This window comes from Quercus lobata, chromosome 1 (genome assembly GCF_001633185.2).
Source record: "Quercus lobata isolate SW786 chromosome 1, ValleyOak3.0 Primary Assembly, whole genome shotgun sequence".
NCBI classification, from domain to species: domain Eukaryota; kingdom Viridiplantae; phylum Streptophyta; class Magnoliopsida; order Fagales; family Fagaceae; genus Quercus; species Quercus lobata.
The window spans coordinates 31,778,034-31,849,903 of NC_044904.1; the positions used below are offsets into that span (position 1 = coordinate 31,778,034).

The 71,870-nt window shown below is 35.9% G+C and overlaps 4 protein-coding genes across 22 annotated transcripts; all 4 read right to left on the reverse strand.

Moving 5' to 3' along the window:
- Positions 1-6,995: 6,995 nt before the first annotated feature.
- On the reverse strand, positions 6,996-14,493 carry LOC115986841 (triosephosphate isomerase, cytosolic). The gene is made up of 9 exons (XM_031110182.1): positions 14,334-14,493; positions 13,110-13,185; positions 12,909-13,032; positions 11,326-11,410; positions 11,039-11,171; positions 10,613-10,707; positions 9,604-9,682; positions 7,493-7,575; positions 6,996-7,397 (listed from the first exon to the last, which is right to left on the reverse strand). The coding sequence occupies exons 1-9, from the start codon at positions 14,370-14,372 to the stop codon at positions 7,347-7,349; spliced, it is 765 nt and encodes a 254-aa protein (XP_030966042.1). The 5' UTR covers positions 14,373-14,493; the 3' UTR covers positions 6,996-7,346.
- Positions 14,494-17,022: 2,529 nt separating this feature from the next.
- On the reverse strand, positions 17,023-21,143 carry LOC115986850 (methyl-CpG-binding domain-containing protein 5-like). 7 transcript variants are annotated; one of them, XR_004090905.1, is made up of 3 exons: positions 20,496-20,581; positions 17,734-19,453; positions 17,023-17,625 (listed from the first exon to the last, which is right to left on the reverse strand). XR_004090905.1 is itself a non-coding variant. In XM_031110203.1 (3 exons), exons 1-3 carry the CDS (start codon positions 20,901-20,903, stop codon positions 17,392-17,394), a joined length of 762 nt encoding a protein of 253 aa, XP_030966063.1. In that variant the 5' UTR covers positions 20,904-21,143; the 3' UTR covers positions 17,023-17,391. The 7 variants fall into 7 exon arrangements, 2 of the variants coding, with proteins under 2 accessions (XP_030966063.1, XP_030966055.1); XR_004090909.1 differs by having other exon boundaries at positions 17,734-18,660; positions 20,496-20,580; XR_004090907.1 differs by lacking the exon at positions 20,496-20,581 and having other exon boundaries at positions 17,734-19,039; positions 19,146-20,489.
- A 2,927-nt stretch (positions 21,144-24,070) lies between these two features.
- Positions 24,071-27,231, reverse strand: LOC115986870 (pentatricopeptide repeat-containing protein At4g11690). 2 transcript variants are annotated; one of them, XM_031110230.1, is made up of 2 exons: positions 25,404-27,231; positions 24,071-24,353 (listed from the first exon to the last, which is right to left on the reverse strand). In XM_031110230.1, exon 1 carries the CDS (start codon positions 27,221-27,223, stop codon positions 25,535-25,537), a length of 1,689 nt encoding a protein of 562 aa, XP_030966090.1. In that variant the 5' UTR covers positions 27,224-27,231; the 3' UTR covers positions 24,071-24,353; positions 25,404-25,534. The 2 variants fall into 2 exon arrangements, with proteins under 2 accessions (XP_030966090.1, XP_030966097.1); XM_031110237.1 differs by lacking the exon at positions 24,071-24,353 and adding an exon at positions 24,362-24,878.
- A 14,323-nt stretch (positions 27,232-41,554) lies between these two features.
- On the reverse strand, positions 41,555-58,693 carry LOC115986884 (TMV resistance protein N-like). 12 transcript variants are annotated; one of them, XM_031110293.1, is made up of 16 exons: positions 58,005-58,693; positions 55,866-56,976; positions 55,473-55,742; positions 54,582-55,382; positions 53,331-54,495; positions 51,573-51,628; positions 51,194-51,479; positions 51,001-51,031; positions 50,783-50,894; positions 50,214-50,347; positions 49,948-50,110; positions 48,971-49,061; positions 48,766-48,849; positions 47,269-47,330; positions 44,166-44,220; positions 41,555-41,968 (listed from the first exon to the last, which is right to left on the reverse strand). In XM_031110293.1, the coding sequence occupies exons 1-5, from the start codon at positions 58,277-58,279 to the stop codon at positions 53,749-53,751; spliced, it is 3,204 nt and encodes a 1,067-aa protein (XP_030966153.1). In that variant the 5' UTR covers positions 58,280-58,693; the 3' UTR covers positions 41,555-41,968; positions 44,166-44,220; positions 47,269-47,330; positions 48,766-48,849; positions 48,971-49,061; positions 49,948-50,110; positions 50,214-50,347; positions 50,783-50,894; positions 51,001-51,031; positions 51,194-51,479; positions 51,573-51,628; positions 53,331-53,748. The 12 variants fall into 12 exon arrangements, with proteins under 12 accessions (XP_030966153.1, XP_030966146.1, XP_030966163.1 ...); XM_031110286.1 differs by lacking the exon at positions 50,214-50,347 and adding an exon at positions 51,765-51,864; XM_031110303.1 differs by lacking the exon at positions 50,214-50,347 and having other exon boundaries at positions 51,573-51,622.
- Positions 58,694-71,870: the final 13,177 nt, after the last annotated feature.

Genomic DNA, 71,870 nt, shown 5'->3' on the forward strand with positions numbered 1-71,870 from the left:
ATAATTAAAGTAACATTATTTATATATAGGTTCTCTACTAGTTATATTATTTTTATAATATCAATCACGACGTTTCACATTTAAGAGTTACAAGAAAAAGATTATAAAAATTGACGTGTAGTTAAACTAATTGTTACTCTTTGTTTATTAAGCTTGGGTTAACGAGTAATTCAAGAAAAATTTAATTATTTGTGCGGTATTCTCATTGCACGTTGGTTTGGTTTTAATTTTAAATTTTTTCTTGAGTTTTGAAAGTTGTGTAAGTTAGTAATTTATTTATTTTTTTATAGATTAATTTAAATATTGAGACAATAATACCTCATGTTCTTTGGAAATTACCTTTAAGATACTCCTTAACAAAAATAAAACTATTAATGATTATTTAATACCAAGTAGTAACACTAATTGTCTGTGATTGATTAGCCTTTGGAATTGGGGGCGGGGGTGATAAAAATTGTTTATGTGAGTGTCAGATTAATAATAAACTAATAATGCGACGACTAAGATTAGCAAGAGGAAGGCGGGTCAAAGTGGACTGCAATTTTGGCCCTAAACGAGATTGACGGGTACCAAAGTTGTTCCGTACATTTCCACCTACAAATAAAATAATTTAGTGGATTTGTTTTTTTCCTAAATAGATATTATAAGTGAAAGTTGGGAAACATGTATTTTACTATTTATTTAAAGTGCGAAGAATACCATAGCCTGCCATCTCTCTTTTTATTTTGATTTAAAAAAATTTACTTTAACAATATTTTTATAAGTGATGAACTGTATTTATTTAAAGTGCAGTGTAGAAATTATTGCCCACTAAACAAAATTTGCTGAAACGGAAAGTAGATTGTCTTTGTAATCTGTGTGAGGAATATCCTAAAGATGGCATTCATGCCCTATGGTTGTGTGACCAAGCCCAATTCGTGTGAAAGTCAGAACCTACCTATATCCAGTTATATCAGAAGAGGCTTATTTCTTTTTCAGGTCTCTTTTGTTTTGTGCTTAGTAATGGCTCAGTCTATTTTGTGACACTCTCGATCATATCCTAGAGTCTTTGGCTGAGAAGAAACTGTATTTGAGAAAATTATAGTGGTCAAGCAAAAGAAATGTTAGCGGAATTTCTTGAGGTCCACAAGCGACTTCCTAAGGTTGGATTTTCTGAATTTAGCCCATGAAGTGGAGGCTTGGCTCTCATAAACCTGTTTTTTGACCGGTTTTTAACTCATTTTGGATCCATTGTTTAGTGTATGTGTATATATATTAGGGTTTGATGTAATTGAAAACTGCATATCACAGCTATCTATGTATTTTTTTTTTCTTTCCTAATATAATGAAATCAACGCAAGTTTGCAGACGTAAACATGTTATCAAATCACGTAAAAATTTTGTGTCATGTGATTGTTTCTCTACATAATTTTTTCTCTATTTTTTGCATGTGATAGATTCTATGAATTAGGTTAAATTCCTAACAATCATCAAGACATCAACTACTTAGACTCGCACTCTTTTTTTTTTTTTTGAGAAACGACTCACACTCTCAATCATTAGTCTTCTCTGCATGTATATTATTCAAATCAAAATAATGCTGTTTTGTCTAAATCTTACATTTTCGTTGTAACCTCACATGTGAAAGAAAATATGAAACAAACAAAAAAAACTTCGTGCACTCCGTACGAGATTGCAAGGACTCCGAGTCATTCCTCCTTGTTCTTCTTGTTACGGAAAAAAATAGTCATAGAGTCAAGTTCAAAAGTGACCAGTCAACAAAGGAATAAAGAAGGGCAACATGTACGCATTATTTAAACACTGAAATTTAATATGGTGCAAGATAAAAATAATAAGACGGCTGGGAATGATAATATACCTAAAGTTCTTAAAATTCAGGTGAAGCCATCATCGTGCCAATTTTAGAACTATAAATACTACTGCCTCGCAAAGATTAATATGGATTAAGTTGTTGGAAAGTTTATCCATTTTCCTTTTTACAAATGATACACTCACTATTTTTTTTTAATAAATATAATAAAAAACTTTACCAATTAAGCTAATTAGGATATTGCACGGGATATAACTTTTCTGTAGTTGGAATTGAGAGTTAAAAATCAACTTTCAATCATATCTCTTAAATTTAAAAAAAAAAAAATTTATAAGTTCAAAAAATGTTTGATTTAAGGATTGAGATTGAAATATATTTTATTTTTATTTTTATAATTAACTTCTAATCTTAGTCATTGGGAGTTATTTTGGTCCATGCATTTGCACCTAGTCTTAATCTTCTTCTTCTTCTTCTTTTTTATTTATTTATTTATTTATTTTATTTTTATGGTTTAAAAATGATTTATTTAAGAACTGTTTGGGTCTCAAATTGTCACTTCATTTAAATAAGTAAAAGACATAACATATGTGATATTTATTGAACTTTTTGTAGATACCATCAGCTTCTATATATAATAGTGTGTATATATATATATATTGACTTTGAGAATAGCTTATATATTCAAAACATAATTATTACGTAAGCTATTACATAGTGTATAAGATTCTTTCTCTTTGAAAGGGGTTCAATTTTGATAATTGCTGCTTCCTATTGAAGGTAAAGAAGTTCTGTACTGGAATGGGGTTGTCCCATACGATGCTGTGTAGTCTGTACTATAGTAATTTGGTCTATATATAATCATTGGAGGTTAAGACATTAAGCTTCAGAGTGCTTTAATTTAGATGAAGACTTCTTTAGGTCGTCTCATGTCGAGGAGCATGATGCCCACTATATAGCCTAGTGGGTGTTGACTCTTTCTCTTGTAATAAAGATCTAGTTAATAGCGAGAGTGAGAGGCATACTCCCACAAACAAATACAAATAGAAGCCATGAGTGAATCTAAAAGGTTGGCTTAATGGTTTCTGATGATGCACAAAAATCGTCAATGAGTTGATTGTCCTCGAACACTCCAATAGGTACTTGAAGAAAAAGAAACCAAGAACCAACAAAGAGCACCAGTGGAATGCTAGCCAAAGACCCTTTGAAGGTTAAGTCAGTGAATAAAAGATCTCCAAGAACTATATAGTGAGAGAGCTACGGATTTTCTGCATGCCTTATAGAATAGGAGTTCTAATACTTATATAGTGGTGAAGAGTGAACCAAGACCCCTTGAATGTAGGAGTCTTTCCTTGTAGAGGAGATTTGGAGTTAAGGCTCCAAGATTTTAGGGTTCTCTTTCCATATAGGGGAGATATGGACGTGTAATAGGGTCTTTGGACGTGGCACACAAGTTATTTACATGTAAGGACATATGAGTGGAGAATACGTAGAGGATTGTGGGACCCATCATGCCCATCCGTCGGTATAGTCATCCATTTGTCGGCATGCAAGTGGCGAGGTGTGAATCGTTCATCAGGCATATGCGAAAGTTGGCTGACGAGTTTCAAAGGAGGGTAGCATATCCATCCGTCTGAACTTTAAGAGGTTTGATGAGGCTTCTATCATGATGGGCTCGAGGCATCTACTATGACAAGCCCATGGTTGGTCAGTCTCGTGACTCGTTAGTCGGGATGGTGAGGATGGGAACCTTCGGTCATTGTGAGCATCTAGCCAAATGGAGAAAGGAAATCTTGGTTTGGATTCTCGTGCTTGACGGAGGTCGAAGGACAGATAAGCAACAAAAATTTTACAAGACAAAAATACCCTTATCAAACCTCATGAGATTTATGAGGTCTTGAGTGAGAAACTTCTAGCCAAGTATCTTAGGGCCACCTCCAAAAAATCTTCTCCTATAAATATCAAATGTGTAATGGGATTGAGACTATATATATATAATATATATATATATATATATCTAGAGAAGTAGTCAAGTGTTTGAAGTAGTGGCGGAGCTAAAAATTTGCCATTGGAGGGACCAAACAAAAAAATCATGAAAATATATACTATGTTTCTACTGTGTATAGTAGTATAACAGAGTATTATAAAACAATTTAAAATGTAAACTATATACTTTATAACTTTAAGATTTGTACTACAACAAATATATTTGTTAAATTTGATAAATTGTGTAAATATTGACAAAAGGATTTAATGTTTTCAATTTATCTTTAATCAATAATATTTAGACACTAGACAAGTACTAACATATATCATAATACAAAAACTAAGTATCTTTATTTATATTACAAGCCACAAATTAAGTGAAATGATTAAATTATTTGTTTGTTTTACCTTGATTATTTGAGATAATTGTTACGATAACTATGTCCATTATAATTTTATGAATGTTCAATTAAGTTAAGTAATTAGTATCTACTACTTATCACTAATAAGATTGTGACTATATTTAAATAAATATAATTAACCTTATACCCTTATTTTTATAGAAATTATATACTTTAAATAAATAAATGAATATATATATACATGCGCGCGCGTGTTTATGGTTTCTTTGATTTACCATCATTGCTTCTTCTCTGGGAAAAGAAATTCACAACTCGTAGGCCTTCTATCTCCACGTGGCATTGCTTTGTTAGGCTTTCACCCATTGCGGAAAATTCCCCACTGCTGCCTCCCGTAGGAGTCTAGGCTGTGTCTCAGTCCCAGTGTGGCTAATCATCCTCTCGAACCAACTATTGATCATCGCCTTGGTAAGCTATTGCCTCACCAACTAGCTAATACATAAGACTCTTTAAAAATTTGGGGGGCCAAGGCTCCCTTGTCAAAGACCCTACACCATTGGCTTGAAGAGCTCTAGACATCCTTATCAGCAGGGAAAAAAGTCATGAGTAATTCTTAGTTGCTAATCAATTTTGATTGAGAAAGCATAATTTGTTTGGAACTGTACCTCATAAAGCAAATATCTCTAGTTCGAATTTACTCTCCTCTCTTTCCTTGGAGTCAAGCTTACTTATATAAAGGTTGTCTATATTCTAGTCTAATGTACAAAACTCTCACTTTAAATATAACATTTCACCCCAATGTGATAAAGTTTTGTGCCTAAATGGTTTGGCATTCTTGAAAATAAATAGTGAGCTCATGTCATAACACATGGGTAACTCTAATGTTTCATCGATAATGTTTTCTATAAAATGAATCAATTTTCAAAAGTATCTTCTATAAAATTATTTCATTTTTCTATGTTTGGTAGTAACCTTAAATGAGTTGAAAAACAATTTCCTAACTTCCCTTATTTAACTTGCTATGAGATAGAGTTGTTTTCCCAAAAAAAAAAAAAAAATAGTGGAAAACAATCTCTAAAAATAAGTGTGCGTTTGAGAAGCAATGAAAATTATAAATTATTTCACTATTCAACTTATTTTTACTACTATTTATAGACCCCACTATACTTTTTATTACTATTCATGGGTCTCATTGTATTATTTCAATTAACTTTTACCTTTATTTACAGTACTTTCAGCAATAAATTTTCAGTTTTAGCAAAATAAGATTCAAATAAATCCTAAGTCATATTTTTTATGTTGACCAATTATAGTTTTTTTTTTTTGAGTTATTTTTCTGACACTATCAAACACTAAAAAACATAAAAAATTATTTTTACACAAATAATTACTTCACTATCTATTTTCCGTATTTTTAATAATCTATATATAAAATAATACCATATCTCAAATCTCTGAGAGTACCGTATTTTATGAAAACCATGTAGGGTTTTTGTGAATTTTTTCTATCAAAAAAAGGTTTTGAGAAACCACATGGAAGTGCATAGAGAAATTAAAATGTTAAGAAGGCCCACCAAAACAATAAAACTAAAGTGAAACCAAACACGAAAACAATGGTTCATGCCGGTGGAGATGTTTCAGATTTTATATAATAGTACATCTTTTACTGTTTAGGATAATCTAGAAGTCAAGCTTGCTTTTCCTCTGTCGAGAAAAGTAGTCTAAGGAGTAAGTCGAAAGGTTGTTGGAATTTAAAACATAAAGGAGAATAAAAGGGCAACTTGTGTGGAAAATCTCTTGGGAATTTTAAGTCGGTAAAACATGAGCCTCGCATTGGAACTTTTCATGGTGGCCAAGTAAATAGTGAGGATGAAATGAACAGAAAAATAATAAATGAATAAAAATGAAGTGAGGCCACTTTCCCCTTTGACGCTAGGATATGTCCTCGCTGTTTCGACGTGCTTTCTGGATTTGATTGTCGTGTCATATGTAGCTAAAAGCCTAAAAGTCTTCGATTTTGACAAAAAGAAAGAAAAAAAAAAAAAAAACATTTTGTCTAATCTATCAAAGATTACGCAATCAGTCAATCGCAAAGGCGTGGACTATATGAGTACAGGCAATGGGTCTGTAAATTAAGGCATCACAAGCTCTACAAAGTGAGGTGTATAGCGCAAGATTGATAGGAAGTGGATGCGGAAAAAAAAAAAAAAAAAAAAAAAAAGAAAGAAAAAAAAAGAAAAAAGTGAAAGTGATTAAAGATGTGTTTAAATATTGTTTATTTTGTTAAAATTAAAAAATTATTACTAAAAGTATTATAGATAAAAATAAAAGTTAGTTACAATAGTATAATGAAAATTATAAATAATACTAAAAAATACAATAAAACTAATTAATAGTAATAAAAATAAACTAAATAGTAAAATATTTTCATTTTTAATCCTAATCCAAACTCACACTAACTTAAAAGTGGAAAAGAAACAAATAGTTATGAAAATCTTACCCAGTTAATAATGGCAATGAGCTTGGCATGCACCGAATTATTAAGCGGTTCAATCAAGCAGTCAACAAGAATGGAAAAATATTTTGGGTGTGAGCAAATTACTCAAACAATAAGCTTTGGACACACGCAAATTATTTCCTCGAAAACAACATATCCGAGTCGCATCCTTGTGCATCGACTAGAAGTAGACAATGATATCCAGTGAGAAAACAAACTGATTAGGTATTAATTCTTTAAGTTATTACCTCTTTTACACAGTAGGAAGTGTGCTAAGACTCTAAGAGATGGATCTAAAAATAATGATGTGACAAATAAGAAAAGATAAATCTGAACATAATGTAAATTCGTTCCACTTTGACCGCTTGTTATTACTCATTATTAAATGAGCCATCACCAATTGGTTTCATTTCAAGCAGTAATCAAAAACATAAAGAGTCAACCGGCAACAAGTCCACACAATCAGGTAATAAGTCTCAATAAGTTTTGAAGTGAGATCCATGCCTTAAATCACACAAACAAATATACGTAAGTCTTATATACTTTTTGATAACTGTCTTATTTTAATTTTCTTGAAACTATGCTTGGCTAAAATCTCCAAGAACAGACCACAATTACAAAACTATAACACAAGTTTTCCATTAAGCATTCCATGAGGAAGCAAGAAGGCGGCCATAACAACCCATGGTCCTGAATTTCAAACATTCTTCTTCACTGTGGCTGACTTGATAATGTCAATGAACTCTGGCTGTAAAATAATTGTCGACAGGAGAGTTAGTCAACCAAAGCTACGGACAAGAAACCAAATAAGTCAAAATAATGATTTCAAAGAGAAATAAACACCTTAAGGGAAGCTCCACCAACCAAAAATCCATCCACATCTGGCTGTGCTGCCAGTTCTTTGCAGTTTGCTCCATTTACAGAACCTACAGTAGATATACTTTTAGTAAGAATGTAGCACATCTGTGTTAGATATGTAAAACATCTTCCTAAGCTACAGTGGTAGTGTAACCAAATATTCACTCTAATGAATGGAATAGCTATCTTTATGAGTGGTAGACCACTAAAACCAAGGAAAACATCCACATCATAAATGAGTTGAACATGGTTTTGGTGCCAACTCTTAAATTGAACTAAACAAGCCAGCCAGGGTTGGTTGTTGGTCTGATATCTGATTATATATATAAAGATATACAAACTGGAATAGTTTTTTTTATGACAGATTATACAAACTGGAATAGTTCTCGAGTAGCCAAACCAATCCCAATTCTAGAACTAATAGTAATAGTATAAAGAGTTATAGATGGAAAAGGAATTATGCAAGAAGATATAGGATGCAGCTGACATATTGTGCTGCCATATACCCACGTTTTAGAATTCAAGATCTTTAAAACTGGGTTCAACTTGCTAAAACTTGGCCTCTTTAGACATTTAGTTCAGCCCAATGGAGTATATTTTATGTGAACCAATTGATTTACCCACAACAATATTACTGTGCAATTACAAGAACAGAAAAAAAATACATACATACATACATACATATATTTATACATATACATATATATATATACACACACAAGAAATAAACTACTATTCTGACAAAAAACATACAAGACAACCAACAACATGTGCACTATTACTACTACAATCTCTCTCTCTCTCACATATACATACATGCATGTACTCGCATACACATATAATTAGGGCAGATCAGCCCAACCCGGGCCTGAGAAAAAACGTCCTGACCTTAGTCTAAACCAATTGGGAATGGTTGGCTCTGAGAAAGAGTATGGTCAGCAGTGAGTTTCAAGTGAGGAAACCCAATCAGAAAGAGTTGACCAGACCCTTTTGAAAGTTTATTTTACCTATATATTTTATGTGCCTTTTCTGACTAGGCCTTCAGATTTCTCACCTCCCACTAGTTGACATGTAACACATGCCCCATCCCATCCTCTCTCCCTTACATGATTGAACCTGCTCCCCTCCATCCAGATCAGACCTGACTCCTAAGAGCCAAACCAATGAAGCCTCAACATCCAATCCCTGACCATGACACACACCCGGTATTCCAAGTCTCCACTACTGTCAGGTCGAAGCTTGGCCACTCCATCATTGACAACAGTAGCACAGATCTACCTAAACATGAAGCATCATCTCTGTGCAGACAATCCTGCAGCCTTGAGTAACCCCGACCTAATATCCAACCGAGCTGAACCGTGAAACTGAAGGAGAGTTCGGGATGGTTTGACTGATAAATGGGGAATTTCCTAGCCTAAATGAGTCACAAGTAGCAGGTTGATACCAATCCCAAACCAACTTGACCATAATCATCTCTACATAAAATTATTCCTCAAGGTGGGCAAGTAGGAAGCACGGACATGGACACAGGTACAGGTACGACATAGTGACACAAGCAATTTCTGAAAAATTATAACATAACACAGCTGGTATGACACCGATACAACATGGGTATGGCACCCTTAAAGAAGTGTCCATACTTCCTAGTAGGTAACTGGTATGTCATTGAAGAGTTTGAGAGAATAATGGGATAGAGAGCATCACTCATTTGAAAGTTTCCGATGGTGATCTAATTCTTTTCAAGAAAAAAAGACGAGAATCTGTGGTGAAGAGAGAAAAATATCTTTCCACATCGAATTATCAGTAGGAAAAATAATATGAAAATTCCGGGAACACTCCGTAAAAATGTGAGGAAGAACTAAAACAGAATGGTCCACCTACAAATAAAGTCATCCTGCTATATACACACACACACTCACAGATGTATATGCCTCTCAATAGATATATTTTCTCTTAACCATAGCCAGTCCATGGTGGCCCATGGCCATTAGTAACTTGATTTTATATGAAGCTGGTTTATTTACATATACTAAGTATAAAAGCAAAAGAATTTTAAAAAGTGGTTGCATATGAATACTAATGCAGGGTAAAAATACCTCCATAGATAATTCTGGTTGATGCAGCAACTTCAGCACCAGCATTGTCATGAAGCCATTTCCTCAATTCAAAGTGAACCTGGCAGAATTACCCATGAAATGTTGTGAAAAAAGAATTTATTTCTGAAACAACCTGATGCAACATCATCTTTGTGAATACATATAAATGACCTCCATTTACTACAATCTGTTACTGAAATTTATGTGCACAGAAAAATAATGGATAGGAGAACCTGCAAAGCTCAAAACGTATAGATATGGCAACTCTCTTGTGCAACTTGAGGACGGGAACACAATGTTCCAAACACAGCTAACACAAAGATATAGCTGCAGGTAACAAACATGTGTGCACCCTAATACCCTATGTCTGCAGATGAATTACAAACAATCTGTGTTGTGCTTTGATACATGTAGCAGAAAGATAGACAGTAGTCTATATTTTTTTTTTTGGATAGATAATAAGAGTTTTATTGATGAAAAAGAACAATGTGTTTACGATTGTAAACTCACTGCCCTTGAAACAAATACAATCAAATCATAAGGAAAGACTAATAAGAATATATATCTGTGAAAAAGGGCATTAATGTATCATACATAAAGAAATCAAAGTGTCAGAAAAGCATAGTTCATGTTACTATAGTGGCTCCACTGATCGTTGTATGGTATTCCCCAAGACTCTTAAATATAAACTTCGGCGCTAATCACAGTCTTCCTTTCTTTATTCTATCTTTTACTGCTATGGGGATCGAAAGAAAGAGATTCCTTTCTTCTTGTTTCGCTAGATTATATAAATAGAGAATCTTTTAAAGAGCCCAACTTTAGTTTCATGCATCACATGCCCCCAAGCACTAAGATATGCTAAGAAGAGGATTGGGCACATGAATTGAGCAACTTATTTGGAATAAGAGTCCTATCTACCCTAGATAGATACACTGCCAGAGTAAATCATTACAGTTAAACTTCAAATTAAAGAAGAGATAGATTAAAACATTCTCAGAGCCATACTTACTTCCTGAGCCTGAGCAGGGGTTGCAACCTTCCCAGTTCCAATGGCCCAAACTGGCTCATAAGCCAAAACAATATGAGCCCAATTTGATACTTTATCTGCAAGAGAATAGTAAAGGGATCATTCATCCATAAAATCACGGTATAGATTATTGAAGGAGAAAGGAGCAGAATATGCAAAAGCTAAAGCTTGTTAACCAATGTGTACAAATAAAATAAAAAGATCCTAGACCAAAAATTGTTGTGTAAACTTCTCTATGCATTTACAAACAACCATCTCTTAATCCAAATTACATTCGGAAGAAACTTCCATAGGCACCATTCTAAAAAGACTGTGTCTCTTAAACCAAAATAGATAAGAGAGTTTAAAGTAACAGACAAAAAAAGAAGCAACTTTTTCTTTTCCTTTATTAGTACAGCTAGGAGGTACCTGCAATTGCTTTTGTTTGAGCAGCAACAACGGCCACGGTAGATCCTGATTCTCTCTGCTCAAGAGTCTCTCCAACACAAGCAATCACTTTTAAGCCTTGAGATAGTGCATATGCAACTTTATCTCCAACAAACTACAAAGAGAAGCAAAGAAAGGAGAGATTATGACGACTGCAAAACAAACAGTACATCAATTTATAACATAAGCACCACCACAGGAGCAAAAATTGTTTAGGCAAACTACCATATAATAAACATATGAAAAGATACCAATGCAACATTGCTTACCTCTTTTGTCTCATTTAAAAGAGCTCTTCTTTCAGAATGACCAAGGATGACCCAGGGAACACCCAAATTGACAAGCATCTCAGCACTGTAGAAAGAGACATCAGCTTCACATTATTTACATAAAAACAATCATTACACCAAACCTGAATGGCTGATAGTAAAAACTGAAAATGAGGGGAAAACCCAAACATAGACTAAAAAAAGAATTAAAAATCAACCTGGTTTCCATTTATGACGTGAAAATAGAAAAGGAAGTTTCAATTGCATATAAACCACCACAGGGGGAAATATGTTAGATTATTTTAGGAAGTAGGAACAACACTGAATGATCTTGAAAGAGGTGAAAAAAATCCACTTATTCCAAGCACTGACATAGCCAGAAGCATCCTTTGTTTCAAAGAGAGGAGGACAGGTTATTACTTATCCTTGGATAATATTAACAAACTAATCAAACCTATAAAAAATTATTTATCCTTGGATAACTGCATAAAACAAAAACCTCTAACATTCAAGAATTAATTACTGAAAAGTGGGAACCAGGAACTAAGGCTGTGTTTGGTTCAATGGAAAATATTTTCTTACTGTAAAATATTTTCAGGTGAAAATATTTTTCGGAAAAGAAATTATTTTCAAGTGTTAAATTGTGTTCCAGAAAATGCTCTTGAAAATATTTTTCATTGTTTGGTTGCATTCCAAAAAAATACTATGGAAAACATATTTTCTACTACTGTCTCACATTTTCTCATCTCCCAAGCACATATATAATAAAAAAGAGAGGAAAATTTTAGATTAAAAAAAATCACGATTAGGACTGGCTATGGTGGCAGCCGGTGACTGTGGTTGGCTAACGGAGACGAAGGACATTAGTGGGCGCTGGTGGTTGGATGGCAGACATTGGGGGTTGGGGGTGGGGGTTCAGTTGATAAGTTTCCGGTGAGGCGGAAAATGGGTTTACAGAAAATGGGTTTACAGGTGAGGCGGAAAATGGGTTGATAAGTCTCACATTTTCTCATCTCCCAAGCACATATATAATTTTTTTTTTAAAAAAAGGAAAATTTTAGATTAAAAAAAATCACGATTAGTACTGGCTATGGTGGCAGCCGGTGACTGTGGTTGGCTACCGGAGACGGAGGACATTAGTGGGGGCTAGTGGTTGGGTGGCAGACATTGGGGGTTGGGGGTGGGGGTTCGGTTGATAAGTTTCAGGTGAGGCAGAAAATGAAAGCGTAAACCAATTTTCACCATAAATTCCTTTATTATACAGTCAACTGGAAAACAATCCGGTTGACCAACATTTTCTGCCACCCCAAACAACTGTAAATGCGAAAAATATTTTCCGGAAATCAATTTACATTGTACCAAACACAACCTAAAGTTCAATAGAGAGTATCCATTTAGATAGTCCACTCAATAACACAAACATCAATAATGGTTAATGACTTTACTCTAACATTTGCCACACTGAGTAACTTTAAACTGCAAAAGTTATAGTAACTAGCAAACCATGGCTGATCATTTGGCAAATCATTCTATCTAAAAACTGAATGCCAAGCACTACATTGATAAATGAAATCTGAGCATACCTAATCTCTCCGGTAAAAGCACCACCTTTGCGGACCCAGCAGTTTTGTGCGGCGACTTGGAAATCAGACCGTAATAAGCTCTTTACAAAAGGAAGAAAGACAAAAGGAGGGCTTACAACAACCTCTGCCAGAAACAAAACATCTGAGCCATATTGAAAACAAGAATATGATGGGTGTCAAAGAAGCTCAAACAAAACATACCCACTACATCTTCAGAAGGAACTTCAACTTCGTTCAATGTGGTAACAATCTTCTTCACCTCCTCAATTGTCCCATTCTGCAACACAATCGAGGTCACAAAATTCTCAACTCTTTATTCTTTAAAAACTTACGCACAATTCAGTACAGAGGTTGCCAATGAGTTCTAGCTCAAATGGCATCTCATATCTCCTCTCCTTGTGTGAACAAGATGGAGGGTGAGAACATATGTTTCAAGAACCACTAGGTGAATGTGTAATTAGCAATTAAAAAAAACAATTCAGCACTAGGGTTACCTAGCCTCTTTTACTACATCCAGAACCCGAGCATAGAACAAGAATTCTTATCCAGGGGTTTTGTCAAAAAGGCTGTTATGTTAATGACTTACTTTCAAATACTATCTATGGCTTCAAAACTATGTAAGAACCTATGGTAGTTATAAAATCATGTTTGCAAAACGTGATTTCATATATTAACATGATTAAAAATCATGTTTTTGAACTATGTTACCTGAATTCTTATTTTTCAAACACGATTTCATGTAAAATCGATTGCCACATTTAAAAGAAATCATGCTTTTGAACTCGCAAATTTAGTTGAAATCATATTTTCAAAACACAGTGTCAAGTAAAATCGACCACCACATAGAACTGAAATCATGTTTATTGAACTCACAATTTAGCTTAAATCATATTTCCAAAACACTATTTCATGTAAAATAGACTGCCACATATAACTGAAATCAAGTTTTTGAACTCATAATGTTAACTGAAAACATACTTTTTAAACCCGATGTCATGTAAAATCAACTGCCACATATAAACTGAAATCATGTTTTTGAACTAATAACATTAACTGAGATCAAAACACAAAGTTATGTAAAATCAAACCCAACACATTACAGAAATCAAGTTTTTTTAACTTTAGCTAAAATCATATATTTTCAAACTAACTAACTGAAAACATGTTACTGAACTCACAACATCTTTATCTGAAATCAATATTTTCAAAACCACGATTTCATGCACAACCGACAACCTTATATAACTGAAATCATGTTTCTGAAATGACAAAGTTTAGTTGAAATCATATTTTCGAAACACGAGGTCAAGTAAAATCGACCGCCACAAATACATAACTAAAAAGAGTAATGTTTTTCATTGAAAAGAATAACTATATATAGGATGATCATGAAGAAGAAGAAGAAAAAGGATCAGAGAGACATACGCATTTCCAGTTGCCGCCGACGAAGAATTTCCTGCCCATTTTTTTTTCAATGAATCCTTTGCTTTGATTTTGCGATCAAGAGCTACACTTTTAAATCGGGGGTTTGTGACTGTGACTAGTGATTTTCAATTGTCGGTGAGAGAGAGAGAGAGAGAGGGTTTTATAGTTTTTAGTTTAGGAAACTGAGGTTTTGTGCAAAATGGATTCAGAGGGTGATTCAAAATAGTAAGTTAGGAACGGTTTGAAAGAATTTAGAAAAGTAGCATCTCGAGTTTTTAAAACTCGAGATCCATCTTAAAACTCGAGTGCTAAAGACTCGCGGTCTGGGTGGGAAAATGCCACATAGATCTCGAGTCTTTAAGACTCGAGTTTTATGCAAAAAATTTCACCTATAGTGGCGTTTTTAAGCCTTACAGTGACGTTTTAAAGCCCTATAGCGGCGTTTTCCTGCAAAAAATTTTTCTAAGTACCAGGTTTAGGGTGCCCTATAGTGACGTTTTTAATTCCTATAGTGACGTTTTAAAGCCATATAGCGGCGTTTTTTGCAATTTATGGAAATCGAGTCTCTAAAACTCGATTTTCAGCGCAATTTTTTTTCTTCAAATCGAGACTTAAAAACTCGAGTTCCATCTGGAACTCGAGTTTTAGATACTCGAGATGTTATTTTTCAAAATTGTTTTGAAATATGACAATTAACTAAATTTTTTAATATTTATTGTTATTTTAAAAAAAAATTCTTAGGAAACTTTTGTTAAGAAATTAGTAATGCTGTTTAAAAATTTAATCATTTTTTCGTTTTTTTCATAAAATATTTTTTAAAAATAATTTATTAACATATGCTTTAAGGGTATATATATTAGCAAAATCCATTAGTTTAGGATACTCGTCTAAAGTTTTAAAAGTGGCTGGAAAGGGCTTTTAAGTTTTAACGCACAATCTTATCAAAAAAAAAAAAAAAAAGTTTTAACGCACAATAAAAAATGTTTAAAATATTGTTTAATTTCTAAAGTTTGTATAAATTTCGTTTTTTTGTACTTAAATTTTAAATAGTTCATTGTTAATTTAAATAGTTCATTGTTCATCGTTGAATTTTTTTGAGTACATAATTTTGTATGTATAAATACATATTGCAATGGCCAATGCATTTTGGAGTTGAGATTAAATTTTGTAATGATTCAATACAAAACTCATAATCCTTCCAATAAAAATTCTAGTAGTATTATACTACCAAGTCAATTTTTTATTTTTTATTTTAATAAGGAATTGACACACAGAGTTACAAACCCTATTAAAAACAAATTCATTGTTTAATTCTCAAATTATATATTAAAAAAAGTAATAGGTGAAAGAAAAACAAGTAGACATGTTTTATGGGTTGGGAAAAATAATACATATTTTATTATTAATTATTGTTGTGGTTAGATTATTTGGAAGAATAACCTTTAAAAATCTTGTTTTCACGAATTTAAACATTGAAATTTCAAATTTTACATTGAAATCATATTTTAGAAACACGTGTTTTCAAAAAAAAAAAAAAAAAACTATTTTCCAAAATAATTTTTCTGCTAAATAAAATAATATATTTGTTTCCAAAAAATCTCATGCTCCTAAAACCCATCCTTCAAAATAAAATAATATATTTGTTTCCAAAAGATTCCATGCTCCTAAAACCCAATCTCCTAAAACCCAACCTACAAATGACAGATCTTCAACGACTTCATCATCCTTTAGAAGAGTTGAAGAGAGCAACAGGATTTCTGTGTGTTTACAATTGGAGGAACAAAGTAACAAGTTCTTGAGTGCTTCATACTTGTCTATCATACACACACAGGGTTTCTCTGTGTCTACAATTAGAGGAACAAAGTAACAAGTTTTTGAGTGCTTCATACCTATCTATAATACACACACATACACACAAAAAAACTTAAAAAGGTTTGTCTGTGATTTGGTTTGTTAATTTCTTTCATTCTTTAATTTTTTTTTTTTTTTTTTTAAATAGAAACGAAAAAGAAGAGATTGACAAATAAATGACATCTTTGTTTCCAATGCGACTATTAGGCGCACACAGTCCTTGCGTTAATTCTTACTATAAGTGAGAGCTGTCATTGGAATAAGTACCATATTAAAATAGGGTAGGTTATCAAAATATTAAAATAAGGTAAAAACTTAAAGACTATACCTTAAGTACATACTGTGCAGTATATTAAGGGCCCATTTAGTAACATTGTTTAAGTGTTGTGGAAATATGTGTAGGCGAAAAAGTGTATAGAAATGCGTATTGTGTTATTTAAACAACAAAAACTGTTGTTTAAACAACCTTACCAAACAGCCCCTAAGTTTTCTAAATAAGTGAAGCTTGCACCGAAAGCCCTCCATTCTATTTGCTTTCCACTGTGGTAAGCACCAACAATGATGAACATTGAATATGATTTATGCTTGTAATATGTAAGAATATATGGCAAGAACACATGCCACATTTTTTTGCACATAAAATCAACCACATATCAATAAAACAATAACATTCTAGGGACAGATGAGCAAAACTTAAACCTTATATCAAAGTGATTGCTGATCTGTATAAAACATAGATTTAGGCTTTAAATTGCTCTCGACTTCTTTGTAAAAGCATGGCATGTACTTTATGTTAATAAAATTGCAAAGAAAATGGTTGGAACACACATGCCACAAGTGAGCATTAACGTTTCACATCACATCTTGATTCGTATTCCAAAAATAGAAAACCTTCTTAACATTTGATCTTGAGTTCTTGCAACAATGAAACTCGTTTGAACAAGAATCCATCCTAAAGTTACATGTTAATTATAAGAGAAAGAAAACAAAACAAAACAAAAGGGAATATCAAAAAGTTAAAACATCCTACAACCTAGAACAAGAAATGCCAAATGGCTATTCAATTGAGCTTGGCTATCGAATGAAAATTTCATCAAAACCAACCCAAAAAGCTAAAAGAAAAGAAAAGAGAATTAGAAAAAGACTTCTATTGGTCAGTATAGGATGGCATTCTTAATGATACAATGGGAAGGTTTGGAAATGCCTTTCAAAACAATTTCTGACCATTGTTTTTGGAGCTGAAGGCTGTGAATGCAGCTTCCCATTCTTGCACAGTAGTCTGTGGCACCTTTTTGTCACCAGTAAAAGGAGCCCAGGATCCTTTCGAGAAATCTGTGAGAACCCACTGGACCTTCTCAGGCACATTAGAGAAATCAAATTTCAAATCAAAAGTCCTCGCCTTCGTGGCAGACTTCTTTTGCTTCTGGCCCCCAGAGCCCTCCTTATACAGACAAGAAATTTGAAAAAGCATGTTAGAAGGGAGATTGGCCGAGTGAAAGGGAATAATTTCCAATACCTTCAAGAAAACTAACATTTGCAGTTAGCTCACCATCGTATCAGCATCGGAGTTCTCACTTGGTTTCCTTGTTTTACGTTTGGTTCCTGTTTCCAAAAAGTAAAGAACCTCCTTCTTCGACCGGAATCGGCTTCCTGAAACTGAATCAAAATAATACTGCACAATACAGAGACAATTTAGGCCTTCTTTGGAAGTCCACCATCAAACGGAATATTTATGTCATCTTCTGTACCTATAGCATTTGATAACATTTTATGAGATAGAACAATTGCAGGATTTTGGGCCATCACAGCAACGTACTGAAAATTGAAACGGGAATGTTTATTAATGTTCTTTACCAACATTTGCAGCAAATGATTCATTTTAGATGCCAAACAAAACAAAAGGAACTCACTTCAGATTCAACACCCCGTTTTTGTATATTGCAGATTCGACCTAACTACGGCATAATTATTTCACATCCATATGGATATCAGAATCTAGTCTTTTACTTCCACCCCGTCCCCTCCACCTCGTCCCCCGCCCCCCCAACAACAAACAAAAAAGAAAAAGAAAAAAGATATCAGAATCTTTTCTAACAACCGATTATTGTCACCAGCCACATGAATGTCCGTTGAAGCAGAACTTAAAGGATAGACGTATTAGCATTTGAACCAAGCAACAGACTACTTTCCAAAATCCTTAAAAATTTTGAAAAAAAATTAATTGTGCCAAGAAAAATGGGATAAACTCACCAAGTTCCAATCAGATGCAACTTGCAAGAACAGATTCATTTCCTCTGAAAGATTACTAAATTATCCCCTTTCATGGAGAAATTTTTAAGACAAGATCTGATCATGAAAATCATACCTAGATTTTATGCAATTTCCTATTAAAACCTCAGAACAGCCCCCTACTTAGTTCATGGTACCTCCATTGTAGTATAGTACCATATTCCATCTTAGGTGGTGTACCATCTTCCTGCTTCATAATCCATATCGCAGTTAAGAGTGATCATATCATCATACAAATTTAGTTAGTTTTTTCAACTTCATTTTTTAATAATCAATACAAGCATTACTGCAATTTTATTTATTTATTTTATATGAATCAGAGATTTTATTAATAATGAAACAAAGAAAACAAACTATAAAAAGACTGAGAGGTCACACCACTGGCAAAACTACCGGGCCAAGTTCCCCCTATAGACTAAAATTTTAACAATTACACAAAGTCATCCTATCAAATATCAATTAACCACAGATGTAAATCAACTATCCACCAGCTGAGAACATGAACAGGAGAAGATTAGTCCAACAAACAGCCAGCAGCTTGCCAAAATCACTCCACTAATACATTCCTGATCCTTGCAAGGCAAAAAACCAAGGAGCTTCTATTAAACAACAGCAGCCCTAGCTAGAAGCAAAACAAGAGCAGCAACTATCTGCAACATCCCCAATCAGTACCTGCGTCTTTATGCAGGAAGGCTGCTATGTTTGTTTGCAGATAGATGCAGTCGGCAGACACCAAGTAAGCAGCCTGTACACAACTCAGCAACTAAGCAGAGACAGTAATGCACTGCAGCATCTTCAGATCAGTGAGTGTCAGATATCAAAATAGAGTTTTTTAAGCCTTAATGGTAGCGGAGGATCCTGTTTAGAGTGGAATTGGGGAATTTTACTTTGAATTCAAGTTGACCACTAACATCTTTCTTGATCTCTGTCAGGATCTGTTCTTCAGTCAAGACCGGGCCATTTTGGATGATAGCATTCCTCTGGCACCAGAGGATTACCGCAATTTCCAAGAGAAAAACAATGTGCTTCTGAGGAATTATAATATACTACCAAAGCATGAATAGAAAGAAGAAAGAAAGAATAATTGAATAGTTACTAGGGTGGTCAGTAACCTGACTCGTCTCTAAGAAGTAAGATTGTCCATCTAAAAACTTCATTATTGTCCTTCTTTTTCAATGATCTCATAAGGTATATTGCCGTTATAACTCTAAGGCTCTATCCAGCTTTTGGTAAGCTCCTAATTGTTATTACTTTTTTTTTTTTTTTTTTTTTTTGATAAGTCTCCTAATTGTTATTACTTTCTCTTTTTTTTGAGAAATCTCCCAATTGTTATTACTTTCTTCCAAAAGGTGAGAAAAATTCCAACACCAAGCTCATATAAACATCAAGGAAATATTCTCAATATATCTGCAGATAATTAACTCTACTTGTGTGTCATTTTCCATGTCTTATCTTTAACATAGCCAAACTCCATGCTTGGACAAATTGAACAGTGCTTGGCGTAAATCATATAAAACCCAACTCAATAACCATATACTCTTGAATGCTCCAATTTACAGGCACAAAAGGTACCAAAGTATAAATCAGTAAAGGAGTTGCAAGGAAAAGTAAAAAACCCCAAAGAAACACAAATCAAAGTCGAGAAGTAATAAATTATTACCAACAGCTTAACAGAGGATAACAAATACAACAAGCAGGTGAAATGCTAGTCTATTTTGAGATTCTAAGAAAGATTCCTATCGGGACAACAACAACAAAGCCATGGTCTCAAATGGGGTCAGCTGTGAATCCTCAACATACTAATCTACGGTTGGTGTAATCAGGGTCGACCATAAATCTCGTATTTGTTAGTTAATTCATGAAACATTATCATTCAACAGCTCGACCATATATCACTCTTGTTGAGTTTTCCCAGCAACCAAACAAAGCATTAGCAGACACCACACATTCAAAATATTGAATTTATTGTTAATAAATAAAACTAACAAGCTAACAATGAATAATATGAGAAATGAAATTTACCCTATCTACGGTTCCAGCAGTGACGCCAGAGCTCCGAACTCTATCTTCGACCATCCAACCAGCCGGCAACCAATCCGGAGCCGCCGCTGGCGCCCGACGCGGCGGAGTTTCGGCCAGAGACGCGGCGTTCCCTGGAGCCGGAGCCGGAGCCGGCGCAACCGGCGGCGCTTCCCCGTTAGACTTTTCTGCGGCCAAGCAAGCTGGCACTGCGTCGTCGGAAGATCGGCGCAGTTGTGGCGGCGGCGGCGGCGGCGGCTCAGCCGTCGTACCTTTTTGAGGTACGGCAATGAAGGTGCCGGATTTGAGAAGAGGATCGGGTGGTAACTGGGGAACTAGGGTTTCTTCGGGTCTTTTCGGGTCTTGTTGGATCGAGTTCGGATCATGACCCGACGTCTCGGCGGTAGACATGTTTGAGAAAGAGAGAGAGATAAGTTTCGGCTTTCGCGTGCTTTGCTTAGGCGGAAAATGAAATCAGGAGATGGTTTGAATTTCCCGAGTTTGTTGACTTTTAACTGTTATTGATTTAAATGGCTTCCCTTGTCTAGAGTCTACACTGTTCTTTCTTTGGAAAAACTAAATTCTTCGTTTCGCTTGGATGAGAGCGTTTTGCAGAAATAATAAATACCCAATTGCTCTTCTTGGTTGGGAGATTTTTTTTTTTTTTTTAGTACTTCTCAAAAAAAAAAAAGGCAGCTTTTAGTAACTCTGCTCTACATTTTAGATTATAATTTCTACCAGAATACGTTTTACTTAGAAAAAGTGTTTTGTATGGTGCTGAATTTATTAATAGTTATGTTTTTTTTTTTTTTTTTAATTATTAATATTTTATGTTATTAGACCATGCAAATATTTCATTGAATCATATACATACTACAATATAATAATAATAGTTTGCTTTATTTATTCTTTACATAATATATCTTAAATTAAATTCTATTACTAATAGTTTATTTTAACTACAATTTTACGGATTTAGCTTACTTTCAGTACTTTTTTATTTAGATATGTTCCTTTGTTTTAAATATATAATAATAAGTGGTGGTGAGTTTTAATTTTTACATTTTATTTAATTAGTAGGTTACGTGACAATCTCTTATTAAAATAAAAGGAGAATCAAGTTAAAAAAGTAATGGAAATAAACTAAACCCCAATTTTACTACCAACAGTTTCAAGGAATTTCCTTAAAAGAAAAAAGTTGTAACTGTAATTTAAAATAAATTTAGTGCCCATTTTAATTGTTTTGATTGTATATAATTATTTTACGTTTTACTATAATTACATTTACACATTACACTTTATTTGCACAAAGTGGCTTAATATATATGTATATATCACACATACTAAAATTAATGAATTTTTGTTATGTAAGTCATTAATTCCTAACACGGGAAAGGCCCACAACAGCACACCATCAACAAAGACCCAAAGGCAACTAATTCACAAGGCCAACCAAATGGCTAGAAAGCACCGGCGTGACCCTTCTTTGCCTCCTCTTCCTCCCCCATGCCCATGTGCAATCAATAGCTCTTCAACCAATACCTTGCTCTTTATACCATCATTATGCTAGGAGTATATAGCATTTAAGGGACTATGTTTTGTTCAAACAAGAAACGTTTTCTTACGTTTGGTATAGTGGAAAATGCAAGTCAATAAAAGGAAGGGCAAGACTTAGGTTTTCCTTTTATGATTTTGCCATGTGAATTTTTTCTTATGAAATGGAAGTATATTTTTTAATTAAGTAATCACATGACTGAATCTCAATAGGAGAATATAAGGAACAACACCTAAAGTACTGTACTGAAGTTTTATCCCAAAAGGAAAAGGAAAAGGAAAAGGAAAAAAAAAAAAAACGTTTTCCATTTTTTTTTGGAGTAAAATAGTAATATTAGTATTTTAAACCGGGTTTATAATATATTACATAACCAAAGTACAACTGCAAAAAAGCCTAACCTTTATAGTTATAAACTGAGATTATAATATTTTTTCACTCTTTTAGAGTGAAAAAAATATTTTTCATAACATCATATACTCAATAAATCACCATAAATAAGCTCCATAGTCCATACTATTAAAAAAAAGAAAAAAAAGAAAAAGAAAAAGAAGAAGAAATAAACACAAACACACACTTTCAATGGAAGCCTGTCCATATTTTTCACTCAATAGATCAACCATTGACTACTCGTTGACCTTTTTCCAAATGACAATCAATTATATTTTCACTTAATTTATTTTGCATAAATTTTGAATTTGGTATCTATTTTCCCTATGTTGTGATGCCCAAATTGATTGAATATTGATTGAATGTGTTGTGTGGATGTGTGCTAAGTCCACATCGAAAATATATTGTATTGATATGAGCTTTATTAACAACTATAAGAATTTAAGAAGAGCAATGCTAGTACCGAAACATTTTACACAACTTTTGCCACAACTCGCCATATAGCAAGTTGTAGGTTGTGAAGAAAAAATAGTGGGTTCACATCTCTATCACTCACAACTCGCCACTTAACAAGTTGTGTAAAATATTGTGATACATTACTCATTTAAGAAACCTCAATTTTGACTAAAATTACATTAAAGCCTACTCAATAATCTCATGTGGGCTCAACGACACTGCTCTATTAAGTGGACCCTAATGAATACGTTAGAGATATGAATAGGAGAGATTGTGATGCACTAAATTGATTGATTTTTTTTTTTTTTTTGAGGAAGTAAATTGATTGAATATTGATTATGCGTTAGTCCCATATTGGACATATAATGAGTTGATCTAGACTTTATTAACAACTATAACAAGTCTTAATTGTCATTTTGGAGTATAGCATAGATGTAACTAGAACTTTTTATTGGAAGATATGATTGTGTGTGGTAGTCCCTAATCATTAATTTGTAAAAATCATATGTGGCACATTATTATTGGAGGGTGTAATTTTATGCCACATCCTTAATGAATTTAAAATCTAATTCTTTCTTAAAAAAAAAAAACCTTCTTTAATTTAAACATCCAAATAAAAGAAATTAAAATATCATCATCCATTCTATTCTTTCCATTCCTTTTTATTTCATCATTTTCTTTTCATACTTCGTTTTATCAACTATCAGGTATCAAACACCCTGTTAATGTGTTTTTCCCACGAAAATAAACACTGGCTAAAGCATAAAAAATAAAATGGCGATAACACATGTAGTAACCTCATGCCATCCTGGTCTGTTTCTTTCGTTTTCATTATATATTAGTAGATTATTAGATTAGGTTAGCAATATTTATATTATGAATAAAAAATGGGGAAAATGGACAATCAAAAGAGTTTCTTCAACCGGTTCTCAAAAAAAAAAAAAAAAGAGTTTCTTCAACTTGGAATCAAAAGAGTTTCTTCAACTTGTGCGGTTGACAATCAAGCTAGACTGTAGTTTCTTCAACTTGGAATCAAAAGAGTCTAATTTACACTAATTTATGCGGATCTCATTTAGTTGATTTGAATCAACTTCCCCTAGTTATACTCAAATGGAGAAGATAGGCAAGCAGTCCCATAATAGTATATTTATTAGAATGTTATTACATTAACGGATATGTAGTGGAAAATTTATTTACTTGACACAGTGAAACGAAGGATCTAATACTTTCCTGGACAGCTTACATAAAAGATACATACAGAGAACATTTCAACATACAAAAGACTCTTTCTGAAAGAAGGGTCCAAACCTTTATTTTGACACTTAATTTCCACTAAAGATGAGAAGAAGAGGACACTCTTTAAGAATTTTAGTGAAATTACAACCATAATTAACAAAAATAGAAAGAAGTTCTGTAATTTCTCACAGTTTAGCAAAAGAGTACTTCAAGGCTTATTGAGTTACCTGTAAGAAGATAGGAATGAGTTTCAACTAAGGCAATTGCAGGCATACTGAAGATTGCTTGGCAATGCAGCCTTTGAGGTAAACCATATGTGGTGCACACAAAAGGCAAACATCATAAAATTCTCGGCAATACCAGTCATCCAATTTCAAAAGTAAGGCAAGAACCAACCAAATTATGGAAGGTACAGACAAGTATATATATATATATATATATATATTAAAGGGTCTTTGAACCAGAAAGAGAATGACACTGATGGGGAATCCCTAATCCATATACTTTAATTGTGAAATGGGCAATGAGTTTACAGGGCCACGATTGTTCTGTCCTATGTTGTCAAATAGTGAGATCATGCTGCATATATGCTATGAAGTTAGTTATACACTGTATAAAGACAACAATCAAAGCAAAAATACGTAATAAAAAAGGAAATTACATAAATATTACAATGACCAAGCATATGCGCTTCAGTATTCGAACCAGGCATGCAAAGACAAGCAGAGCCATTCTTTACAGTTAGAAGCTACCTGAGCATGCAGTGATATCAATTTAATAACTAGTCCAACTTGCTTTTGCAGCAATAAACAATCACCATCAGAGGTAACTTCTATGTATAATAACAATTGTATAGCTATTTGTAAGCAAATGGGATACCTTTGTACCATGTACAATCCACTCCAGCTACTATTAGAAAAGTTACAAATTGCATAACATCCATTAGAAAACAATGAGATCAATTATCTTCATTTCTTTTAACCATATTGCATTTCCTCAATTTCATGATTTTTCTAAATACAACCAGGGGTCTGATCAAAGGGTGGACTAGGTATATCAAATGACAAATACAAGTAAAATACATTCACATAATTAATTTACCAAATAAATTTTGAGGAAATCCTTTCTATTGGATTCAAATATAAGAATTGAGATTTTCATGTTGTTTATTCAACAGCAGAACACTAAGAAGTACTAGGTTATAGTAAGGTAAGTTCCACAAGCTATAGATTATTATTGTAGTGCATAATCAAGTGAAGAAGAGATAAGAGGCTTACACTGAATTATGGCAATTTAACCTCTTTGCAACAGTAGTCAGTTTGGGCTAAAACAGCATCTTCATATCTTTGTCTTCACATTTCACATTTCCTTCAATATCCATGTCTGAATGAGTGCCTGAAGACTTGAATCATGTATCATTCTTGGCTTTAGAAATCATATTGTAGATAGAAATCGATGGTTTTAAACCCGACTCTATCATCGCTTTAAGTAGGACTTCAGCCTCAATCCACTTCCCATCCTTGCAAAGAACTCCAATAGTTGAACTGTAGGTTGCCACGTTTGGAATTAGTCTACTCTCACCCATTTCTTTAAGCAACCCTAGTGCCCTGTAAGAGCTACCCTCCTTGCAGTAACCAAGAATCAACGTATTATATATCACATCATTTGGCTCTAAATGCTTCTCTCTCATTGATTTAAACAGCTTTGAGGCTTCCTTCATATTACCTTTCATGCATAACCCATGTATTAAGACACCGTATGTATAAACATCTGGAACCAAACCCGCCTTCTCCATGGAAGAGTATATCTGAAATGCTTTTTCCATGTTATCTGACCGAACAATGGCATCAATTAAAATAGTATATGTCACTTTAGAAGGGGAAATTCCTCTCTCCTCCATCTCCCTAACAAAGTCAGCAGCTTGGACAAAATTTCCAGCTCTACAGAAACCTGCAATTAGAACATTGTATGTCACCAGTGTTGGAGATTGACCAAATGACTTCAAGTGATCAAATAAACTTGAAGCTTTGTCCAACTTTCCAACCTTACAAAACCCATCTATCAGCATGTTACATGTAATTACATTTGGACTAATACCAACGCTTTTCATTTGATCCACCAACTTCTCAGCCTCCCAAACCCTCCTCTCTCGACACAACCCACCAATCAACGTGTTGTATGTAACAACATTACAAACCACCCCTCTTTCACGCATTTCATCAAACAGTTCAAAAGCTTCACTTGTTCTTCCATCACTACAATATTCATTAATCAAACAATTGTAAGTATATAAATTAGGAAACACCCCATTGTGCTTCATTTCCTCATACAGCTCAAACCCATCCTTCTTTAGCCCTTTCTTGAAAAACCCATTGATCAACACCGTGTAAGTGTATTGATTAGCAACCAAACCAAGCTCTCCCATTTTACAAAACAACTCCTTGGCCCGCTCAATATCTCCATTCTTACAACACCCATCAATCAAAGTAGTGTATATGACAACATTTGGAGACCAACCCATCTCCTCCAACAGAACCAAAAGCTCAAACCCTCTATCCAAATCACCAGCCTCACAACAACCATTTATCATAATCCCCAAACTATATACATCCACTTCAACCTTACCCTTTGTTTCATTGAAAAGGCACCAAGCTTTCTCAAAACAATTTGAGTTGATAAGAAAACCCAAAAGATTATTGAAAGTGTTTGGTCCAGGCACGAGACCTTTATCAATCATCTGAGTGAAATAGAAGAGTGCTTGCTCTGTTAATTGACATTGGACATGGGCATTGATGATTGCTTCGTAAAGATGAACATGGGTTGAATCCAAACTGAGATTGTTTTGTGTCAAATCGTGGAGAAGAGATGAGGAAGTGAAGGTAGGAGAGGAGATTCGACCAGAGAGTATTTGTTGAATGAGAGACTGAACGTGTGGTAGCATTTTGGAAGAGAGAAGGTGGTGTATGATGAAGGACAAGGATTGGTGGCTGTGTTGGAGGCCTTGGACTGTTGAGGAGTTGAAGAGTGAGAGAGCTTTCAATGGCGGGCTTTTCACCATTTTTGGGATGAGGACCAGAGCGTGGCGCCTTTGTGACATATTTTTTGTTGTTGCTCGCGGCGTTTGCTGTTACTTTAGGCTTTCAGGCTTTGTGGGTTTCCCCGCGTGTAGAAACCGACCCGACCCATTCCACATTGGTCGGGCTGGGTTGAGTAAGGGAGTTGTGATTTCTTTTTTATTTTATTTTTTTGATAACAAATAGAAACTTCATTAATTAGAAAAAGTCATAGATACATTATGGATAAGAGCTTGTTTAATAAAACAAAGACTCTCTTCATTCCAAGCACAGTAATCAATAATGCCTAAAGTATGTTTAGCTAACAAATGAGCATGTTTATTTTCATTACGACAAACATGAGAGAAATTTGCTCCGAAAATCATGAGCAACAGCTGCAATATCATAAACCAAAGAAGCCACCGAAGATAGAGCTAGGGAAAATTCACACAAAACTTGGACCATGACCAAAGAATCACCCTTCAGTACAAAATCCCAAATACCAATCTCCCCAGCAAAAGCAATTCCAGCTTTAAAAGCTTTAGCCTTAGTTTCAATAGATCCAGAGGAACATGAAGCTTCTTACTGAGTCCCACAATGAAGTGCCCTTCATTATCTTTGAGAAGAGAACACCGCACACCATCCACATTCACATTGTAAGTTAAACCAACAAGAGGCACCCATTTCTGCTTCACAACTTGAGGCTTCTTCACAGGTATAACACAAGCTGCCCAATGCTCATCTAAATATTGTGTACAACAATGGAAAATTTGCTTCCCATTCTTTTTCAACCCACCATGTCGAATTTCATTCCTATCAGTCCACAAAGCCCAAACAATGGCAATAGCCAAAGCCACATCCTCATTTGACCATTTGACCACCATTACAATATACCACAAAAAATCCATAAAGCTTTGGAAATCCATTGAAGATAGTAGATGAGAAAACTTAGTCAAGCACCAAGTTTCTCGAGCTTTAGGACAATCCATGGACAAATGTAACAAAGACTTAGCATATAGTCCACATTCCTCACATAAATCATCTTCAAGCACATGTCTATGGACTAAATTGGTTTTAGTAGGAAGTATGTCTTTGGCAGCTCTCTAAGCAAAGTGTCTAACCTTATGAGGTACTTGAATTTTCCAAAAGGCACGCAAACTACCTTCATCTGAAGAAGAGCCACCCACATAAGATCCCTTTATCTCCAAAGCAATCCTAACAAATCTGTTTGAGGTCTCGAACTAGATTTGCCCCTAATAAATGTTTTTACAATATTGCTCGTCATGTCAATTTTTAGACACATTGGATGTACTATCCAATGTTCTGTAGATACCATCTAATGAGATTAAAAAAATAAAGGAATAGCCAAATGTGACATTAGTACTAACCAATTTAATATTTAAAGAATCATCAAATGTGACAATGATATGGTTATATGTAAAGTTAATTCTACCCAATGTGACATTAGAACCATTTGATGTGAGTAAAAAATAATGAAACCATTGAATGTAACAAAAATACGGTCATATGTAATGTTGGTACATCCCAATAAGACAATAAAACTGTCAAATGTGAGTAATAAATAAGGAACTACTGAATGTGATAATAGTATGGTCATATGTGATGTTGGAATTGCGTAATGTGACGATGAAACCATTAAATGTGATTAAAAAAAAATAAGGAAACTACCGAATATGACATCAATATGATCATATATATATATATATATATATATTTGGGTAAGAAAGACGATGCATTAAGAACTAAACAGGAACAACCAGTTCAGGGCATACCTTGTTAACATACAAACCATTCTTATCAAAATGAAAAACATCCAAAATGTCCATAGGCAGACCATGAAAATTTACAAAATTTGCCTCTTGCTCCACACCCATCTTTGCCAACAAATTAGCACACCGATTAGCTTGACGATAGCAATGTTTGATCTGAACTTGTTGGAATTAGGCCACAACCTGCCTACAATCATCTAGTAAAGGGGAGACAACAGTATTAACATAGTTTGTATTTTGTAAGACCTCCACCATCGCTTTAGCATCTACTCAAAAATGACCCATGGTATATTAAGTGAACAGCAAAGCATGAGTACATTCCTCAGTCCCAATAACTCCATAACAAAACTACTACCCAATCCCCCATGTTCATCTCTTATAACACCTTCACATCTAGCCTGGCCTATTCTACCCACACATGATCCATCTATATTCAATTTCTTCCAACCAACTAATGGCTTTTCCCATCTAATACCTCTAACCACGTTATGGCTTGGACTTCTTGGAGAAGCTACATTACATATAAACTCTGTAACTTGGTTCTCAATCTCCAATGAGAGCTTCGGTTTCTAGTCTTTTCTATTGAAAACAAACATATTTTTGCTCTTCCACACATTCCAAACAGTAAAAGGAAAAATAGTACTCCACGAAGGCTTCCCTTGGATATGGTTTTTGCTGTTTTTCTCATTCATTATTAGCCATTCCTGTAAGTTGCTCACCCAAAAACCCCAATCTATCACCTTAACTCCTAGCTACCTCCATATTTCCTTGACCCTCTAATAATCCCTCAAAGCATGTAAAATTGATTCCAACTCCCTTTGACAGATGGGGCACAGTTCCTTCTCACAAGACATTCTTTAACCCCGATATTGCCGTGAATACACATCCACAAGAAAGTTTTAATACGAGGCAATGTCTTTAATTTCCAAATCCATCTAGCACTAATAGTAGTCACCTTAGAATCCTCATCCATAGCAATTTCATAGGCACTCTTTAAATCAAAAGTACCTTTTGGATTTCCCAACCAAGAAATCCTATCCCTTCCTTTATTAGTAATTGAAGTAGGTGTGGCTTGAATCATTACTCTAACATCTGAAGGAAAATCAAAAGGAATTCAGTTCCAATCTTACCTTGTGTCTGTTAACACATCCTTAATTTCCAATTGAGTTGCCTTTTGAGCTAAGGGTCCTTGAATCAGCTGACGGAGAGGCCTTTTACTCATCCATTTGCCCCTCCAAAGACTGATATTGTTATCTCTACTTATCATCATCATGCTACCTTTATGAAAAGTCTCTCTTCCCTTTTTCATTGATGCCCAGATCTGTGAGCATGGCAGCCTGTTAGCATTAGAAGCTCTTAATCTTCTATTGTTACAATATTTCCACCACAAGACTTGAGCCCATAACGCTTCCTTTTATGTGTGCAACCACCAGTTTAGCTTGGCGAGTAGGGCTGTATTTCTGCCTTTTACAGTCTGCAAACCCAGCCCCCCATCTTCCTTAGGCTTGGTTACTTTTTGCCATCCAACCTAATGTATTCTCCTTGTAGCTTCCAAGGAATCCCATAGGAAATTCTGATTAACCTGGTCAATCCCATCTAAGATTCTCCTAAGAATGTAATTACACTGCATAATATAAGATGGGATTGCCGCCGATGAAGCCTGAATAAGAATAGTCCAACCAGCCAAGGATAGCATATTAGCCTTCCACCCCGCTAGTTTTTGTTTCACCCTCTCCAAAATGAAATTAAAATCATGGGAAGATGAGCCTAGATGTTTGATAGGGAACCCAAGATATTTTCCAAGCAAAGGGGTGGATGCAAAACCAAGGATATCACTTAGAGATTCCCTAGTATCCCTATCCATATTAGGTGAAAAATAAACTCTTGATTTTGTAATTCATCAAGAACAACTCTTATGGTGGAACAATTAGTACCATCAACTTTGGCAAATAAAACCAAATCATTCGCAAAAAACAAGTGTGAGAAGGCCGGTCCACTCCGAGAAGCCTTTACAAGCTGCCAAAGATGGGCATTGTATTTTCCTTCAATGAGTTGACCCAAATACTCCATGCATAGAATAAATATATATGGTGATAGTGAATCCCCCTGCCTTATCCCTCTTGAAGGATAAATCGGCTCTAAAGCCTCTCCATTAAACAAAATGGATGTGGACACTGAAGAGATGCAACTTATAATAATGTCAATCTAATCAGCCGACAAGTTTGCTCTAATGAGCGTATCCCTTATGAAATTTCATTCCAATTTATCATATGTCTTCTCTAGATTAATCTTTATCGCCATATATCCCACCCTCCCTTTTTTCTTTCTTAAAGTATGGATAATTTTTTACACTATGATAGCGTTATCCACACCCTTCCTTTCAGGGATGAAAGCTGTTTGAAGTGGAGAGACAAGTTTATCCAAGTAAGGCCTTAATCTAGCAACAATAATCTTAGTTATAATTTTGTACACCGTGTTGCAAAGACTAATTGGCCTATAATTGGCTAAAGTTTCTGGCCCTTAAATCTTAGGGATAAGGGCAATGTGGGTTCTATTTAGATATTCTGGAACTTTCTTCTCGGTAAACACCCTTTTCACTACACTCACCACGGAACTTCCCACTATCAACTAGAATCTATGAAAAAACCCCGCATGGAGCCCATCCGGTCTCGGGGCTTTAAAGGCCTTAAGAGATCAAAGAGTTGCTTTTATCTCCTCCTCCGAGATAGCCCCACCAATACTCTGTTTCTCCTTTTCATCTAGGTTGATTTGCCATGGAGACATGGAAAGGGCTAATTGGGACACACTAGAGAATGAAGAAGTGTACACCCTGTTAAACCCACTCCTAATGATCTCCTTAATTGCATTTTCCTCATAAATCTACTCCCCTACTGCATCCTTAATCACCATAATCTGATTCCTTTTCCTTAGCACCAAAGTTGAAACATGATAAAAGTTGGTATTTCTATCTCCTTGCACCATCCAATTAACCCAGGATTTCAAAGCCCAAATCTCTTCCTCTTGATTAAGCACAACATCAAGGTCCTTTAGCAACTCTTTTTCAAGATTGATGAAAAGGGAGGAAGGTCTAAAAGATAAGGCCCATTGTACACCATTCAATCTATCCATGATATTCTTTTTCCTATTGAACACACTCCCAAACTACATTCTATTCCACCTTGTTGCTTCCTCTGTGAATTTGCTTATAGCATCCACCAACATCATAGGTTGTCCCTAAGCCCGAGTAACAATGTTAGGGAAAGATGGGTTCAACAGCTAGCATGTTTGGAATTTAAAAGGCCTATTCCTTCCACCACCCCTACTAGGCTGCATATCCATCAATACAGGGCAATGGTCTGAGTGGCACCTTGTGAGATGCACCACTCTTGCTTTCGGATAAAGAAGACACGAGTTGGGGTTAACAAAAATCCGGTCTATCCTTTCTTGGATAAGAGCTTGGATGTCTCTTTTGTTTGTCCAAGTGAACTAAGGTCTAAAAAACCCAATATCCATCATACTACATTTATCCAAACACTTTTTAAATAGCAAGGATCTATTAGCACTCACCGCTCTTCCTCCAAACTTATCTTCCCCCATAAGGGGTTCATTCAAATCCCCAACTAACACCCATGGCATGTTATGCAACTCTGACACTTTAATTAAATTATTCCATAATATAAGTCTCTCAGCAGTCCTAGGGCTAGCATATACAGCAGTAAATATCCAGCTAGCATTAGAATTGCGTACCTTAACTATAGTATGTATTTCCTGCTCTGTGTTAGATAGCGGGGTTACCTCCACTCTTTCTGAATTCTAGAGCATCTAGATCTCACCAGCATAACCAATAGTCTCCATATGAACAACTTCATCAAATGGAAACCGATCAGTAATCTCCTTAGCCCTTTCACCTCCAATACGTGTTTCCATCACGACTAAAATTGTTGGATTATGGTTGTGAACCAGCTCACGGACATGCTTTTGGAAGGAGGGCTTCAGAGTGCCTCTACAATTCCATACTATTATATTCATGAGGAATTTGTGGTTTGGGGTGGGGCAACCATCAAAAGGTGGCAGCGGCTTCGCCTCCTCCCTCAAGCTCCATTTGATTCGCATCAACATATCCTTGGTCTGTCCTGCTCCCAACGACATTGTCAATATGTGTTGAAGCACACCCATCTCCATCTCCTGTGAAGCCACTAGCAGATTGAGAGCTATGGTTGGTTGAAACACTTGGATTAGCTTCGTACTGAGTTTATTCCCCATGGATTGGCTTCATACATAGGTCAGATTCGCTCGGATTTTGACAAGCACTACTTCCGGCATCTCTACTACAGCTCCTTTTAAATTGGTAACCCATCTCTGGTAATGGCATGGTTGTGAATTGAAGCTTAGCAAATGCTTTTGGCTGTTGGTCTCCATATTTCCTGTAAATCGTCTCTTCACCGTGACTGGGTTGTTCAGCTTGCCCGTGGGGAATGATAGGCAACGGCGCTGTTGTTATTGACTTAGTATCTCCACCAGCGCTCAAAGATAAGTCCTGAGCTACCCTAAGTCGTGCCAAAGCCTTTTTGCCCCTTATTGAATCCTTACGGTTGGGCTTGGGCTTATTTGCCTCTAATCCAACTCGTGCTCCTACAAATTCTAGACCAGGCAAGATTAGGCTGCCTTCTAAGATACTTTGGGCCCGTTGGTTATGCTCCTTCCCTATACGCTGAATAGCATTAGTGAGTAATGGCCTATTTACACCCTTTTGTGGTGACAATTTCCTTTTAGCCTTTCTAACAGAATAACTGCTAGAACCATCTTGCCCACGAGCCACATATGTCTTTAGCACACTCCCACTTCTCTCCTGACCTTGTCGTGACTGACCATAGTCCTGAGCAATAGAGGCCCTACCACTCTTCTGGTTCCTTGTCCCATTTTTCTTCTAGGTAACCACTACCCATGGTCCGTAACCCCTATCTGTTGCATCCCCATGCCCACTACTAGGCACACTCTCAGTGGTCCCCCCCTGCCTTGTCGTTATCCGTGACACACTCTTCACATGATCGCTCAACCAGCTCACCTTCTACATTTTTTTCCACCGTCCTTCGTGGCAAATCGTGAAGGACAATGTACAGGCAATGCTCACGTTTATGCCCCATTCTTCCACACCCGAAACATAGCTTTTGAATGCCCTTATAACAAACAAGCTGTTCGAACTTTCTGATCAAAATGGCTGTTACAAAAGGCTTTTCATGTCGACTTGAGCACAAAGCCTAGCAAACCTTCCTCTCGCTTCAGAAGTGGTGTGCAGATCCACCCTTAGGACATTACCAATCGACTTACCGATTTGGTGTAAAGCTTTTGCGTTATAATACTCTATTGGAAGTTCGTTCAATCTTATGCAAACTGTAATGGAGGATATACTTGTCGTTGCCCGACGGAAATCTGGTTCCTAAGGTCTGATTGATAAGAAGTGTTCCCCAATGAACCAAAGTCCCTTTTTCATAATGGTTTCATAATCCTCTCGCAATGAGAAGTGAGTAAGGAAGAATCCATACCCCAAGTCCATGCAGTCTAACTTCCCAGCAGGCTTCCATAAAGATAATAGTCTATTCTGAATATAGTTAAAACCAAACGAACGATCATACACCTTAACAATAAACGCTTGTGCCCACAGCCTTCTAATCTGCTGCTTGAAACCATTCGAGAACTTGACCGCCACCAAGTGACACAGGACAACCAGAACAAAATTAAAACAACAATAAAATAAAGAGATATGACTTAGGAGTCAGCACCTAGGCCTTGCTTGGAGTCAACACCAAGCGAGGAAACCACTAGGAGTCAACACTTAGGGTAGACTGGAGTCAGCACCAGACTAAAGAAAGACCAAACGGCCATTTTTTCATTCATCAAAATATCAACTATCTCCTTAAGGAGTATAATAGGTTGCTTCTAAAGGATTGCTAAACCGTAGTTCTAATTGGCTAGGAAACCCTAATTGCCTTATTACAAAAATAATCTTGCTTCCCAAATTAAGATACTAATATCCCAATAAACCACTAGGGCCTAAAACATAAAAATACAATTGACTTGCAAACATAAATAATATTAAATAATAATTTTCTTACGTCTCCCACATCATTCTCCTTTGATTGGAGAAAACTCGACTTCGAGTTTTAAAGCATTGAAGGATTAGGATGCTGACAAATAACACTTGCTTCAAATCTGAAATCACCTTAGGGAGCACAGGGAAAGAAAAACCTTGAATTCCACCACATCAAACTTATTTGGAATAACAAAAATCAATATATGGAATCAGTATAATCTTTTCTTGAACCTTATGAACCATAGAAAGCACTGTGGTTTTAACCTCTTCGACTTCACCAAGATGTAGATCTTCAAGGACTGTGGAGCATTCATCAGAAGCACGTTCAACAACTTCAACTTTCACATCATGTGCACCCTCTAACGTAATACTCTCTTTAGGCACCATCTCTTCACCTTGATGCTCTTCAATAGATTCATTTTCTTGCACGCATGTTAAAGCAACACTTGTTGAGGCATGTACGTTTGTGTCAACATTAGGCTTTGGTGTTGCTGGAGGATTCTCCACGACCAAGATATCATCATCAATGTTGTCTTCTATTGGGGTAGTAATAAGTTCATTGTGATCTAGTATCCTTGGTTTCCTAATTGAATTGGTTTGAGTCTTCTTTTGCTTCAACTGAGCAATCCTGTCTTGAACATTTTTCATGAGCTTTACAGATAATTCCTTGGTAGATTGTTTAAAAGTGCACCGAGGACATGAAATGGGATGAGGATGAGGATTCATCATATTTGCTTTAACTTGAAAAGTACCACACTGAGATTGGGGTAGATACTTAGCTCGATAGTATGGTGACAAATACTCATCAAAAAGTTTTTCTTTCATATTTTCTCACACACTGATGGCAGGTTCATACCTCATATAGCAGAAATATTCAAGATTCTCCCAAAACCTCTGTGCTTTACCTCTTAACTTCAACTTGGCATACCTAACTTTTTTGTTATCTGCAAAATTTGCTGGCTCGAAGAATTGCTCCATCCCATTCATATAGTTGACAAAATCCCGTGGATAAGTATTACCACCATCAAAATAAAGAGCTTCTGATATTACCATAGCTCACTGGGCAAAAAGATTTTTGCCAATTTGACTTGTTAAGTCCGGCCTGCTAAAGAAGGTATTGCCATGGCTCTAACCAAATAAAGCTTCACTATTGAATAGAAATAGAAAAACCAATCAATGTGGACTGGGTTGTGTACTTTTTTTTTTTTTTTTTTCATTGGGGCTAGTGGGATGGGCTGAGCTTTTTTTTTTTTTTTCTAAGATGGGTTGGGTAAAGTCTCTTCACACGATAAACTAAAGAGGTGAATTTAGAAAATAGAAAGACTCAAACAGGGCTGCGGGTTACCTATTGATATCATCACTGGGTTGCTGGTGGAATTACAGCGGCGTCGTACTAGTCAAGTAAGGGCCATGGCAGTGGCAGCAGTGTCGATGGGCGCTCGGCGATGGTAGTTCTTGTAATCTAGGAGCTTCGGTTTATCGGTGGCGTGGGTTTGAGATTTCTGTGTAGAAGAGCATGACAGTGGGGGAAGGATTTGTGGACTTTGGTGGTGGTAGAGCTGTCACTTGTGGTGGTTGTTTATGGTGTGTGGGTTACTGTGGATTGATGGGATGCAGAACAAGGGGGAGGCAAAGGGTGATGGTGGCAGGATTTTGTGGGGTTTTCTGTAGTAGTGGTAAGAAGCAACGGTGATTGGGATTTCTAATGGGTTGTGACGGTGGTTCAACAGATTTTTTTTTTGGTTCTAGATTGACTGCGATGATGCTTCAAACAGATCGGTGTTTGTTCTGATACCAAATATGACGCAGGACAACCAAACAAAATTGAAAGAACAATAAAAATAAAGGGATATGATCTAGGAGTCAGCATCTAGGCCTTACTTGGAGTCAACACTAAGCGAGAAAACCACTAGGAGTCAGCACCTAGGGTAGACCTGGAGTCAGCAGCAGATCAAAGAAAGACCAAACGACTATTTTGTTATTCATCAAAATATCAACTATCTCCTCAAGGAGTACAATAGGTTGCTTATAAAGGATTGCTAAACCCTAGTTCTAATTGGTGAGGAAACCCTAATTGCCTTATTACAAAAATAACCTTGCTTCCCAAATTAAAATACTAATAGCCCAATAAACTACTGGGACCTAAAACATAAAAATACAATTGACCTGCAAACATAAATAATGTTAAATAATAATTTTCTTGCATCTCCCGCATCACCAAGCTTTCTCGGAGAGCCTCTATCTCATCATCCAACTCCACGTTATCTTCCATGAGGTCTCTGAAACTAAAAGCCTGTGTAAAGGCTCCTGGGATCTCTCCAGTCAATTTATCCTTGAAGGATGTTGCATGATTCCATGGACTGTAACCATGGCTCGGTGATGATGGAAAGGAATCCTGTCCTTCCTGATATCCTGCATGACTAACATCTTTTACCTTCTTATTGCTACGTATTAATTGCTCTTGTTCTTCCCTAGAGAGAGAGGGAGAGCACTCTTCCATATCTTCCTCTAATAAAACTCATATGTGATGTTGGTATGTGATGTTGGTACTGCTTAATGAGAAGAGGAAATTATCAAATGTGAGCAAAAAATAAGGGAACCACCAAATGTGACAAAGTACGGTCATATGTGATATTGATATTGCTTAATGTGATGATAGAATTATCAAATGTGAGTATAAAATAAAGGAACCACTGAATGTCACAAAATGCGGTCAGATATAATGTTGGAACTATTCAATGTAACTATGAAATTATCAAATGTGAGAAAAATATAATGTTACCACCAAATGTAACAAAAGTACAATTAGATGTGGTGCGGGTATTGCCTAACGTGACAATAGAATGAACAAATGTGAGGAAAAAAAAAAAAAGGAACGACCAAATGTGACAAAAGTACAATCACATGTAATGTTAATATTGCCCAATGTGATAATAGAATTATCAAATGTGAGAAAAAATTATAGGTACCATCGAATATGACAAAAGTATGATTAAATGAAATGTTAATACTGTCGAATGTGACAACGGAACCACCAAATGTGAGAAAAAATAAGTGAACCACTAAGTGTGATAAAAGTATAGTCACATGTGATGTTAATACTGCACAATGTGACGATGGAATTGTTAGAGCACTAGCATTTGGGGGTGTAAACACCCCCCAGTTGTTATTTTACAACCCAAGACAGTAAAAACCCACTTCATCTGGGTTTGCATACTTAAAAAAATTTGCAACCTATGAATAGTAAGGTTGCATATATGCAACCTTACTAAGAGCATCAACATCTGGGGATGCAAAAAAAAAAAAAAAAAAAAAAAAACTCTATTTTGCATCCTCAAACACTACTTTATTTATTTTACCAACTCATTTTACAACTCACCTTACATCCCACTTTTTATTTTTACATACAACCCAATAAAATAATATAAACTACCTAATAAAATAATATAAAATACTGTTCTTTTTTTGCCTGAACAGAGGATCTTAGTAGATAAAGAAAAAGAGTTTGATAACACAAGTACAAACACAACTAAAAGAAACACTTAGACTACCATATAGATGCCACTTGCCACAAAAAGATATACAGTACAAACCAACTAAACCAACACAACACTAACAACAACCCAAAAACTGTTATTTAAATACCCTAACCAAACAACACCTAAACAACAATAACACTAAACACTTCTTACGCATTTTTCTATAATACTCAAACACGTATTTCAATAACACTTAAACTAAAATAACAATTTTTAAACACTACTATCAAACGGGCCTTAAGTGTTGAGAAAAACAGTATTGGTAAAAGCACTCTTTAAGCACACTTGAGCTCAAAGCTCAAAGCCCCAAGGCTCTAGTGCTTTTTGCCTCAAAATCTAGGCTCATTTTAGGCGTGACGTTTTTGGAAAAGCTCAAAATGCGCTTTTTGGCACTTAAAAAAAGAAAAAGAAAAAACCAAAATTGGATTAAAACTATAGGATCTTGACATTATTGATATAAACTATTGATTTGACATATTTCTAATGTAACTTACTGATCAATATATATATATATATATATATATATTATTTTGAGTGTAACTTGTCCTAAAACCCACAACCTCCCAGTTCTTCTCTATTTTTATTTTTTCTTGATTTTTTCTCCTTGAAACAGTAACCCACCTAGCTTCTTATTCTATTTTTTCCCTTTTGGACATCTAACTGGTACCAATATAAAGTACTATTCTCTCTCTTTTTCCTCTCACTCACTTTTTCTCTTCACACATAATCACAAGATTAAACTAATATATTTTTTTACAACTTATGAATAGTAAGGTTGCATATGTGCAACCTTACTATTCATAGGTTGCAAATATTTTTAAGTTTACAAACCCAGATGGAGTGGGTTTTGGGTGGCTTGGGTTGTAAAATAGCAATTGGGGGGTGTTTATACCCCCCAATGCTAGTGCTCCTATTCATAGATTGTAAAGAAAAAAATTAATATTTAATCTTGTGGTTATATGTGAAGAGAAAAAGATAGTGGAAGGAAAGAGAGAGAAAAATACTTTTTATTATTTTATTAGGTAGTTTATATTATTTTATTAGATTATATGTAAAAATAAAAACTGGGATGTAGGATAAATTGTAAAATGAGTTGGTAAAATAGATAAAGTAATGTTTGAGGATGCAAAATATGTTTTTTTTTTTTTTTTTTTTTTGGCATCCCCGAATGCTAGTGCTCTTAAATGTTGGTAACTTGATATAGCAGGTTACCCTTAAAGGAATATAAAAAATTAAACTCTCATAAACTATAAATATTTTTATTAAATTATTAAAATTCACATGATATGTCTAAATTATATTATAAAATTTAAAATTCGTCAAAACTAATTCTTAATATACTCAAATAAACAATTTAAAAAAAAATATAATAAAATAAATTTATGTATATTGATTATGCATAGAAAATTAGTAAGCTGAATGCTCCGAGCTTCAATGGGCTAGTCATTGCTTGGAAGTCCTGAAAGAAAAAAGTGATACAAAATCAAAAGAGACCGAGGTAAACTGGCCAAGAACCCTCTGATGCTTAAGTTAGTTTTCTCTCTCAAACTCAAGAATTCCAACTTTTTAGGAATAATCAGAACTTACTTCGTTTCATGAGGATGAGTGCTTATATAGTATACTTTGGAGCGGTTACTTGTCTTGTAACTTCCCTCCATTTTGTGGACATCTGAAGGTTTACACTTAACTCTTACAACCGCTATAGAAGTTATAATATTTACTCTTATCTTCTATAACTGTCATTGGAAGTTAAGTGTTTGGTAGGAAGTTATAGCGATGAATCAGGATTAAGTGTTTGGCAGGAAGTTATAGCGATAAATCAGGATCTTACTCATGTACTAAAATGGTTACACGTAGTCCGATTCATAAGCTCTTGTAGATAAATCTTGCACTTAGAAATATTCCAAGTATTGAAGGGTCATCCATGTTTGGACGACTTTCCTTAGTCTAGACAGGCTTCTCATAAGAACTTAAGGCAAACTATGAATAATACAATAATACAATGGATGAATAGGAGCAGGCTCAATTGTCGTGGTAACCTACATTCTATGGACAACCACTCAAGGACGATCCCCCATCATATATGATAAATTGGATTGGGTCAAATGAGTTGATGAAATTATTACCGTGAACTCGACCCAACCCAATGCGTCAAGTTTTGGAGTTCGTTTTTGTTGGGTTGGTGGTAGATTTGATGCATACCCCTTGTGAGAATTATCTTTTGTGCTCGTTTTATGAAATACGCCTCTCACAAACATATGACCCTATAAATGTGAGATTTATGTCCTTATGAGAGGCTCACTCCATGTGATGGGCATAGAAGATACTTTCTCACTGGGTAGGCACTGGAAACTCTACCTACAAGTCTATTCTTTTGCCTTTATCATTTAAAGCAGACTTTAACATTAAGTTTGCTGGACAGCAAACCACATTTTCTTTTAGTGTAACAATAAATATATAACTGTTGTAAATTTTGATTTCAATTTAATATTTTATTTGGGCAAAGCCACCTTGTCCTTTGTACTCGGATGAATGCAACAGTTCAAAGTGATAGCTCCACCACTGAAGCCCCTAGAGTCGCAAGAAGCTGCAAATTCTCAATTTAGAGATCTCCCTCTATTGATAATTGTGGGAGATAGTTTGTTTTGTTTTCTAGGTTAAGGGGTTGGGGTTTGGAGCTATTCAACATGCGTATAACTTGACTTACAAGTAACCCTATAAACGAATAGAGCTATTCATAGTTTCATTCGACTTAGCTTGGATGTACATTTATTTAGTAAATGAGTCAACCTCAAAACATGTTGAAGCTCAACTATTAAACCAATCAATCTCAAACATAATAATGTGCTCATAAACAATCTTATAAGGCTAGGTTTGAGTAAATATAATATTAAATGTTTATATGTTCACATGTATAAGTATATACTATATAGGCTTGAAAATGGATTGTGTAAGTAGAGAATTGTTGGTAAGTCTTTATTGGAGACTCGGTACACCAGCATTGGGATAGTGTTGGCACATATTGATAAAGGTTTCTAGGCTAGAAACTAATCGTTTACAGTCTTGGGTGCGACAGCAAGGGTCCCAGACCAAAAATCCAGACCAAAAATGTTATCCACCCAATATTGATCAAAACTGGACAATTGCTTTGATAGTATAATAAAACTATGAAACCTTTCTTAACTTGCTCGTTGAAGAATCATTCTAATGGTCTCTCTTCACTCCCCACATCAAAATTGACCCACAGCATAGCACCCTTTTGCTTTGCGCACAAGAAGGCAATAAAGTTCAGTTCATAAGAATGCGGTGGAGGAAGTAGCTGCGATACAAAGTTCCTTGCCTTAGCTAGATCTTCCTTCTTGGTTCCACCTAAACAGTGAGTAGGCGACAGAGATGTATTCAAATTGAGTTTAGAGAAGTTTATGAATAGAGTAAAAATGAACAATAAAAACCATAAATAAAAATGGGAAAGTGTGCTTATTTTCATTACATTATAACTAGAAAAATACACGGCCATTTGTGATTGATTAAAAATTTCCCAAACATTATATTAACATTTGTCATGCATAAGAATTGAAGCATGTTAGATAATACTGCTACCATGTGCAATTTGGATATTGTGCTTGTATATTTTTTTTCAAAAATGATGCCTTCTCCGGACGGATGCCATGTTCAATGACCATCAACTGGCTAAATTGCTAAATTTTATGCTTGGCTGTGTTCTTCCATCAAGTTCTCCGCTTGGTCTATTGACTCTAATCTCCAGCCAAAGTACTGCGTACACATGGTTCCTTGGTATCTTGAGTTTCTTTATATTGTTTGCATCCAAGTGGTTCTGGTTTGACATTTGTTTGGTAGCCCTTATACTATTTTATTGTTTCTGACTATTGTTTGTTTTATCCTTAGGTTATTTTATTAATTTCCTAAAGATTATTTTTGTAATAATTCAATAATTAGGATTTCTCAAGTCAATTAGAATTAAGTTTTCCCAATCCGACTAGAATTATCTAATTAAGTTTTCCTAATCTCACTAGAATTATGTTTTAGCCATAGTAAGTCTATATAAGTGTAGGATTGTACTCCAACGAAGACAATTTACAATTTGTTTGATAAAAAAAAAAAAAAAAAAAAATTCTTGGAATCTTTAAAAAGATCTAGTATTAACTCTAGCCAACCCTAGGTGCTTTAACTCATAGGTCTTCTATCTAGCTTGATGTCAACTCCAGGCAACCCTAGGTACTGACTCCCAGAAGATATTTACTTTTTCTGTTATTTCAATTTCATTTTGTATCAATTTTTGTTTTGTCTTCAATCAAATTACTTGAGCCAGCCATATTGATTTATCCCGTGGAAAGCAAGCAACTAACCCATTGTCTAGGGATTCACTGAGCTTTTATACAGCCAAAAGGATACCTTAGGTATACACTTTTAATCTTAAAAGTATTATATCAAAATTACTACATTAAGTTTTATTTTGGATAGTACAAATTAACCAATTCATTTGAAGATATGATTAAAACTATTTGTTTGCTACCATTTGAGAAACTAATATTTTCATGAATAACCTTTTTCTAAACATTCCAATTATATAATCTTTGGGTTTTCTCAATAGACAAACAGTGTTCAATATTTTTTATTACAATAAAATTCCTCAAAAGACCAGGTAGACCTTCGTTAATATTTGGACTACTAATTTCCACATCCATCTCAACACTACATAATCACCAAGGCAGCTTGACTAGTTAGACCATTTTCCAGAACCCCGCAATAAATCATCTAACATCAAGAATACTATTCAAAATTGATGCTTGCATAATTTGCCACATGGCCCTTTCTCTGTGTTTGATAGAATTAGGTAATCCAGCGTGTTCTCTGGTTTGGCTCTGTTCCTAATTTGGTCCAGGTTGTTTCTCCATTTCTTTATGTAGATTGTTTGACCTTCTTTCATCTAAACCCCATTGTTGCATTAAAGAAATGTAGAGGGTTAATATGTTGCTTATAATACAAAGAAAATACTGAAACATCTTTTAATTTATTTTTCTTTTTCTTTTTTTGATTGGTGAGTTACACACACATCCGCTAGGTGTTGACCCACTATCTTTAAACACCACCTTACTCTTTCAAATATATATATATATATATATATATTTATAAACGTTAAAAGGTAGAAGTTTGCAAAAAAATGTGGCAAAGATTACTTTGACATAAACATTTAAAAATAAAAATAAAAAACAACTACAGTATATGACAAGTTAAAAACAAATTCAACCATGAGGGCAGATGCAACCAATTTGACCAACGCACTTATTTAATCTCAAGAAAATTTCCCTACACCCCCCCCCCCACCCCCCAATATATATAGATATAGACTTACGAAGCTGCCCCATTCATGAGTTTCCAATTATGAAATATCTTATGAGCTTAATCTTCTTGTCTTCAGACACACCTCACGTAATACATACAACCATATGAACCATCCAATGATAATTATACTTACCAAATTCTCTACAGGTTTCACACCATTTTATAGACATATTATGAAAAAGATAGAGAGAGAGATCCATACCTTCAACATCTGATCATGTGCTATATTGCTAAGAAACTCTCTGTTGTGGGAAAAGCTACAAGACCAAGCAAAGGCACAGATTAAAAAACTTGGTATAGTGACCAATAACCACTAGTCCGGAATAATAAGAGCAAGGATTAAGAAGAAGGATACGAATGACATAATTTACAGCTTACATAAAAAATCTAACTTGTAATGGTACAGAATATAAACATAACTGTACATTTTAATTGGCAATAGGAGTGAGCATTAGATGTATTCCCATTATTAATAAGTTCATTACCAAAACTATTTGGAAAATATGAATACTACATCTGCGGATAATTTTCTTTAATATAATTTACACATGCACCAGGTTTCTCTTCCATTTTACCCCTTTTTTTTAAAAAAATTAGTAATTACACACATATCCATAATCTTAAACCCATGGCCTTACCCTCCACCTGGGATCCCTACTTTAGGCCAAAAGTTAGGGTTGGTAGGAATTGAATTCCCATTTCCCACAGCCATTGAGCCTCAATGAGAACAGATCTCAATGCATTTTCTTTTCACAATAGATATTAAGTTTTTATTTATTTATTTTTCTTTTCCAGCAATTTATAATAAAATTGTGTAGTTACTATACCTTGAAACACGTACTGGATAGAGTTCATATTCACGTCTAAGAAGGAAAGAAAGGGAGAAAACCATTTGATATGAACTTACATGTTAACCATATCAAACATTAACTTGCTTAGTTTAAAGCTAAAGCTTTTGTTAGGAAGTTCATATTAAAGGCTTGGGGGTGAGAATTAATGGATCCTATGCATTTCAGCTGGTTGGCGAGATCAATACTACAAGGGAAAAATGAGCTGTTTGGAAAGCTGAAACTTGAAATTGCTCAATACAGGAACTATTCAAGTATATTCAAATCAATATGAGAACCCTTGAAGATGTTAGAGTTGAAAGAGAGATTTCCCTTCAATTGGAGATGATCTTGGACAGGGAAAAATCATGTGATGAAACCGTATTCTGATGTTATAATACGATGATTGACAACTCCTAATCTCACTATAGTTCTAATGAATAAAAGATTCAGAAGGCAGAAGGGGGAAAGAAGATAAAAACTGAAACTAATTTAATAAATTAGGAAATGAGAAAAACATGGAACTTGTAACTAAAATAATTAAACAGGAGCTAATACAAATTCAAACAAACACGAACATGAGCTATATAGCCCATCGTATTAATTAAACTATACTTGCTTATAGTCCATTAATAATCAATCATCAGATATGTCAAGTGCTTTCCAATAAAAATTAAAGCAAATGAAATAAACTAGATAAATAGATAAATTAATCTACGACTCCACATTCTAATTAAATTGTTTCCCAATACATTTTTTTTTTTTTTTTGATAGGTTAGAAAAAATATTATTGAAGATGGAATAGCATGAAAAATACACAGGGTTCACGATATTGAACAAATAGAAAAAGGAAGTAAAAAGAAACAAACAGACACTAAGCTATTCTAAGAGACAAAAGAAAATCCATAAGTGTAGAACAATCCGAGAGACCCCAACACTGAGACCAATCAAAGAGGGTCCGTTGGCATAAATCTAACAACTGAGTCAGAGATTTCCTAGTATCCTCAAAATAATGCCGATTCCGTTCAGTCCAAATAGTCCACATTAAACAACCCGAACCAAATTCCAAATATCAGAATTACGTTTCCCAAACCAATAATACCAACAAAAAAATGAGTCTGCAACTAAACCTGGCATGACCCAATCAATTGCAAAAAATCAAAGCATATACATCCACGAAGAATGAGTTACCGAACATGAAATCAGTAGGTGATTCACAGATTCCTCATTACAACAATGATTTGCCAAAGTGCGATCATAGAGCATAAGATTATCCAAAATTAGAATCTGGCCATGAGTTGCTGTCCACATAAAGAATGCCACCCTTTTAGAAACCTTTACTTTCCAAATGCCTTTCCAAGGGAAAGTAGAAAGAGTTAAATTTCGAATCTTATGACAAAAAGACCAAATATCAAACTTCCCACTGCCATTGAGATGCCAACAAAGTCTGTCACTACCTCCACCCCTAGGAATCCAAGTTTGAATAAAGTGAAGAAGGGAGTAGGAAGTCGCTAACTCACAATCATTAAATTCCCTATAAAATCTTAAACTCCATACTCTATCATTATCACCAACTGGAGGACTTAACACTTCAAAAATACAAGCATTCTTATTGGTTGAACACAAATAACTGAGAATAAAGAGTTTTAAGAGAATTTTCCCCAGTCCACTTATCATGCCAAAAAAGAATACGAGAACTATCCCCTACCACAAAAGACAAATGCTTAGAAAAACTTTCCCACCCTTCACTAATACTTCGCCATAAACCACAACTATGAGCCCTTCTACAAACTCTAGTGCTCCACCCCCTTTTCCCCTCCCCATATTTCATGGTTATGACCCTCCGCCACAGATGAGTAGTTTCGTGGCCATACCTCCAAAGCCTCCAATAATACTCTCTACTGTCTAGAACTTACAACATTCAAACTAATTGGTTTTGCTACTTAAGTAGTCTTTCAATCCCAATTCTTTCAATGGCAAATCACCTTCCTTTGACAACAGCTCCCAAATTTGCAGCAATAAGCTGCTTGAATAGTCTTATGACAATACTTATTACGCCCAGTTCTTTTTCTAGTAAGGCATAGCATGGATCTATTAGATCTAAAATAACAGGATATCAGAGACTCAACAAAACCAAAATCTCAACAAACACCTATCTATTTTTTGGCAATGAAAACTAATGTAAAGATATGTACAAGACGTAGTGATATGTACAAGACGTAGTACATATCTTATGTTTTAAATATCTTTTGTTCATTAGGTTAAGTCCATAAGTTATTATAATTACTTCTTTTGTCCAACACAATGGACTATCAGAAAATCTATTAACATGATTGGTTGGAACTTGTCAAGCAGACCAAATATTGTCTTTGGATTAAACAATCAAATTATTGCCTTAATATTTGAATTCAAAACTTGTACTTATTTTTAGCATTTCCAAAGATTCTTTTCTGAACATAAACAAAATGATTTACCTACCCTTTTAGCTATAGAAGAGTAACATCTTGATGACTTTGGCATAGTCCTTTGTAATTCAAGCACTGCATTCTTAGTCAAACAGACAGACAAATAAAGATTTAAAACAATTGATTTTTACCAGTGTTGGTAAAAGCAAGGGCACTTAAGCACAAAGGCCTCTTGGAGCCTAGGGGCAAAGCGCAAGCGTGCGCCTAATTAAAGTGAAGCGCACATTTAAAAAAAAAAAAATTAAAATAATTATTAATGAGAAATGCAACAATCAAATTATCATATAAATTGAAATAAAATTTTTTATATAATTCATATAACATTTAGATAAGCCCTACTTGTGCAAGTTTAAAACAAAAATTGCAAGTCAAATCATTTTTTTTTGGATTAGCTAGATATGAGTACTTCCATGTAATATCCTTTCTTAAATCTCCAATATCCATAATGCCCTATGACTAATTAGTAATATTAGTTAATAATTTAATCATTTGATGACTATAAGTCTATAAGAATTAGTCTGCTATGTTCAACATCAACCACTAAAGTAACTAAACAATTACCACAAATATATTATATCATACTTTTTTTTTTTTTCATGAATGAGCTAAGAATATGAGGACATAGCAATATGGTAATTGGTACCAAGCAGATGTCCAAAAGGGAAAACATAGAATAAGAAGAAGCTAGGTGGGTTACTGTTTCAAGGAGAAAAAATCAAGAAAAAATAAAAATAGAGAAGAACTGGGAGGTTGTGGGTTTCAGGACAAGTTACACTCAAAATAATAAATATAAATATATATATATATATTGATCGGTAAGTTACATTAAAAATATGTCAAATCAATAGTTTATATCAATAATGTCAAGATCCTATAGTTTTAATCCAATTTTGGTTTTTTTTTTTTTTTTTTTTTTTTTTGAAAAATATAAAAAAGTGCCAAAAAGCGCATTTTGAGCTTTTTGAAAAAGTCGTGCCTAAAATGAGCCTAGCTTTTGAGGCAAAAAGCGCTAGAGCCTTGGAGCTTTGAGCTCAAGCGTGCTTAAAGAGTGCTTTTACCAACACTGATTTTTACAAACAGAATTAAATTCCTAAATCATAATTGAAAGCTAATAATAAAATATCAGTACATTCCATAGGAGAGGAGCTTACCTTTCCTTACAATCCAACATGTCTATTTTAAGCGTTTAAGTTAAATTTAGCCAAAAAAAGATTTTGTTACCATGTGAATGGAAAGGAATATTTGCTATAATAATTTTTTAAAGCAGATTATGTAATTTTGTGTTGATCCTCCTCCCATTCGTGAATATTCACTATAGCATTGCTAAATCAGAAGATTCACAAAACAACATATCTATGGTATTGTCTCAGAGGTTTTCAGATAGTGACCGACTAAAAAACAAAAAAAACAAGCAAATGACATATGTAAATTTTTAGGAGCAGAGCATGCAAAAAAAAAAAAAACCAAAAAAAAAAAAAAAAAAGAAGCAGCAAAAATACATTTACAGTACCTTTCAAGATTTTACCACACTGAGCATTACATGATTCAGCCTGCCTTGATAGATCTAAAGCATTTTTGTCTCCAAGAGTTGAACCTGAAACACACAATTTTTCAACAAAAATTAATATCATGCCCATAGACTACATGAAAAAACAACTATAAATTGACAACAACAAAAAAGATACAATTGCATAGCATATAGAAATCTCAATCACCTCTTTCTTTTAACTCATAAAGGATATGAACTTTAATTGTTCTAGGACATATTTCTCAAGAGTTGCATTGTCTTGCACTTTCCGTCCAAATCTAGAAGTTTTCAATTGTAAAGCCACAAAAGAAAACACAGTAAATGGCTAAAAATAGTAACCAGAGGAGCAATGCAATATTAAAAAAAAATAAGTGTGGGCCAATTTGTCCCTCATGTTTAATTGTCACTTTCATCCTTCGACTGTTAAGATCAAGGTCCCTCAACTATTAATTGTGTCAATTTCATCCTTCAACTTCCAAAATCAAGTCAATTGTATCCTTAAAAGTTGACTTGATTTTGAAGGTTTGAGGAAGAAATTTGACACAATTAAAGTAAAACCAACCCCATTTTCAGAGGACGAAAAGTGTAGTTTGGCCAAAGAAGTATAACTTTAGTTAGAACATCAAGGTTTGACTGCAAGGGAAGCAGGTTTGAATGCATGCTTTCTTTGTAGTATGTTTGGCAATGTAGAAAATAAGCAAGAAAAATGGTCAAGGTGAATCATAGATAAGCATAACCACTTTTTTTTTAAGTAAACAAACTGTACAGACAGGCTACACAGAGCAAGTTTGGGACAGAGCAAGATAAAAGCTGCCAACACCTAAACAGAGCAAGCAGCAAACTAAATAGAAACTGCAACTAAACTTACAAATAATCAAAATAAAACCCCTCAGTTACAGCTATCATACAAAATGGAGAGATGCCCCCGCCCCCCATTTTTTTTTTTTACAAACTCAAACCTGCGCCTTATTGTGTCTTCTAATCAAAAGCAGTATAGGCTCCTCAGACATGACATTGCTGCTAAATACAAGAGCATTTCTTTAAAGCCAAACATAACAAACCACTGCAGACCAAGCTAGTTTGTAGTTTGTATATGGTGCTTTTAATAATTTTACCCTTCAACCTATCCATATCCCATAGAACCACTCAATACAAGCTGTATACCTTAGATCTTATTAGAAATTATGGGTTAACTAGCTCCCATAGCCTCTTTGAGAAAGGGTGCTCCAAGAACAAGTGGTTCCTACTCTCAAGGAAGCTCTTGCAGAAGACACAAACAATGTCACCATGATAGAACCATTTTAACGGCTTGTCTTGAGTGGAAAATCTGTTTCATAAAGCAAGACAGCAAATAAAGGTATGTTAGGGATACTAATGCCAGATCAATTTCTGCCACTTCATTTCAGCAAATCTGGTCCTTATTTACTCACTGATTAACAACAGAACTGCATAGTTTAGCATTCTTCTAAATAATTAATCTCACAAGTCATGACCTTCTACTCACGACATGGCTCAATGCATTATATATATTATTCTCTAATTGGACGGGAAAACAGAACCGCACCTAATGAAATCAAACATTGAAGTAAATTAAAAATTACATATACTGTTGATAAAAGGGATGAGAATCAAAACCTGAAGATTGAAAATATGATAAGAAATCTTATCAAGTTCATACCTTCAAGTTAGCTTACAGCTCACTCAAATTCTATATATAACCTCAATATTATCTTGAATCTTCATTCAGGTTGAACTCATGTTTTTTTTTTTTTTTTTTTTTTTTTTTTTTTTTTTTTTTTTTTTGGGGGTTGAAATGTAATGATATTTAGATTTAGCATACATAGCAAATGTATATTGAAAAAGCATCACAGATTCCATAACATTTCAATATTAAGAAGTGAATTCACCAAAGAAAGAAAAAATGGACATGAAAAATAGAAGCAAAATTTAAATATATAGCCAAACATAATATTCAAGAAAGAGAGAATTGGGGCCTTACTGTCAGCTGCAGAGGTCTTGAGCTATTCAAGAGTACAGAGGTCATTAATATGTTCTCAAACATCGGAAGCAACAATCAAATTATGCACAAGAACAGGGAATTTGATGCGAAGCTAACCAAAAATTATGCGTCAGAAGAAGATGAATGAAATCAATAAAAGAACAAATATTATAACGAATGAAAACCAAATTTCAAGGTGGAAAGAATCTTGGGCCTACCAATTACTTCAAAAGCAACAACGGCAGTTAACTGCATTAAAATAAATAAATAAAAGAAAGTAAATACTTATTTGATATAAAATAATTAAAAAGACCAGCAGCATAATTTCCTAAGGAATGAGCCTTTAAATTTAGAGAAAGAGAGAGAAGAAAGTGACAAAGGCACCCAAAGATGTAACTAAAGGAGGCATACCTTATCATCAAGGTTGTTTTCAGATGGAGACATATTTCTTCGAAGTTAAATTAAGTTGTTTTCATTTTCTTTGATGGTGGATACAGATTGGAGTTGGAATCATCGTTGATAAAGGTAAGAGTCATTGAACATGAAAGCCAGATCAAACCCATCATTAAATCCCAAATCTGGCTGACCCAGAGTAAGAATATTCACTAGAATATTGATGACTAAAGCTGGAGATCCACAGAATAACATTTCCATGGAATTACCCCAGAGGTTTTGAATTCCTTCAACCGCTTCAAACCTAAAAAGTAAAAAGAAACAACAAAGCTAGACCTTTAGACTAGTAGGACCTTCCAAAATTTTACCACATTGAGCATTACATGATTCAACTTACCTGGATAGATCTAAAGCATTTTGGTCTTTTGAGAGTTGAACTGGAAACACCTAAATCTGATTAACATTAAATTTAATATCTTAACAATAAGATATATTAAAAAATTCTATAAAAAAGATACATTAAAAGAAAGCAAATATAGAAATTGACCAAATAAAATAGGATTGCACAGCACATAGAAATCACAATCACCTTTGGCTTTTAACTCCTAAAGGATATGAACCTCGACTGCTGCTGGACATTTCTCAAATGTTGTATTTTGAGAATCAAACACTAATGCCGTCAATTATGGCTATCACCAAAATCAGAGGAATGAAATTACAACATGACCATTCACTAACAGAACATTTTCCCTTTACAAACTCAAGCCAGGCCTTAATGCCTCCTCAGACTTGACATTGCCGCAGAATACACAAGCATTTCGTTTAAGCCAAACATAATAAACCACTGCAGACCTACCAAGTTTGCTTATGGTGCTTTTAAAACAGTTGCTCTCAACTGATCTTTTACCCCACAGAACTACTTGGTATCAGCTATATACCTAGGATTTTATTAGACACCATGACTTAAATTGCTGCCATAACCACTTTGAGAGTAGTAGTATCTTTCTTTCCATTACGAAGGACACGCTCACGAGGGTGGACAATAAGTTAAGGTCTTTGTTTTTTTTTTGATAAGTTACGTTAAGGTCTTTGTTGGGAAGACCTTGCTAGCGAAGTAAGCAAGAAGAGGTATGTGTGGGTGCATTAGTTCAAGAACTACGTTATGACTTGATCCCTTCAAAAGGGTAGGGAGGCAGCTTGAGAAAAAGATCTGATGCTCAAAGAACAAGTGATCTCCACTCCCTTCTCACAACATGGTTCAAGGCATTGAACTTTTTATACATTAATAACAAGGGAAAGTGGAACTGCACTATGAAATTAAACATGGAAGAAAACTAACCAATTGCATACCAACTATTGCTAAAAGGGAAAAAGAATGAAAATAATATGATAAATGAAACCAGGAAAGTTTCCCTTAAAATTGAATACCTTGAAACTATTCAACAAAAAGGAAAAGAAAGAGAATACAGTGATACTATATATATATATATACCTTCAATCCACAATCCTATATCAAAACCTGAAGATTGCAAATAAGAGATGAAATCATATCCAGTCTACATCAATAAGTTGACATACAGCTCACCCAACTTCAATATATAATCTCAATATCATCCTAAATCTTCAGTCAAGTTGAATTTTCAATTTCTTTTTATCCCGTGTCAAAAAGTGAGAATACTCACATTCAGCATAAATCACAAATGTATAATTAAAAACCATCATAAATTCTTTTTCTCTTTTTTGGATAAGTAAAACCATCATAAATTCCACAACATTATTTGCCAAATAAACAAAAAATGGACATGAAAAACAATAGAAAATTTTAAATATCTAAGGATATGGTACAGAACCCAAACACAAAAATCAAGAAAGAAAGAAATGGGACCTTACTGTCAGCTGCAGAGGTAGCTGTAAAGGTTATTGATATGCATTAAAATGAAAACCAGGTCAACTGTATTAAATAGTTAATTTATATATAATAATTACAAAGCCTAGCAGCTTGAATTCCCTATTATTTACTTGTAACACAATAAAAACTTGAGCGACAATCCTATGAATGAGCCTTAAATTTAGAGAAAGAATGAGTGAGAAGAAGCAACTGAAAAAGGCACCCAAAGATGTGAATCCAACAATGCAACTAAAGAAGGAGGCATACCTTGGCATCGAGTTTCAGATGGAAGCTTATTTCTTTGAAGTTCGATCAAGATGTTCTCATTTTCATTGATGGTGGATACAGATTGGTGTTGGAATCATCAAAATTTTTTTTTTTTTTTTGAAAGGTATGGGCCTTTGAAGATGAACCTTGATCAAATCCATCAGTAAATCCCAAATCTGGCCAACCCAAGCCTAATCTGGACCCATTTGTGGTATCCATTGGAAGCCCCACATCAGATTGCAAAGATTGGTGCCATTTGTCTTCGTGGACCATAACAAAGAAGACTGATATTCACCATTATATGTTGTTTCCATTGTTTAGAAAATGAATAAAGATGATGAAGATAGCTAGTGGTAAGAGAAGCTTTATCTTTAGCCCAATCCTGCCACATGGACGGGGTTGGAAGAGAGCTCTGTCTTTAGAGCCTAGAGCTTGGCTTTCTGCTAGGCTTGAGTCGAATTTCAGCACGCTTAGAATCTCCAACATTGTTGAAAGCTCCGTGATCTAAATTTGAACCATAAGAAGTGGAGGAAACTGGTGGCAAAGGTGGCAGTTCAGTGTTGCCCGGAATGAAGGAAGACCCACAACTATGCCTAGCACTTAGAAGTGGCAAGTAAGAAATATTGGAGTTTTGAGGACAACAGATACATTCTACATGGACCCCCCAACTTCTTGGCTCAAAAGTATTGTTCACTTCATATTTAACCTCAACATAATTCTGTTCAGATGGATTTGATTCATTCAATTGCTTCTGCAATTTGTGATGTGATCTAGAACATAACCACAGATGACCGGAAACTTCATCTAGCATCCAAATTAAACCAATGCAAATTTTTTTATAACCATTGATGGAGAGGTAAACATTCCAAGCATGTGGGGATGAATGTGGGACTAGTCCAACAGCAAAACAGACAGCAAAATTATTTGGAAATTTGCGACCAACATAGAATGATATGGAATTTCCAACCCCTTGATGGTTGGAGTTGAACCACTTTGGAATTTCAATTCCTGGTAGTATAAAACTACGATGATCGTCATCATTTTCAAATCCAAAGCCCTCATCATTAGAGAGCAATAATTTAATTAATGACTGTGGATCCATTAATATTTCACTTCTTTCTCCTTCACATTCTTTATTTGGTTTAGTTCCTAAAATTTCTCCAATCTGCATGCAATTAACAAATTCAAAATTTTGATTTAGGGAAGAAAGTAACAAAAGTTGTTTCTTTATAACTTAAAAAAGAGAGAGACCTGATTCAATAATCTGCTTGAAGATTGTTGATCCAATGACAGGCAGCCCTTTGCATTGACTAATCTTATAGATTGCGGAAGTCTCGGAATTTCCCGAAGCTGCTTGCAATTATTTATTTCAAGGATCTCTAATGTAGTAAATTTGCTAATGCTTTCAGGGATGCTAACAATATTTGTCCCAGATAGAAATAGGTGTTTCAATGCAGGGAAGTAATCGAGCTTTATCAAAAGATCTAATTCAACTATGTTTTTAGAACGCCTGAAATCAAGGCAATCCAACCTCAAAAACCCGTATCCGGAAAAGCCATCAAAGGAACTGCACACCGGTCTCAATTTGGCAGTGGGAATATACAAGCCCTCAAGCAATTGCAATTTATAGATACTATCAGGAACATCCCTAAGGTTGTGGCAATATTCTAGGTCTAAACTCTTAAGTCCAGTGAGATAACCTATTGATGAAGGCAACTCTAGAATACCACTCCCACTTAAATCTAAATTCTCTAAGCATTTCATTTCTAGATGAATATCGGGGAACTTCTCTAGGCTTGAGCAGTCTGTAAGAAAAAATTCTTTAAGGGATTTCAGCCTAAGGCTGTTTGGAAGATTTTGAAGTTTTGCACAACGGTCAAGATTCCATGCTTGGAGCTTATCAAGAAATCCAAAGGACTCATGAACTGTAACTAAATTTTTACAAAGAGAAAGGTCCAATGTTTCTAGGTTTGGGGCACACAACTCAGGTAGTTTCGTAATAGATTCACACTTGCTGAGATTGATATGTTTTAAATTTTTTAATTGGATTCCCTGTAGAAGTAAAAAAATTAAAAATTATTTTTAACCAACACTCAAGTAAAATTTAAAGAAATTACAATTCATAAATACTAATAATCATACCTGCTTGAATATTTTCAATCTAATGCGACTTCGTGGCGCATTGAGTGCAACAAGTTGTTGGGGATCATATTTGGATGGCAAGGAAAAAGGATATTCTGGCCATTCAAGCAACCTTAGCCCACTGGGAAGATATTCAAATTCTTCACAAATGTGTACATTGCGAACTAACAGAAATTTAAGATTTTCCAAAATTTTGAAAGGCTCATTTTGTAGTGTCATTGTTACTGGTTCAGGTGAATACAACATTATACCTTGAATTTTATCGGACCCCTAGTTGAACAAAGTATAAAGTGAATTAAGCTTCATATTATAATTTCCAAAAGTATAACAATTTTGAAATTTTAAACAAAACATAATTAGGAAAAAGGAAGAGTAAGGTGAAAGAACTTGTACCATATTTCTAGTTAGTACTTCATAAGCATCCTTATAACACCATATTCTGCTTCGATTTTTGGGTTCTTCTGATTCTTGTTGAATGATTTCTCTACCCATTTGTTGTAGCAAGTCATGCATCAACAACTTGCCAAATTCAATAGTTATGAGGCACTTATCAACGAGTTTTCGAATACCATAATTTGGATATAAATTGCAAGAGTCTAATATATTTACAACATAATCCTTGTGGAATCCCTTGAAGAAACAAGCAATATTGAGAAAAATATCCTTTTCAATTTTTTCCAGTGCATCATAACTTATTTTGAGCTTTTCTAGAATCTTTTTGTGAGGAATGCTTTTATACTTTTCTAATGCACTTTCCCATTCACATATACTTTTTCCACACAAATCAGAACCTATTATTTTTAGAGCTAATGGAAGACCATTGGCATAATTTATAATTTGCTCTACAATTTTTGAATAGCCTTCCTTAGGTTTATTTAGTTGGAAGGCGTGTAGACTGAGAAGTTCACAAGCTTCACATTGATTCAATTTCTTAACCTCATAAATTAGAAGCTCTTTTCCAAGAGTGGTTAGCACTTGTTTGTCTCTTGTTGTTATAATGACTCTGCTTCCTGAAGCTAACCAATTACATTTTCCAAGCAAATTTTCTATCTCACTCAATTCATCCACATCATCAAGAATTAAAAGAATCCTTATATGACAAAGCATATCCATTATTAGTTTGATTCCTTCAGCTATGTTACCCACCTTTTTCAAATTTTTGTCTCCTATTATCTTAGAAAGAAGTTTCCTTTGCACTTTGATTATGCCATCATTTGTCCCCAATTGTTCTCTAACATTCTCTAGAAAGTAACTCCGTTCAAAATGATAAAAAATTCTGTTATAAACAGCTTTTGCAATTGTAGTCTTACCTACTCCTCCAAGGCCATAAATCCCTACTATGCGAACATCATTTGACTTTGTATCTACAAGCGATTCTATAGCCTCCGCACGAGAATCTATTCCAACCGGGTGTTTAGCAACAAATAATTGTGTGCGATCCAATTTGGTGCTTGATATCTCTTTAATAATTCTTTGGATAAATTGAAATTCAGATTCAATGCAGCTGCCAAGCACAAATGCATAAGAAGCATATAATGAATTAGACTAGCTGAAAATATAGATCTAAAGATGAACTAAATTAAAAAAATCCAATTTTGTGCATTACAACTGGCATATTATTAACTAAAGTAAGAGGCATGTAATTCAAAGAGATGAAAACTATCATTAATTTAAGCACATTCCTTTTTAATTTAATTTTAGGCCTTCAACAAATAGTTGTATGGAGACCCCCTTTGGGAGAGGAAACAAATTTATTCAAAACCCATATTTGAAACTGGAACAAAATGAGATCAAGAAATTTATGAAAATGTCTTCTAAAAGTTATTTCCAAGAGCCTCATAACTTAACTACCCCGCGTTTTAACTATCAAATTATCCGCTAAAAAAAAAAAAAAAAAAAAAAAACTTATATTTACCTTTGTACATAACTTAACTACCTTAGTACTAGAAGATATGAATAAAGAAAAATGAGTTTATAACTTGGCATGTAGTGGTGATAACAAAAACATTAACAATTTATAACTCATAAAAGCACACAAGAGCAGTCATGATCCATAACATTATCAGACGTTAAATTTTCTATTTCTACCATTGACTTTTATATTTTAGCTAACTTAAATGTCCATTTGGAAATTGGTTATTTTTGGTAGCTAATTTGCATAAGACAAAAAGGTAAAAGCTAGCTTATTTGAAATAAAGCTGAGGCAAAAAAGGTAACGTGAGACCCGCAAACCATGGATAATTTAAGCAATAATCGGTTGACAAACACAGACTACATTAGCGGTCATAACTAAATTAGTAGAAGATGGCAAGAGGCTATAAAAAAAATACTACTTTCATAATCTGACATTTAGTGGTCATAACTAAATCATTAAAAGATTATAACGAGTAATTATTCAGTATTTCAGATTATATATAACAGCAGATTCTACTAATTAAATTCATGAGAGTTACTATTTAATATTTATATGATAGGAGAGTATTGAATAATTTTCTATTATAGAAGCACACAAGAGTATCGATAGATACATACCCATCCTTGAAACAAAAGCCGGACAAATCAGTTGTTTTGGTTAAAGCTACCCTCCACCTCTGAACCTTCTCCATGTTATCCTTGGTTTTTTCTTCATGTTTAGTTAGTGCTAACCCAAACTTTCCCTCTTGTTTACGTATTTCTGAGGGATTCACTTTGTAAAATACAGGTAGAACCACCTGTCCCTTATTCCTACACTCAAGAATCTGAACAAGTTCATTCAGGCACCAACTCGAAGATGCATAATTTTCAGACAATACAACAATCGAAATCATGGACAATTCAATGGCCTTCAGAAGTTCGGTTGAAATTTCTTCCCCTCTCTCAAGATTATTATCAATAAAGGTGTTAAAACCCTTATCACACAAAGCTTGATATAAATCAAGCGTGAAATTATAACGGGTATCTTCACCTCTAAAACTCAAAAAAACATCATAGATGAATCCGCGAGTGAAAGCAGAGGAGGCTTCGTCATTGATCTATAGAGCCATCCGAATCAACGAGCAAAAGAATTGAGAAACAATGGAACGTGGAGAGGACAATGACCCACAAAATGGAAATTATAAGAGATTGCGGAACAAGGCGCAATTTCACAGGCAATAGAAGTAAAAACCCCTTTACACGAACTGGACCGTACCACGACTTTCAGCTTTTCCCATCAATAATACATACCTGACCAGGCTGACCGTGTCTTGCAAGAAACTACTTGTGGGTTCGGCTCCTCTCTTATTTTCTCCTGTTTTAAAACAGTAAATGACACGTGGCATCTACAAAACAAAATGGTAAGATATTAGGCTACGTCACAATATCTTTTATTTCTATTTTAGGGTGAGTTTGATTCAGCTTTTTGTAAAAGTGCATAATGAAAAAGTGGAGTTTTTAAAAAGTGCATAATTGAAAATGTGCATTTTCAAAAAGATGAGTATTTGATAAAAGCTGTTAAAAAGTGCTTTTTGAAAAAGTTGAGTGTTTGGTTAACATTTATAAAAATGACAGTTTGAGGGATAAATTACCAAAAAGGACCATGTATATATAAGAGCATCTCCAGCAGGTTAGACAAATTTTTGTACTGTTTGGACAATCAACAGTAACATTTATTTTTTGCCTATCCACTTTTTTAATTTTTATTTTGTAATCAAATTTATTCTTTTTTAATATTTATTTTTCTTTTTCTATTCATTTTCAACAATTATATTTTTCAACAAAAAGTGTTACATCTACAATATTTTTTGCAATACTTTCACAAGAATCATAACAAAATATTATATGAAAAGTTGTTATTAGTTCTAATTTAAACCCATTACTGAAATTATATTTTTACTCATCAATATTAGCTAATTACTTAAAATTTATTGTGAAAATATTGTGAAAATATTGTGATAATATTTTGAAATTGTGATTTCTAATTCTTTTCTCTTTTTTTTTTCCTCCATACGTTACCTTTTCCTTTTCTTTTTCTTTTTTCTCTTGTATTTTATCCACCACACACGTGTACACTATTTTGTCCACATCCTCTCCTTTTTCCCACACCTCCACCTTCCAGAAGGCTCTCTCATTCTTTCATTCTTTCCTTTTTCCTTTTTCCTTTTCCGTTTGTTTCCAGAAGGCTCTCTCAATTCCAAAGCTCTCCGGCTCTCTCAATTTCTTCTCTCTCTTTTTTTTTTTTTTTTTTTTTCCACTTGATTTCCAAAAGATCTCCACTTCCGCTTCTTGACTTATATGAAGCAAATTGCTCGCAGACCTGAACTGAAAATTGAGAAGCCTCACGACCTGAACTGAACACTGTGGGTTCGGTCTTTCTTCGTCTTCATCTTCTTCTTCCTCTTCTTCTTCTTTCTTTCTGTCTTTTTATGTGTTTATGGTTGTTTGGCCGTGGGTTTGTGTTATTTGATTTCTGTATTTTTGGATTGTGGTTTGTGTTTTGGGTAATGATTTTAATCTTCGTCTTCATCTTCTTCTTCCTCTTCTTCTTCTTTCTTTCTGTCTTTCTATGTGTATTTTTGGTATGTGTTTTTGGATTGTGGCCGTGGGTTTGTGCTATTTGATGGGTATTTCCGTAATTTTAATTTTGCAACGGTAACCCACTGAAAACGCGCATTGTGCGTTTTCATTTTTGGACCCTTGAGGGTCCATAAAAATTTCCGCGTTTCTCCTTATTTTTGGTCTATGCCCAAAACGCAACTTTTATCAAAAAGTTGCGTTTTGGACTTAACCAAACGCATATTTTGGTTTGGCTTTTTTCAAAAAGCGCTTTTTGGGTTCAAAAGATGGAAACAAACGGGCACTTACTCACACTCTTCAGTAATAAATCCACCGTTCGCATCCCACTGCACTTGGCAGTGGATGATAAGGACCCATCATGCCGGAAATATCACCGGATCTGAGAATCCATAAGCATAAACAGAGCCTCAAGAGAGGGAGAGAACCCATAAGCACAAACAAAGAAAAAATTATATTGATTCTAAAAATAAAGAAACAAAAGGGAGAAAATCCATTTCATTTCAATGCAAACTAGACCCATGACAAAAACCCACTGTAGAAATGGTAAGAGAGAATTCAGTATCAAACTACCAAGTCCGAAATCAATCAAATCCCAACAAAAAAGATGAACAAACCAACGAGTGCAACTCTGAACCAGTTAAACACACACTACCACAACCAGCAATTAGCAGTTAGCTCACACACAAATACACAAGCGGCCTTTGTTGTTGTTCTGCAATTTCTCAGCCCATTCTTTCCCGCTGTCTTGCAGCTCTGTTTGTGACGGTTTCTCGGATTCGGTGTAGTGGTGTTTGGGGTGCGGAGAGTTTTTCAACCTATCAGTGTAATAGTGTTTGGTAAGGCTTGATTGATTCCAGATATCTTATTTAAGAATAAAATACTTTAACAGTTGAGTTACGAATTGTATGGTGTGTGAATATTAGGTTACGCTAAAGAGTGGATAAAAAAGAAATAAATGATAATGTGATGTGGCCCTATTTTTACCATTAAATTTTATAGATGTTACATGTCGTTCATTTGTTTAAAAATGCGAGAAAACATGAGACACTAAAACTAGAGAGGAGCTAAACCCACTACTTATGCTTGTTGTGAAAGACAGAAACATTTGCTAAATATCACAATTTTAGGAAAATTCTGCGAAATAAAATTGTACAGGCACAAGCTACCCAGCCCATCAATTTCAATATACCCAAGAACCCTGAGCTGAATAATGTGTAGTAGGCCACACTGGTCCAAAAATCAGCTACATATCTAGGACATGATTGTTCAGTAATGGTAGTGCCTTAGGGAAAATTGCCTCTTGAGAACCAATTGGCAGCAGATGCAAGTTTCAAGACAATCATATTTGTCTTAAGAAGTGAGTCTTATCTGATCAGGAATATATCCCAGAAAGGCCCCACCCACCTAAAAAGCCTCCCTATCATCATGACAATCCCACTAAAGGAAGTCTATAAATAGGGGCCGAAGAAGTAAGAAAGGGGAATGGAAAATCAGGGTGAAAGAGACACACAAGAGAAAACTGTAAGGATCAACAAAAGAGGAGTAGCTCACCATTAGGCTTGGGCCTCCTCGAGGGATACACAAAGGGGTAGAGGATTCAGGCTAGATCAAACACTCTTTCATTTGGGCCGCCAGATTGGCCTTAGGAGGTCTTCCCATTATAGGAAACTCATTACCCACATCATACAAGTAAATTGAGGGCTTGACCTCAAGGCTAACCAGTCATGTTGGGTAAAAGGCTCGTGCAAGAATTGGGCAAACTTATTTAGTAATATAGCACTTTTTTGGAACTCGAAAAAAAAAAAAAAAAAAAAAAAAAAAAAAAAAAAAAAAAAAAAAAAACTACATAACTAAATAAGTTCGGCCAGTACTTTTTTTCCTAAAATTTTCCTTAAATTATATTATTTGGCAAAAAAGCCCCGTGAAAGTGGGTTTAAAGCAATCTTTACTACAAACCAAAACTAAAATTTAAAGCTTTCCCACTAAATATAAAGCAAATAAAAATATGAAAATAGATGAATTAATAAAGATAAAATAAAGCTAGTGGTACTTGCTAGTTGGTAGGATGCGTTTAAAATGATTACATGCTCACTCAAATGGACTACAAAAGTAAGGCAAAATAAGAATTAATCAAGAGTTAAATGTAATGAGTAATAAACAAATAGTAACAAAAGTAGCAATGGTTGAAGTAATTAATTAAAAGTAAAAATAACATGAAGAGTGGAGATTTTATTTATGATATGAAAAAAAAAATACCTGAAAAAATCTTGTTCTTCAAAATTCACCATGTATAAATTGAGAGAGAAAGAAATGTGAAGATATGCATTTGTGCCTTAACCTTGATTCTTTGAATCTAAAATTTGTATTAGAAACAAAAGAAAATTGAAGAGAAGTGGTGGTTTTTCTATTAAGTTGTAACTGAATGGATGATTTGGATACAAAAATAAATAAACAAATAAAAACTGCTCAGGATAATAATAATGGTTTTTTTTAAAAAACAATCTTAACTCAACGTGAAAAATTAGTTATTTATTTGTTTATTTATAGAACTAATCACTAACCCGTGCGATGCACGAAAAAATTATTGTGTATAAAGATTTTGTTTTCCTTTATGCCAAATAAATGGCTTTTAATTAAATGGTTATTTTTTCAATTTGTTCTCGTCATTTTAATTAATGACCATAAATATAGGGTTTTCTAAGCTCTTCAAAATTCCACATAACACTCAAATCATGCAAGTATAACTATCTAACCATATACATAATATTGGGTACTAAACCAAAAATTATAGCATAATAAAATGTTTCCATTAAATTGTATTTGATGATGTCGAAAACGTCACCAGTGAGCCACAGATACTTGCGCACTCGAAATAGCTCTGCACAACACAAAAAGGAAGACCTTGAAGAGAGCATCGGTGTGGTGCCGGCCAAGTACCCTCCAAAGGTCAAGTTAGAACTTCTTACAACTCCAGAGTGCTAAAGAGGGGTGAATTATGCGTACCTTGGCTAGTGAGGGTATTGGGGCTTTTATAGTAGTAGAGAGTTAACATCTCTTCCTTGGTGCGTAAGTCTTTTCCTTATAGGAGTCTCTTCCGTGGCGGGATCCTTGCCTTATAGGGATCCTTTGAGTAGCATCAAACGTGGAGGGCAAGACATTTCCTAATATATGCAATCGTGGGCAGCAAGTAAACTGCTATAGAGACAGGCAGCTTGTTTAGGACTGTCAGCCTATCATACTCCCTTCAAGTTTATAGGTGTCAGTTTATTGAAACCGTCAGCCATTTGGTTCTGTCAACCCACTCCCTTTATTGCCTTTATCAGATCTCTTTTTACCGTCAGCTTACAACGAAAACTGACAGTTTTGCTTGCCATTTAATTGTCAGCTTACCATAGAAGCTGACGATTTTGCCTGCTCACTATTTTTGCCTATATCAGCTGCCCCCTACTCCATATCCTCGTCGCTTTTAATTGACGGGTTATGGAGTTGAGTCTTTTATTTTTTTATCGTCTTTTAGAAGTCATTTATGGGCAACTCCTCGAGCAACCATCATTAAATGCTTGGACCCGTGTTGCATCCCGACTTGCTCCACTTCTGGACGAGGGCGTCACTTCGTCTTCCGTGCATTTCTCCCTTATATATAACTCTCCTCCTCCCCCATTTCTCCTATTTCACCCTTGTTATTTTCTGGAGAGAGAGTCCGTCAACCTTACCTCATTGATTTACTTGACTTCGTTGTCCGTGTTGTTGCCGTCGCTTTCAGACTCATCTCCTGGGATGTAATTGTAAGTTCTCTTACTACTTTATATTTCATTCTATCCAATTAATTTCCTAGTGAGGTCGTCAGTTTTAGGTTCTTAGACTTGATCCGTCACTTGTAGGTAGTCAGATGTAAAGTGACGAGAAGAGTGAACAGTCGTTAGTTTGTGATGGAGCGGGCTACGACGAGGTCTTTGGTTCGGGTGATGAATCCGAGGACTTCTAACGTTCGTTAGAGAGGGAGACGTCAGCCTAATCTCCTGACGAGGATGAGAGTTATACTGGGGAAAGTGAGGAAGTAGTGAATGAGGGAGAAGATGAGGTAGAAGAGGGAGAAAGAGAGAGTGAAAGTGACGGGGATGAAGATGAAGGTGACGAGAAATCCTATGAAGGGGCCTCAGGGGGTCCTGGAGATAATCGTCCCTTCATCCTTCCTGAGGACTAGGCCGTCAACAAATTTCTTCCCATGATAAGTAGTAGGATTTTTAAGGAGTTACGTCTTCCTTACCAAATCTCAGATCATATCCCAATCCGTCTACCTAGGGGAAATGAGAGGTGCTATTCAGGGAGGACCGCGGACGTTGGCATGTATGATGCCATGTTTGCTGCAGGGCTTAGACTTCCATTGATGGCTTTGCACCGTCAACTGGCTGATTTTTTGGGTCTATCCGTTAGCCAGATTGCCCCGAACGCTTGGAGAATCTTTATTGGTGCTGAGGTTTTATGGGGTCATCTAAGCGGAGGGAACCGTCAACTTTCCCTAAACAAGTTCTTTTACTACTATAGACCTCAGCACATTGTACCTTCTAAGGGGACGTATCATTTTGTCGTCCGTGAGAGAGACTTGAGATTAGTGTCTGATATGCCAGACTCTAACAAGAATTGGAAAAGTAGATATTTCTTTGTCAAGGGGACGGATATGGTATGTCGTCAGGAAGAATGGGAGATAATGCCCCGTGATTATTTTGACAACACTTAGGCTTTCGTTAGTGACTCAGGTTAACTCCGTCAGCTCTTCTTCCTTTGTCTTTTTTTTTTTTTTTTTTTTCCTAGTTTCTAACACCATCTATTTCTTTGTCTTCAGCTAACACTTGTCCTCACATAACTGACGAGCAGGAGGAATTTATTTGTTGGGTTCTTGATATTCCTCTTGAGCAATAAAGGTGTAGAGACTTGATTACCCTTCACACTCTTCATCTCTACTGTGGGGGTCCGAAACTGACGCCTGAGGCTTGGAGATTGGACGAACTTGGCCATCGCCGTGAGTAGATTTTTCCTTTGATCATCCTCGTCGGTTTTTGTTCTTACCGTCTACCTTTGTAATGTAGGCTGGTTGTCTTTTGCAGAGATGGATGCAGCAAAGCAGAGAGTGAGGGCGGCTGCTACCCATAAAAAAGAAGAGGATAAAAAGACTAAGGGTACAGAGGGGAACTCCTCGTCAGTTCCCAAGGCCGTACATAAGGGTTCGGCTAAGAGGAAGATTGACAAGGATAGTGACTGTCTATCCAAGAAAGCAGTCGTCACTCCTGGAGATGCTAACTCCAAGAAGTCACCTCTTAAGTTGGGTCTTGGTGCGGGTAAAGGGATGATGACCTCAGCTGGTCCCGTCATAGAAGGACCCCGTTGCCTCCTAACTCATAAGGATTATGCCATTGAGGAGGTGAAAGCGCTTATAAAGCCGACGGACGTGGACCCTTGTGCTGAGTTGGGTACGGAAGAGTTGGGTGCGTCAGCCCTTTTTGACCTTACTTGAGTAAGCCCTCTTCTCTGGTGGATTTTATCATGTCTTTTTTTTTTTATTTTTTTTATTTTTTTTATTAAAGGCTGCACTTTTCTTCAGGCCTTGGTGCGTGTTAAGGCTTTTCAGGACCGTTGTGTCGCCAAGGAAGGGGTCGTCAGCCGGGTTAGGAAGCATAATGTAAACTTATTGAATGAGCAGGGGCAATACAAGGATGCCGTTCGTACTCTAAATAATGAGCTAAAGGAAACAAGGGCGAAGTTGGAGGAGGCAGATCGTTAAAAGGAGATGCTGCAGAAAGAGCTGACGACTTTACGCGAACAAGTGGAGAAGGCTGAGGCCGTCGCTATTACAGAATTCAAGGCGTCGCAGTCATTTATTGACTCCTGTGCTGATTACTATGGCACCAAATTTGATGATTGCCTTAGGCAAGTTGCGTCAGCCTTCCTGGAGTTAGACCTTTCTAGGATCACTATGGATGAGTCCGGGCTGTCAACTCTTGCTGGCGACACCCCCGCTCATGGTGGTGACGACCCTAGAAATGACGATGTCGTTTTGGCTTAGCTTGCTGCGAATCCTCCTATCCCTTCTTCCAACCTGTCAATTGAGTTTTTAGATGTAGAAAATCCTCCCGCTTAGGATGGAGGAGACGGGAATCCTACTGACACCCCAGCTTCTTAGTCCTTTTTTTTAATTTTTTTATTATTTAATTTGCGGACAATGTATTTAAGTGCCCTGGTTGTTTTTTGGGCTTTTATCTGTAAAAAAATTTACTTTTATTCGTAGTACTTTGCCCCCTTGCTTTTTTTGTTAATGCGTTGTTGAATGCTCCAAATGAATCCGTCTGTCTATAATTCCTACTTTCTTTGCAAGCTTGTTTATATCATGGTTTGATGATTGATTTGTCCTTTCCAAGTCCATGACAGATTCGTCAGTTTTATGGGTAACCTACTAGTGAGCTCGTCTATCTTTTTGATGAGCTCGTTGTTTTTATGAGCTTTTACCTTTGATCGTTTGGTTGTGTCGCTAACCTTATGACCTTGGCTACTTTATGGACCTGATTAATACGCCATTTTTCTTATATGCTCGTCAGCTTTATATCTTTGTTACGGTCTTGATGTACTCGTCATTTTTTGTCGTTTTTATAGCTTCGTTCATGCTATGGACATAGTGACCTTGTCAATTCTTATAATCTCATCCATTTGATGAGACCGTCGGCTTAAGTCGTCCCTTTTTTGGACTTAGGGTTGTTTGTTTTTGGTGGACCTAAGGTTGTCCTTTTTACGGACTTAGAGTCATCTATATATTATGTCCGCTCATTTTATGGACTTAGAGTCATGAACTTAAGGTCGTTTTCTTCTTGGACTTAGAATCGTTCTCTTCAAGATCGTCCACTTTATGGACTTTGAACCATTTGCTTTTTGTGAATCCAAGGTCGTCCACTTTGTGGACTTTGGATCGTCCACTTTTTGTGAACTTAGGGTCGTCCGTTTTATGGACTTAGAGTCGTCCCTTTTAAGGTCGTCCACTTTATGGACTTTGAATCATCCACTTTTTGTGAATCCGAGGTAGTCTACTCTGTGGACTTTGAGTTGTCCACTTTTTTTGAACTTAGGGTCGTTTGTTTTATGGACTTAGAGTCGTCCCTTTTAAGGTCGTCCACTTTATGGACTATCTACTTTATGTGAACTTGGTCATCCACTTTTGTGAACATAATCGTCCATTTTTGTAGACTTAATCGTTTATTCTAGTTGTCCACTTTTTGTGAACTTAGTCGTCCACTTTTGTGGACTTATATTTGTAAATAGAAACTTCAGCAATTTTTGAATAACCTCCTCTTATTGCCATGCATTCATAAATAAAAAGTAGTTTGAAAATCAAATCCTGCCCTTTGGGTTTAAAATGAAAAAGAGGTATTGTTGCAAAAACTAAAGTAAATGATAAAACTGAGGAGTATAACTAAAATTTGCTATGGTGAATTGTAGAATAAAAGGGGGGTTTGGTCTTCATGCCGCCATCCCTACTGGTAATATTTCCGCAAGTGCTCGGTGTTCCATGGATGCGATAGCTTCTATCTGTCTAACGTCTCCAGATGGTAAGTGCCTTTCCTCTGCCACGACGTGACTCGGTATGGTCCTTCCCAATTGGGGCCGAGCTTCCCTTGGGTAGGGTCTCTAGCAACGCCCATGACTCTTCTGAGAACGAGATCCCCAACTTGGAAGTCTCTGTGTCGGACCCGAGAGTTGTAATGCTTGGCCATGTGGTCCTGGTACCTCGCGAGCCTTTGTTCTGCCGTCGCCCTGACTTCGTCCACTAGGTCAAGTTGTAGTCGTATGGCCTCATCGTTCGTACTCTCGTCATGGTTGTGTACCCTGTAGCTTGTGAGTCCGACTTCGGCCGGGATGACCGCTTCGCTCCTGTATGTTAACCGGAACGGTGTTTCTCCCGTGGGCGTCCTTATCGTTGTCTTGTATGCCCATAGTATGCTTGGCAACTCTTCAGGCCATATACCCTTTGCCCCCTCGAGCCGAGTCTTGATAATCTTGAGTAAGGATCGGTTCATGACTTTGACATGTCCGTTAGCCTGAGGGTGGGTGGGGGAGGAGTAGTGGTTTCTTATCCCTAACTGTGAGCAAAAGTCTGGGAAGGAGTCGTTATCGAATTACTTCTCGTTATCAGAGACTAAGACTCTAGGGATGCTAAACCTACATATGATGCATCTCCAGATGAAACTCCGCACGTTTTTCTCTATGATGGTGGCCAAGGCTTCAGCTTCCACCCATTTTGTAAAGTAGTCAATGCCCACTACCAGGAATATCAGCTGTCGTAATGTTGTAGGGAACGGTCCCATAATATCTAATCCCCACTGAGCGAACGACTATGGGGCCGTCATCGGGGTCAACTCTTCGGTTGGTTGTTTAATAATATTGCTGAACCTTTGGCATTTGTCATAGGTCTTGACATAAGCATCGACATCCTTATGCATGGTGGGCTAATAATACCCTGCTCGCACAAGCTTGTGTACTAATGATCTTGACCTCGAATGGTTTGCGCAAATCCCCTCGTGTACCTCCCTCATGACGTAGTCTGCCTCTTCCGTACCCAAACATCTTAGATATGGACAGGAGAAGCCTTTTTTGCACAGGACATCTTTTATCAAAACGAATCTCACTGCCTGGACCTTTAGCTTTCTTGCAGCCTCCTTCCCGTCTAGCAAGACCCTGTTTTTTAAGTACGAAACTAGCGGTGTGGTCCAGTTACTTTTAGAGCATATCTCCTGTATGTCGTCAGAATCTATTAGTGGAGAGAGCTGAACAAAAGAGAGTACGTTACCGGGGGTGATCATATGTTCTGTTGAAGTGGCTTTGGCAAGATGGTCGGCATGCTCTTTTTCTCCTCTGGGGATTTGGATGATTTTGGCCTCTAGGTCGTCCACTTTTCTCCTCACTTGATCAAGGTATCTCTTCATCCTTTCGCCCTTGCACTCATAGTCTCCATTCACTTGGTTAGCAAAGACCTAAGAGTCGTAGTAAATGACTACACATGCGGCTCCCGCTGCTTTAGTGAGGTTGAGGCCTACTACTAATGCTTCGTACTCCGCTTCATTGTTGGTGGTGAGGAAGTCGAGACGAACCATGCATTCAACCGTATCTCCTTCGAGTGATAGTAGTACGATGCTAGCCCCCCCGGCCTGTCTATTGGATGATCCGTCTGTATGTATGCTCCACTGAGGGGACTCTTCTGCCCCTTTATCTTCGTCGTGGGTGAATTTTACTATGAAGTCCGCGACAATCTGTCCTTTGATGGCAGTCTGCGGGCAGTATTGGATATCAAACTCACTCAATTCTATGGCCCATAACGTTAATCGACTTGCAGCTTCAGGGTTGCTTATCGCTCGTTGCAGAGGCTTGTCAGTCAGGACGTTCACCGTATGGTCTTGAAAGTATGGCTTGAGCTTGCGAGTTGCCGTAACTAATGCAAAGGCAAGTTTTTCCATAGGTGGGTATCTTTCTTCAACATTGCGAAGCTCCCGGCTCGCGTAATATACGGGCTTTTGTACTTTTTCTTCTTTTCTGACCAAGGCCGTGCTGACGACTGTAGGAGAGACAGCCAGATATAGAAAAAGTTCTTCTCCCGGCTGCGAGGGACTTAGCAACGGCGGGGAAGAGAGATAAGTTTTTAATTCCTCTAATGCTTGCTGACATTCGGCAGTCCACTCAAATGATCTCTTCAGTGTGTGGAAGAAGGGTAAACACTTGTCTGTTACCCTCGACACGAACCTATTTAATGCTACTATTTTTCCGTTGAGACTTTGTACTTCCTTCACATTTCTTGGGGGTGCCATCTCCATTATGGCCCGAATCTTATCCGGGTTGGCTTCGATGCCCCTTTGAGATACCATGAATGCCAGGAATTTTCCTGCTGTTACTCCGAAGGCGCATTTTCCTGGATTGAGCTTCATGTTGTGTGAAAGAAGGGTGTCGAATGTTTCCCTGAGGTCCTCCAAGTGGTTTTCCTCCCTTCGGCTTTTTACTAGCATGTCGTCAACGTAGACTTGGACATTCCTCCCAATTTGCTATGCGAACATTTTGTTCATAAGCCTTTGGTATGTCGCACCCGCATTCTTCAGGCTGAATGGCATCACTCTATAACAGAAGAGGCCTTGGCTGGTTACGAACGAAGTTTTCTCCTGGTCAGCTTCATGCATTCGGATTTGGTTGTAACCTGAGAAAGCGTCCATAAAGCTCAACAGCTGGTGCCGAGCCGTAGAGTCTACTAGAATGTCGACTCTCGGGAGGGGATAGCTGTCTTTAGGGCATGCTTTGTTAAGATCGGTGAAGTCCACACACATCCGCCACTTCCTGCTAGCTTTTTTAACCATCACTACGTTCGCCAGCCAATCGGGGTAGTAAACCTCCATAATGAAATTTGCCTCCTGTAGTTTGCGAACCTCTTCCGCTATGGCCTGATCTCGCTCCGAGGAAAACACCCTCTTCTTCTGTCGAATGGGTGGGAAGGAAGGCGACACATTCAGCCTATGTACCATGATTGAAGAGTCTATTCCTGGCATGTCTTCGTGGCTTCAAGCGAATACATCCCGATTACTTCTAAGAAAGGCTGTGAGTGCTTGATGGAGCGCGAGATTAGCGAGGGTTCCAATTTTGGTTGTTCGGTCGAGCTTTGAGTCTTCAAGAAGTATTTCTTCAAGCTTTTCTACGAGTTCTGTCGCCATGTGGTGTTCTTATACGTTCATAGCTTGGAGGTGGTCATCTATCTCCATCATAGCTATGTAGCATTCACGTGCAGCCATCTGATTTTCGCATAGTTCTCCCACTCCATACTCGGTAGGAAACTTAATCATTAGGTGGTAGGTTGAGGTTACAGCCTTCCACGAGTTGAGAGTGGGTCGTCTGATGATAGCATTGTAGGCGGACGAGCAATTGACCACCAGGAATGTTACATCCCTGGTAATCTGCTGAGGGTAGTCACCCACCACGACAAATAATGTGACTGCGCCCAAAGGGAACAACCTTGTTCCTCCAAAGCCGACGAGCGGGGCGTTTGTCGGAATCAATCATTCTCTGCCAATCCCCAATTGCTGGAATGCAGGGTAGTATAGGATATCCGTCGAGCTGCCATTGTCGACCAATACCTGGTGTATGTTGTAGTCCCCTATTCGAATGTTGACGACAAGCGCGTTGTCATGCAGGTGGTGAAGCCGTAGCACATCTTCTTCCGAGAACCCAATGACGGGGCCTTCTGTTTGCGCTATCTTTGGCACGATGCCCGTCAGCTGGACGCTTTGGACCATCCTGAGGTAAGTCTTGCGGGCCTTCTTTGACGACCCAGTAGTTGCTGTTCCCCCGATGATCATCCTAATGTCTCCTATAGGGGGCTTAGGACGCTCATTATCCCATTGGCGGGGCTGCTCTTGAAGAGGTGGATCCACTCTCTCTTTTCTAATGAACTTCTGCAATTTCTCTTGCTTGATAAGGGCCTCGATCTACTGCTTTAGATTGTAACAATCGGCCATGTCATGACCGTGGTCATAGTGGAAGCAGCAATACTTGTCCCTCGATCTCTTGTTAGGATCTCCCTTCAACTTCCCGAGGTAGGTCAGGGCTTCCTCATCCTTTATTTGCATTAGGACTTGGTCTATTGGGGCAGTTAACGGGGTGAAGGTTGTGAACCTTCCTCCCGGGGGCCTGGAGTGCCTTTCACCCCTTCGGTCTCTTGTTCTTGCCTTCTTCCGCCCTTGGTCATACCGTGTGACTTCTTATCTCTCCCTTTTCTTGGGCTTTTCCTCTCTAGCTAGCAGCGCGTCTTCAGCATTCATGTACTTGGTGGTCCTGTAAAGTACTTCTAAC

Coding starts and splice junctions, on each gene's coding strand:
- LOC115986841 (XM_031110182.1), bottom strand. CDS start 14,372: ATGGGCAGGAAATTCTTCGTCGGCGGCAACTGGAAATGC. Junction 13,033..13,109: donor TCCTTCTGAAGATGTAGTGG/GTATGTTTTGTT, acceptor TGTTTCTGGCAG/AGGTTGTTGTAAGCCCTCCT. Junction 9,683..10,612: donor CCCCTGCTCAGGCTCAGGAA/GTAAGTATGGCT, acceptor TAATTCTGCCAG/GTTCACTTTGAATTGAGGAA.
- LOC115986850 (XM_031110195.1), bottom strand. CDS start 20,903: ATGTCTACCGCCGAGACGTCGGGTCATGATCCGAACTCGATCCAACAA. Junction 17,857..20,495: donor CTGCTGGAACCGTAGATAGG/GTAAATTTCATT, acceptor TGTATTGTGCAG/TATTATTTTGATTCAGTTTC. Junction 17,626..17,733: donor ACTCCGATGCTGATACGATG/GTGAGCTAACTG, acceptor TGTCTGTATAAG/GAGGGCTCTGGGGGCCAGAA.
- LOC115986870 (XM_031110230.1), bottom strand. CDS start 27,223: ATGTCACAAAGGCGCCACGCTCTGGTCCTCATCCCAAAAATGGTGAAA.
- LOC115986884 (XM_031110303.1), bottom strand. CDS start 58,279: ATGATTTCGATTGTTGTATTGTCTGAAAATTATGCATCTTCGAGTTGG. Junction 56,977..58,004: donor GGCTTTTGTTTCAAGGATGG/GTATGTATCTAT, acceptor TGTGCTTGGCAG/CTGCATTGAATCTGAATTTC. Junction 54,496..54,581: donor CAAGCAGATTATTGAATCAG/GTCTCTCTCTTT, acceptor AATTGCATGCAG/ATTGGAGAAATTTTAGGAAC.